This window comes from Mesoplodon bidens (assembly GCF_964165515.1).
Source record: "Mesoplodon bidens genome assembly, contig: HAP1_SCAFFOLD_491, whole genome shotgun sequence".
Classification (NCBI taxonomy): Eukaryota; Metazoa; Chordata; class Mammalia; order Artiodactyla; family Ziphiidae; genus Mesoplodon; species Mesoplodon bidens.
Window position 1 is genome coordinate 204,215 of NW_027672501.1, and position 72,089 is coordinate 276,303.

At 43.0% G+C, this 72,089-nt stretch overlaps 1 protein-coding gene and 3 pseudogenes across 5 annotated transcripts in view; 3 read left to right on the plus strand and 1 right to left on the minus strand.

The window, feature by feature from the left end:
• LOC308610088 (U3 small nucleolar RNA-associated protein 25 homolog) overlaps nt 1-4,953 on the plus strand; it is a 7,715-nt gene extending 2,762 nt beyond the window's left edge. Inside the window, exons 4-5 of one of the 2 annotated variants that reach the window (XR_014014423.1) lie at nt 1,391-1,462; nt 4,188-4,953. Coding sequence is in view for 1 of the 2 variants with exons in the window: in XM_081259348.1 (XP_081115474.1) it covers nt 1,391-1,400 (10 nt within the window). In the remaining variant the exon portion in view is untranslated. Of the gene's footprint in view, nt 1-1,390; nt 2,040-4,187 lie in introns of those variants that run through there. The other variant, XM_081259348.1, reaches the window with a different exon arrangement.
• Nucleotides 4,954-19,687: 14,734 nt separating this feature from the next.
• On the plus strand, nt 19,688-29,791 carry LOC308610084 (dipeptidase 2-like; annotated as a pseudogene). Its single transcript has 9 exons — nt 19,688-19,948; nt 20,252-20,381; nt 20,606-20,747; nt 21,048-21,117; nt 21,241-21,417; nt 21,797-21,960; nt 26,121-26,182; nt 26,761-26,856; nt 29,565-29,791. The product of its transcript is annotated as a dipeptidase 2-like (transcript).
• A 1,299-nt stretch (nt 29,792-31,090) lies between these two features.
• Nucleotides 31,091-39,031, plus strand: LOC308610085 (dipeptidase 2-like; annotated as a pseudogene). The gene is made up of 9 exons: nt 31,091-31,230; nt 31,329-31,512; nt 31,839-31,966; nt 32,270-32,399; nt 32,624-32,765; nt 33,066-33,135; nt 33,256-33,432; nt 33,812-33,947; nt 39,027-39,031. The product of its transcript is annotated as a dipeptidase 2-like (transcript).
• Nucleotides 39,032-44,594: 5,563 nt separating this feature from the next.
• Nucleotides 44,595-50,138, minus strand: LOC308610086 (3-hydroxyisobutyrate dehydrogenase, mitochondrial-like; annotated as a pseudogene). The gene is made up of 2 exons: nt 50,127-50,138; nt 44,595-47,089 (listed from the first exon to the last, which is right to left on the minus strand). The product of its transcript is annotated as a 3-hydroxyisobutyrate dehydrogenase, mitochondrial-like (transcript).
• Between the last annotated feature and the right edge of the window lie 21,951 nt (nt 50,139-72,089).

Consider the following 72,089-nt stretch of genomic DNA (forward strand, 5'->3'; position numbering starts at 1 on the left):
AATGCTGCGTCTTCCTCGCTGCATCTCTTCAAGCGGTGCATGATTTCCACCTGTCCCATCATTATGACACTAACTGACCACTTGTTTAAGGTGGTGCTTGCCAGACTTTTCCACTATAGAATCACTTATTCCCCCTTTATTAATTTATATTAATATTACAAGTATGGATTCTTCAGTTTGTATTCAGTGGGTTGTAATTGGTTATTATCGTTATTCCTTTAGATGCTTAAATGGTCTCTGATGTGGCCAGCAGGAACACCTTCAAGCTGGCTCCTGTGTCGTCTTGACACATCCCCCTTTAACTTGGGCATTTCTTTATTTTCTGACACTATAAGACATTCCAAGTTTGTCTTGTACTTTCCCTATTCCAGCCCTGCTTGCTTTAGTGGAAAATTATCTTAAAGCGAAGATTTGAGTGCTAAGTGTACCCAGTACTGTTGTGGAGCCACTGGTCCCAGGCCATCTCAGTGGTCAGAGTTTGGGAATATCTGCATGTGTGTATATGTATACACATACCTATGTGCCCATGACATCTAAATTTATTTCTGTATCCATATATTGAAAACCATGAATTTATACCTTACCTCCAATTTCAGACTAACAACACAGGGTTCCTTTTGTTTTCTCCCTTTCCAAACTTGTAACTCCCTTGTCAGATAGACATGTGGCTCCCATTAGGCTCAGTGGAACAACCCATATTGGTACAGATTTTCTTCCTCTTGGACATGCTTAAAATTGCTCATCAAAAAAAAAAGTGAAATCACTTTTGGGGTACTTTTCCTGCTAGATATTTAAATAGGCATTTTTATTTGTCTCTCAACATGGAGAGTAGAACTATTCATTCCATATATAGATGGGTTCCTAAAGTTTTGCAAATTTATAGGCTTAAGCCAGCCAAACTCATGGTACAAAGAACATTTTCTTAAATATATATTTTTAAAATGGAGTACAGTTGATTTACAATGTTGCATTAGTTTCAGGTGTACAGCAAAGCAAATCAGTTATACATGTATCCACTCTACAAAGAATTGTCTTATCCATAGAGTGCCCTGTGGTTATTGGCATATTTGTGCTGTGTTTACCATAGAGCCTGTGTATTATGAGAAAAGAAACGAGTTATTTGCCTAGTTCAGAGATATGAGGAAGAAGGGACTCTGATTACCCCCATCTTCTATTTCCATATTCTTTTCCCTGTGAATTGTAGCTAATTCATGGCTTTCATTATCACTATTCACAAGACTCTCAAATCTCCATCTTCTCTGGACCTCCACTCACATGTGAGCCTGGATTTCAAGTCTATGTATAGCCCCAGAAATACATGTCTTTTTTTTAAGCATCCCTACTGATTTTAATGCTAGCTTGTAGCCAGCTAACTGCTTCTCGCCTACAGAGAACACTGAGGGTTTCAAGTGCGAACCAAGCAGTATTGCTTCTGTTCCTGGCTCAGCACCTGGGAAAGAAGGTAAGCCTCAGCAGTGGCGCTGGCTCCTGAGTTGATTGCAAAGAGTTGACTTTTTGGAGTGGTTTCATCAAAAGCATGCCTTAACGTCAGGTCTCTCACACAAAATAAGGGAGAGAAGAGGGTCTACTGGACCACGGATAACAACACCTGAGCTGGAATTATACACAATCTTGATATTTCTTAGCAAGGCTCATCTTCAGCAAGCAAGTACCTATATAGTGCTGGTAGAAAACAGACAAAGGAATGGTCCCAATCCTGGGAAGAGGTAGAATTTTAAGGTAGGAAGAGGAACTTAACCAGAAAGTAAGAGTTTTAAACTTTTTTTTTTCTTCCCATAGTAATAACAACTTAGCACTTTTCTCTTTGAGGGGAAAAAAGCTTTGAGTCATGAATGCTTTCTGCAGCTGGCTGCACCATATGCAGTATTCAAAAGACAAGAACTAGCTAATCATAGAGAACCAGCGGCAGCTTAACAGCCCTCTGCTGGCTTCCAAAGGGCTTATAATTGAGTGCAGATGGTCCCGGCAGGATGGGTATGAATCCCTGCTGACTCCTCACATCCCAGAGGGCCAAGGGGGGCTCATGAAGCCTCCCTGCCCTGATTGTGCCCTCGTGGGAGCCACTGAGGAAGGAGGGGAGGCAGGTGGTGTGAGAGCCTGCTGGCTGCCTCCTGCCCAGCCTTCCCTTGGCTGTGTGGACAGATCTTCAGGCTGCAGAGTGTAGCTTTGATGAGTCTAGGGTCTCAAGATTATAGAAGTCCTGGGGTAAGGGAGCAGGGTTGGGGGTTCTTTATACTCATTGGAAGAGCCTCATCGTGTAACCTGCAGGTGGCTGCAGGGCGCCAGAGCCTCACGGAGGAGGGGTGTGGTGGGCACTGCACAGACTGCTGCTTTCAGGGAGCATCCTCCTGGGGGTGGGGCCCTCACAGCCGGCCCGGCCTCTCCTTCCCATCTCTTTCCCAGCTTCTCTCTTTAAAGGAGTCATGGTAGTCATCCTTGCACCATTCACAAAAAGCTTTTCTGGCTTTTCTAGCTAAACAATTCTAAACAAATTTCAGTCTCATTCAAAAAAAGAACTTTTCTAGCTAAGTAGAATTCTAAACAAATTTCAGTCTGCTTTTAATACCAGAGTCAGTGAATTGGGAGTAGATACACAGATAATCCAAGATTCATGTAGTCTTTGGAGGGAGAAAGAGAGAATGAACCTACCACGTCTAGCTGACAGCACAAGGTGCATTTCTTTCTAAAGACTTGTATTTCTTCCTCTTATACCATATGCTCTAGCCAGAGCTGCAGTAAAATTCTATGTATTTTATGTCCTGTTTCTGAGCTGAACACGCGTTCCTATCCCCTCATCGATTGCCTTGTTTCTGTGAGGACCCTCCTTTCTTCAGATGTGGGAAGGAGTTCTCTCTGCATTGCTTGCATTTCGGTATAATTCCTGGATTTGCCTTTCACCTCTGGCCACGTTGCCATCATTCCTGTGGGAGGTGAGAGCATGAGAAAGAACAGAGGTCTGGACGTCAATCAAATGGGCTGGCTGTCTCAATAGTTAAGAGTCCTATGCGCCAAAGGAGTCAGGGCTGAGACTGGATTGCTACAAGGCTTGCTCGCCCTGCACAGAGAAATCTGAACCTGGTGGGCAGCTCCACCTAGGTGTCACCCTCACTGCTGGGCGGAACACCTGCACTTGCTTGTCCTCCTGGCTCCCACAGTGGGCGGGGCATGGCACAGGCCGGGCCAAGTTGTCATGGTCTTCAGGCTTGGGCCTCTGCAGCTGGCTGGGACTGGTGGGAGCTGTAGCCTCAGCTGACAAGGGCAAAGAAGGCAGTCTTTGCTGCTTGGCTGATTTGGAAGCTGTGCCGAATTCCTGCCCATCTGTTCTCCCAACTGAGCCAAGGCCAAAGCTGTCTAGCTCTTGCCAACCCAGGGAATGACATGGAGCCCTGTGTCCTGCAGCCCTCATTCTCACTGCACCCTGCAGCCCCTCTCATCTGTCAGTTTGACTCCCCACAGAGATGGCCCTGGGCTCACAGCTGCTGTTTGCCCACAGAGGTTCATGGATTTCTGCCTTTTGTGTTCATCATTTTTCAAAACCGGCCCTGAGCTGGGTGCTGACACCAACATTACCACCAACCCACTGTGGCTCTGTGCAGGTCCTCCTGGCCACCTCTCAGCTTTCTCATCTTTAGAAAGCGGGGTACAATCTCCACTATCCTGACAGAGGGACATGAGAGAAAGTAGAAGAGACTGCTGTTGTTTGCCCTGTACTCGCCTCCTACTTCCCTAGTAAGAGGACCCTGGATTTTATTGGGTGACAAAGTGCCCAGTCCCCCTTGCGGTAGGGTGTGGCCAGGGAAAAGAGCACTAACCTTGGGGCAGACTCTTAGGAGAGCTCTTTGAAACTGGTAGGAACACCACTTTTTCCTCTTGTTCTTCCCTTTTTCCTGCCTGCAACACAGAAGTGATGGTGGAGCCAAAGGGCAGAAGGAGCCTGGCTCTCAGGTCATATCCTGAAGCTGCATCCCAGCTCTGCATGGTCTCTCTTCACACTTTTCTGTGAAAACCTAAATCCCTCATTTGTTTCAGCCACTGAGGCCAGGCAGTATTGTTGGCCTCAGGCTGTATTGCCAAGTCCTAACGGCTACAGAGGACAAAAATGGGATCACAAGTCCTGAAGTCCAAAGGCTCTGCCTATTCTTTCTTCTTTCTTCTTGTCTCTGCAGGAACCAGCATAGAGACTGTGCTTCAAGGTTGACGCCTGGCCATTTGGTGACAGTGCGGAGTGAGCGCTAAGACGTGTCTGGCTTTGTGCCATCACTTCCGTCATCTCCAACCCAACTGGATCTGTAAGAATGAGGGAGGACATATGTCTCCTCATAGGGTTTATGGAAACTGATGGTGGCAGAAAAATAACTGGCAAGAAAACAGACTTCAATTCTCTGAAAGTTGGCGACCACCTGTTTTTCATTTCTTCAGGTGTATTTCAAAGCAAAACTAGGAAATGGGTCCAGATCCCCAGTTTGGCAGCAACTTAGAGGTCTTGTGGTCCAATCTGCTGCTTGACCCCTGAGTCGCCTATAGGTTGTCTCTGAGAGGGAGATCAGCTCAGTGCGTCGTGACCACCTAGAGGGGTGGGAGGGAGAAGCAAGAGGGAGGGGATATGGGGATATATGTATATGAATAGCTAATTCACTTTGTCATACAGCAGAAACTAACACAACATTGTAAAGCAATTGTACTCCAATAAAGATGTTAAAAATAAAAACAGGACTATCATACAGAGTGAAGTAAGTCAGAAAGAGAAAAACAAATATATATTAACATATGTGGAATCTAGAAAAATGGTATAGATGATCTTATGTGCAAAGCAGAAATAGAGACACGGATGTAGAGAACAAATGTATGGTTCCAAGGGAGAAGGGGTGGTGGTGGGATGAATTGGGAGATTGGCATTGACATATATACACTATTTTTTTAATACTTTTTTAAACATCTTTATTGGAGTATAATTGCTTTACAATGGTGTGTTAGTTTCTGCTGTATAACAAAGTGAATCAGCTGTATGTATACATATATCCCCATAGCTCCTCCCTCTTGCGTCTCCCTCCCACCCTCCCTATCCCACCCCTCTAGGTGGTCTCGAAGCACCGAGCTGATGTCCCTGTGCTATGCGGCTGCTTCCCACTAGCTATCTGTTTTACACTTGGTAGTGTATATATGTCCATGCCACTCTCTCACTTCATCCCAGCTTACCCTTCCCCCTCCCCATGTCCTCAAGTCCATTCTCTATGCCTGTGTCTTTATTCCTGTCCTGCCCCTAGGTTCTTCAGAACCATTTAAAAAATTTTTTTTTCTAGATTCCATATATATGTGTTAGCATACGGTATTTGTTTTACTCTTTCTGACTTACTTCACTCTGTATGAGTCTCTAGGTCCATCCACCTCACTACAAATAACTCAGTTTCGTTTCTTTTTATGGCTGAGTAATATTCCATTGGACATATATACACTATTAATACTATGTATAAAATAGATAACTAATGAGAACATACTGTATAGCACAAGGAACTCTACTCATTGCTGTGTGGTGACCTAAATGGGAAGAAAATCCAAAAAAGGAGATATATGTACATGTATAGCCGATTCACTTTACTGTACAGCAGATACTAACACAACATTGTAAAGCAACTATATGCCAATAAAAATTCATTAAAAAAAATAACAGGATCTGAACCCAGGTAGTATGATTCCCCCAAACCCACATTGTTTTTCACTAGTTGATGCTTCTCTAAAACAAAAACAAAAAAGCACTCAATAGATTGTAGCTATTATTATTACTACCCCTTTAAAAGGAGAGATCTGAAATTGTTGAACTCTTAAAAAGACAGAGGATTATAATGCTTTCTTGGTGGTGGTAGCCTTGTTATAAACAAACACTAAGTTGTTTTGTATGCCATCCTTCTGGATTGTATGACATTCTAAAGGGCGGTCTAGGCTTCTGAGAAGCTTAATGCCTCATATAGCAGATGATTATTGAAGGCATATTTTTAACTTGTTTGCTCTCTGTTTATCCTTGGTCCATCGAGCTTTACCCAGGGAAATTAAATTCTTAATATCAGGCCAAATAAAAATTAAGAAGATACCTTTTCTTGAAACATGCACCTACACGGAAAAGCAGCATAACAGTGTTTAAAATCATGGACACTGAAGCAAGGCTTCAGGCCTGGGTTCAAATCTTTGCTTTGCTACTTTCTAGTGATTTTTATGAAATTCCTTTAACTCTCTGTGTCTCAGCAGCCACATCTGTAAAATGGGCTTATGGTAATAGTAATACCTGTCTCTAGAGTTGTTATAATAATTAAGTTACTTAATCCATGCAGGGTACTTAGAACTGCTTGGCACATAGTCACTGCTCAGTCAGTCTGAACTAGTATTACATACAGACCTTCCGTCCCACAGCACAAAGCTAAAAGAAAACAAAGGAAAGTCGTGGGGCATCAACTTCTGTTTTGGGTTATTCTTGTCTATAAGCCTTATTCTTTTTAAGTGAGTGAAAAAGAAATTTTGAGAGAGAGGGCTTCAGAAAATAGCTGTGGGGATTTTACTCAGCAAATTCCAGGGCTTAAGGACAAGGAAGTGTGACATTTTAATGAGTTATAAACACCAGGTGGTGCTGTAAACAAGCTCAGTAACAGGCTCTTCACCTCCCCTCTGGCTGCCTCTGGGCTGCCACTGCCCTGTGCCCTCTTGAGCTGAAGAGACCCAGAAACCCAAGCCTCTTTTTCTCTTCTTCTTCTTTTTGAAACAATTCCAACACATAGGAAATGTGAAAATTCAAAGACAGTTACAAAAACTTGTGGTATAATTTAATTGTTTATAAGTTAACCCCTTTTAAAAATGAGTCCACAAATAACATGTTTATTTCAGGAAACAGTTTGTATAGAGCAGTGTACATTATGTTTTAAGAAATGGAAAATCACTACTAGGTGCAATCCATAATTAAACTCACAGATAACTGTTAAAAATTAACATTTTAAACACCCCAAATTATAATAACTTGATGAATAACTTCCTTTGGGAATCCAACCAAATTTGTACGTATGAGGCCCAAGTCAAATGGTCCCCTGCTTCCCCTTCACCAAGCTCTGGCTACACCTTTTGTGCAGAGAAAAGACTGGGCACATGACTTGGAATTCTGGTTGCTTGTCTGAACCTTCATTATAGGGGGGGGGGGTCAGAGTTTTCCTCATAGAGAAAACTGCTGGGTACTTTCCTAGCCTCTTATCCACCCACCTCTTCCAGGCCTGGCTTGTCACTCACTACCTTCTTGAGACTATCCATTTCCATACCTGCCCCAGAGCAGATGCCCTCCTAACACTTCCTCCCTCTTTGGTCCTCCTCTTGGGAATAGTATTTCCCAGACCAAAAGATAGCAGGAGGCCATGGGGAAAGAGAAGTAAGTTAATATTTATTGAACACCTACTATGGGCCAGGAACTGTCCTGGGTGCTTCATCTGCATCATCTCATAACAACCGTAAACCTAGTATCTGTCACCATTTTTTTCATGTGGGGGAAACATGCTTGGAGAAATTAGATATCTAAGGCTTCCAAAGATAAACAGCTAGTTAGCGGCCAATGCTGCATGTTTTTTCTGTCATCCCCATGAGATTGAGAAGGAGGTCAGGACTAGCGGCTCAGATGGAGATGAATCTGCAGGGGATTCTTTCAGTCTGTGGCCACGTCTGGTCCATTTTATTAAGCCCAGCAACTCTTAAGCATGAACTCTTCTCTCTGACTCCCTTCCCACGGCTTTACTTAGTTCAGGCCTTTGTTAGCCTCTTCCTGTGGTACAGTCCAGACTTTGGAACCTGCTAGCTTAGGCTTCAATGCCAGCTTTACCTTTTACTGGGTGTGTGACCTTTGTCAAGTTGCTTGCCTTTGTCTTACCTCAGTTTCCTTATTTGTAAGACGGAGATAATGACATCTTTCTTAGGAAGGAGAATTGTGAGGTTGAAATGAAACCACATAAGTACTTATAGATCTCATCAAATCCCGTTCTCTCCCTTTTGCTTGGACTGCCTACTGATTCATCCATGCTACAAATATGTACTGTGCACCCACCATGTGCCAGGAATTCTTTTGGGCACATAGGATAGACCTGCTTCCTGCACTCGGAGAATTAGAGTGCATGGGGGAGACAGAAAATAAACAACGAGAAGCTAGACAAAAATATAATTTCAGATGGTGCTAAATGCTGGAAGAAAATAGAGCAAGGTCAATGGATAGAGATCTTTGTCTGTCTTGTTTCCTCTGCACAGAATGCCCTGTCGCCACTGTGGAACTCTTACCTTTCAAGACCCCCTTCAAATGATCCCCCGCCCCCGTCTACGGCCATACCACCCTGAACGCGCCCGATCTCGTCTGATCTCGGAAGCTAAGCAGGGTCGGGCCCGGTTAGTACTTGGATGGGAGACCGCCTGGGAACACCGGGTGCCATAGGCATTTTGCCTCCCGCTGCGGCTCCGCCTTCTCCTTTAGTCGCCCGTGGCGGTGGCCGCCAGCTCCGCCCCCCCGACGGGCACCGCTGCAGGCCCCACCTCCTCCGGCCCCTCCCACCACAGCGCGCCAGAGGGGGCGCTCTATGCGGCCAGAAGGCGGCCCTGAAAGGCGGCCGCACCCCAGACGCTCCCGGGGTGGCTGACCCGGACCCAGACTCCGCCGCGGGCCCGGGTGCCGTCCGTGCGGCCCGCGAGCCCCTCGACCTGCACCTGGCCGCCCCCTCCGGCTCCCTGCCCCGGCGCCGCCACCTGTCCGCCGGTGTGGCTCTCCACAGCTCCCTCCGGATGAAGGCCCCCCTCCGCCGTTTCGCCATGGCCGGGGGCGGGAGTGGGAGCGGGGGCCGGGGCCGCTTCCCCGGGCCTGCTGGCCACCAGGGCGGGTGGTAGGTGTAGACGGCTGCAGGTGTAGACGGTTCGACAGAACCACTTTCTAGGCTCTTGTAGCCAAGTCATGGCCACCAGTCAGACTGCATCCTGGCTATCCTGCAGGGCACAGAGCTCAGTAAAGGTATCCACCCCTTCTACAGCAATGTCAGTCGGCTCACCGGCTTTGGCGAGGTAAGGACCCGGCTTCCATACCCTGCCCCACATGGATGTACAGCCCCGCCTGTTCCCTACAGATAAATACACACAAGATAAATGCAGCAGCCCTCATGCCCTCTCCCCATCCTGTCCCGGCAGAAGGTGGTGGCAGAAATGAACCGCCTGGGCATGATGGTGGACTTGGCCCATGTCTCGGATGCTGTGACACGGCGAGCCCTACAAGTGTCACAGGCACCTGTCATCTTCTCCCACTCAGCTGCCCGGGGTATGTGCAAGAACACTCGCAATGTTCCTGATGATATCCTGAAGCTTCTGGTGAGAGACTGCCCTGGCCCTCAAACCTAAAGCAAGAGATTCAAACCAGGAGCCCTTGAACCTGAGCCTCTTCTCCCTCCATTTCCTCAAACGCCAGGTTAAATATCCTCTGCCCCCAAAACCCACGGTCCACAGCCCCTGAACTCTTCAGCCCTAGGTGGGGGTCTAGGTGGTAAGAGACTCCTCCAAACCCGGAAACCCAGGGCCAACACACCACCCAGACCAGGGCTGCGGCTCCTCCATTCACACAAACCCAGAGAGGACATGACTCTGACCTCAAAGCCAGGGCTGAACACCTTCCTCACAGGGGCCGAGAGAGTGAACAGGCAGCTGGTTGTGCTGGGGGCCAAGCTGACTGTCCACGGGTCCACCCCTGCAGAAGAAGAACGGTGGCATCCTGATGGTGCCCTTGTCCGAGTGGGTGCTGCAGTGCAACCCATTAGCCAATGTGTCTACTGTGGCAGGCGAGCCTCAGCCTGGGCTCTCTGAAGACTCGGATTTGGAGCTGAAGCTGGGTCCAAATTTAGGGAGGACTTCAGAAGAGCCCCAGTGGTTTGACCCACCTATTGGCAATAGGTACAGCACCCAAAAACCCAAGAATGGACAGTACACAGCACCTTGGTGCCATGTGGAACTGGAGCCACAGAATCAAAACTGTGATACTGATGGGTATCAGGGAGGCTGTCAGACACTGCTTTATGTCAAACACATAAAGAAAATATCCACTATCAGAACCGTTGGTTGACTGACTTTTTTCACATCTTTCTGACAAAATTCGAGAAGTTGTGAGTACCACAAGCATCATTACACTTCTGTTCAAGATGGAATCTCAGGCTCACAATCATTGTTTAGCTTCTGTATATTGCAGTGTACATAAAGGTCTGTATTAGTCTGGTTGGGCTGTTATAGTGAAATACTATAGACTGAATGACTTAAACAGCAGAAATTTATTTTCTCACAGTTCTGGAGGGTGGAAGTCCAAGATTAAGGTATTGAATACCATAAGAATTGGTTTCTGGTGAGAACAATCTTCCTGGCGTGCTGACGGCTGTCTTCTTGCAGTGTCCTCACACGGCCTTTCCTCTACGAGCAGAGGGAGAGAGATCTCTGGAATCTATTCCCCTTCTTATAAGGACACCATCAGTCCCTGTCAGATTATTACCTCACCCTTATGACTTCAGTTAACTTCAGTTACCTCCCTAAAGGACCTATCTCCTATCTTCTACAGTCAAATTAGGAGGGGCTTCAACATATAATTTTTCGGGGGACACAATTCAGTCCATAACAACAACTTAAGATAGCTTTCTCTGATTTTCAGTCTTTCACAAATACCTCCCTCTTTGTCTACCAATTATTCAAGTTTCCTTAATTTTTTTTTAATTTTCTTACATTATCCCTTCCCTTTAAATGCTCTCTTCACTTCTTAATTGGCATTTCTTGCAAATGAAGGCAACTTTCCTCACAATACATTGATTACTCTCCCCACTGTAACACAGCATCTTCTCCCATGACTTTCCTGAAATGGTTCCACTTTTGTTCATAAAAGTTTAGCCATCCAATCAGATGCTTTATTTTCAGTTCCCATAGCATTTTGCCTTTGGGAAACAACTGACTCCGTTAAATGGTGCTTCTTTGAAAACTACCTTCCTTTATGTTTTATAGCAATCTTATGATTTCTGTTGGCATACCACCTAGCTCCTTTCTCATCATTCTTTTTATTTTTATTTTTCAGTTGTTTCTCTCCTCACTCCTTAGCGTTAGATACTACAGACAGTTGGCCTTCTTCTCATCTCTTATATACTCTCTCTCTTACTCCAGCAGCTTTGTTTACCATTTAATATATTATCTGCCAGGCGCCTTCCATCTGTTACCAACATCTCTCCCTCTGTCTTTGTCATTTCAGCCTTCGCTATGCTCTCTGAGCTCTCACAGGCAGATCTATTGAACACAGGAATCTCAGTGGAAAATACGAGTACGTTATTTCTCTACTGAGTAAAGCCCTTACAGATCACATGGTCCTGATCCATCTTGCAGCCACGTCATCTGGACTATCTGACCTCCCATGTCACAATAGCAGAGGACCAGACAAGAGGGACACTGGCTCCTAATGACCTCAGCTCAGAAGTGATACACTTGATTCTGCTTCTTTGCCACTGGCCACAACGAATCAAAGGAAAACAGTTGAACTACAAAGGAGGATGAAAAATGTAGATAAGCACATAGGATATTTGATGAGCGCTATCTCGAGGTGACATCACCTCCCATCAAACTTTTATTTCACAGAAAAAACACAGACTATAAAGCAAAAACACCCCAAACTAACTTCTTCTCTTTACGTCCAAGAATAGCTTTTCGACATAGTTTATAAATACCTATTCTCACTTCCTCAGTATCTTCCATTCATTTTCCCACCTCATTGGGATTGTTAAGGTTTTCCTCTTTAGCGATTTTATTTTGGCCCCCTCCCATTAAAAAGCTGCCCCCCTCCCATTAAAAATTACTCTTGCTTGATGCCAAGTAATTCTCTAGTTACCTTTTCTCTCTTCCTAATTTCACAGTGCAGTTTATCAAAAATTGTATTTATTCTCACTGTCTGTATTTTCTTATCTTTATGTACCTCGTGACTCACACAATTTTGCTCTTTTCTTCTTACTTATCTGCACTGGAATTGCATTCACCAACATTTAATTTGTGATTAAATTGAGTGAATATTGTTTGGTCCTTCTGTCACCTTTCAGCAATATTTGATTTTGTTGATCAAACTTGTCATCTCAGAAAAATCTTTCACCTTAACAACAGTAGCATCTTAACCTGCTACTTCTTCCTCCTGCCTCTGGACATCCTTATCTCTTTCATTGGGCACTCTCACTTTGCCCTCTGCCAAGAGATGTGTATTTCTCAGAAGCTCTCTTCTGCCCTTGATAGATGGTCTCATCTACTCTTGTGATTCCAGCCACCATATATATCACAGATCTTGACCTAAAACGTACATCTCTCTCTCCTGAGTCTCTTACAAACTTAACTAATTGCCAACTGAACAACTCTGCCCAAATATAACACGGACACTTAAAATTAATTATGTGATGTTACTGAACGATTAATTTTACCTTCAATACTTACTTCCGCTATTCATCTCTCTACATCATTTAGACCACCACTATTTGTACACTTGTCCAAGTTGGATACTGGGGGAACACTGAAGACTCTGGACTCTGACAACCCTCAGAATGGGAGAAAATAGTTGCAAACGAAGCAACTGACAAGGGATTCATCTCCAAAAAATATAAACATAAATAAATTTGTAAACTAGATAAGCAACTCATGCAGATCAATATCAAAAAAAACAACCCAATGAAACAATGGACAGAAGACCTAAATAGACATTTCTCCAAAGATGGCCAACAAACACATGAAAAGATGCTCAACAGCACAAATTATGAGAGAAATGCAAATCAACACTACAAGGAGGTATCACCTCACACCGGTCAGAATGGCCATCATCAAAAAATCTACAAACAATAAATGCTGGAGAGGATGTGGAGAAAACGGAACGCTCCTATACTGTTAGTGGGAGTGTAAATTGGTACAGCCACTAGGGAGAGCAGTATGGAGGTTCCTTAAAAAAAAACTACAAATAGAACTACCATATGACCCAGCAATCCCACTACTGGGCCTATACGCTGAGAAAACCGTAATTCAAAAGGAGTCATGTACCAAAATGTTCATTGCAGCTCTATTTACAATAGCCAGGAGATGGAAACAACCTCAGTGTCCATCGTCGGATGAATGGATAAAGAAGATGTGGCACAGATACACAGTGGAATATTACTCAGCCATAAAAAGAAACGAAATTGAGCTATTTGTAATGAGGTGGATGGACCTAGAGTCCGTCATACAGAGTGAAGCAAGTCAGAAAGAGAAAGACAAATACCGTATGCTAACACACATATATATATATGGAATTTAAGAAAAAAATGTCATGAAGAACCTAGGGGTAAGACAGGAATAAAGACACAGACCTACTAGAGAATGGACTTGAGGATATGGGGAGGGCGAAGGGTAAGCCATGACAAAGTGAGAGAGTGGCATGGACATATACACACTACCAAACGTAAAATAGATAGCTAGTGGGAAGCAGCCGCATAGCACAGAGAGATCAGCTCGGTGCTTTGTGACCACCTAGAGGGGTGGGATAGGGAGGGTGGGAGGGAGGGAGACGCAAGAGGGAAGAGTTATGGGAACTTATGTATAACTGATTCACTTTGGTATAAAGCAGAAACTAACACACCATTGTAAAGCCATTATACTCCAATAAAGATGTTAAAAAAAGAACACATGTTTTTTGTTTTGTTTTTTGTTTCTTTGTTTTTTTACCGTTTAGTTTAAATTTTAGTTTCTGCCCCCAAACATCCATTAAGCCCCCAGAAGAAGGAAAAGGGGATGTGACTAGCAATAGAGAGAAACTTTCTTCCCAACAATGGCCATGGCAAGCTTAGGCACTTTTGGTGAAATCTCTCTGGGAAGTACTGGCAGAGGAATAAAAGGCAAACTGACACAGAAGTATTGCCTGGTGTGCATTTCCAGGCTCTGCCTTCTTTCTCATGTCTTAGCGGCAGGTGGAGGAAGAGGAGAAAAGGTTAAACTTTTGTATCAACCGGCAGAATAAGCTTATAACATCCTCTCACTATCTCTGCATAGGTTCTAGTCTCTGCAGCACTACATAAGCTTTGCCCAAAGTAATGAACAGTTGAAAGTCAAATGTAATACTTCACCAAACAACTTAAAAATGCTTGCACACTGGAAAGGATTCAGTTGCAGAGAACACAAATGGACCCAGAGCAACTTTTGCCAAAAGAGAATATTGTGCTAAATGTACAGCCATAGCTCTTTTCCATATGAAGAAACAGTCAGAAAGATAAAAGAACTGGGTCAAAATCACACAAGCAAGTAGGACAGAATCTGGTCTGCCTGTCGTAAGGGTTGTGTTTTTTAACCACCAGGCTAGCTTTTCCCAAACCTGATTCATGCATAGAATAACTATACACCTCTGTTTGCCTTGAATATTCCGTTTATACGTATGCCTGCTGCAGTTTTTAATATTGCCCACTTTGACTCCCCAAAGCAACCGAGAACACACAATAATTTGGTCACTCTTTCCATGGAGCACTGTGGTGGGACTGCCCAGGAAGCTTAAAAGTGCAGCCTCCAGAGCCCTACTCCAGATCTAGATAAGTTTTCTTAGGGTTGGCTCAAGAATCCAGGTACAAGTCTTTTTCAGTGCTTTTGTGAGTCTCTCGCTCTCGTAAATTAATAAAACCATTTATTCCGCCTTCCCCAGATGCCCAGCCAGGTCCTGTTAAGGTAGGAGTCCCCCCGCCACATCACAGGGATGCTCCCAGTCAAGTGATCTCTGGAGCCGTGGAGAATCTGAATGGTCTCATGCTGGCCCACCTGCCATGACAAACCTCCTCCAGAGCATGCCCCTTCACAGCTTACATTCTACCACTCCCAAAGGCAGTCCGCTCCAATGAGGCCTGACTTCGTCTGTCCTAACGTGTACCCGCTGATTCAAGCAGTTTAGGAAGAGAAGGTGCTGTGCTTCTCAACCACGGTGGCCCAACCTCTAAAATGGTAGTCGAAGCAGTCTCTACCTCCTGGGAACAATGCCTCTGCAACAGTCCCATTAAACGAATGTCCCATCTTTGCTTTTTCAGGGTCGGCAACAGGGAGTCCCCTCCTAAAGAAGGTTCTCTCTCATTGCCACACTATCAGAGGCTGCCCCAAATGTGCTTGCTTCCTGTGGGCCTGATCAGGCTAAGGGCAGAGTTGTCTCTTTCCTTCTCTGAGGTGGACCAAATCGTCTTAGTAACACCTCTTCACACTGTTGACCATGTTTCTCATGGGGGCTGCTGCTGAGTCTTTATCTCATTCTTTCATGGTGGAGAGAGAGAGGATTCTAATGACTTTTACTTCTAGGGGGGAGGGGCCTGTAGTAATTATGTTGTCATTTTGTATTATGTCCTTTTGTCATGAATTTGTTTTCAATTTCATGTTCAAATGGGCCCACCATTCCCACTCTGTGAGGTCATTCAGCACCCGCATTTTGCACCTTTAACATCTCTCTCAGTATCACTTGGAAATGTTTGAAATGGCAGGAGCTTGTCCTCACATTCCTATCAGCTGTAAACCTGGAGCCCCGACATGAACCTAACCATTGAGCAGAACACCTCTCCACTACCTGTGTACCACTGCGAAGGCCCCTTAACCTCTTGGTTTTTTTAAGTCCTCAGTTGTAAAAATTTCAGGGTGCTAGGAATTTATATTGGGGGCAGGACAAGGTCGAGAAGAGTGTGTCTTTGCTTTTATTCTTCCAAACTGGAATGTCTTCCCTCTCTTCCCCATGGGTCCAAATCTCACTTGTCCTTCAGGCCCACTGCAAAGGAGCCTTCCCTGATTCCCCAGTCCACACAAATCTCTGCCTCTTAGGGTAAGCGCCATACAACCTAGCTGTCTCTTACGTTAATCTTGCCTCTCAAGCCAATCACAGAATGTGGGTCTCTCTTGCCCTCCTGTGGCCCCTGGGGCTGTGCCAGACCACCAGCACGCCCCACCTGGGGTGTCTACTAGACTAGGGCATTGGTGGGGAGGCCCAGCTGTGAGGGGCCAGGCAGAGTACCTCTGCCTCTACCCTGTTCTCCTCCAAAAAACTGCCCCTCCTCCTGAAGCCTGCCCCTCAAGTCACAGGTTCCATATATGACCTCACTGGGTAGTGATGCCCTCGCAGGCCTTCTCACAGATTCCATGGTAACAGATTCCATGGTAACTGACAACCGAGCAGCTTCGTACCTGGTGGAGAACTGGTGGGAAGTTTCTCTGACGGTCAGAGCCCAGGTCTGACGTCATAGGCTACAGATACTCAACCCTGTGCTCTGTTCCCTGGGTGGGCAGTGCAGCAGGTACACCCAGACCGGCCACCTCCACAGGAGGTATGGGATACAATCCACCTCACCTGGCTGGCACATGTTTCTGTGGGGCCTGCCAACCATGTACAACTGAGCACACTCCCACATGTAAGTAATACCAGTGACCTGGGACACCTTCAGGGACCCACAGGGCTCACTGCTGAGGACAAGTGAAAGGTCATCCCTGGACAAGTGTGCAGGACGGTTCTAAGCTTTATAATGTAGCCTTCCCCTTTGGGTTACAGGATGCTTCCGTTCAGACCCTCTCCTGAGTGGCCTCTCAGCAAAAGACAAGTGCATTTTTGTTGGCAGACGGTAAATGGAGCAGTTTGAGGAAGAGGGGCCACAATTAGAAGCACACCTTCAAGCCCAGGCACCTCTGTGTTGTCATGCAGACATCGCTAGCGGTCCCCTCAGACACATCCCGTACTGAGTTGCTGAGTACTCGGGGACAGGGTTTTGCCATATTGATGGGAAGACCGGAAGAATGAAGGGGGGGGGTGATGAAGTGCTAATGAGACTGGAGGGCTGAGGAGATGATGTCCCAGGAGGCTGCGTTGATGTGAGCCTAGACTGGGTACCCAGACCCCGGTTCTGAGTCTCCTGATCACTCGGCCTCAGTATTTAGCCTTGTTCTCATCTAGATAAAAGTACCAGAGGGCTAGAGTTCAGTGTGGTTGAAACAGGCAGTATAACTGGGGCCCAAGAGGGGTTGCCAAAGTGAGAGGGGTTCTTAACAGATTTATATTAGATTATTTCTTTCCAAAACTTGAAAGACATTTCCATTAAAGCCTCAGAAGTGACAGACGGCAAGAAATGTTTTCTCTGTTGTGGAAGGCAGAGATGGAGAGCATCATGAGTGCAATTTCTTTCGGGTTCTACTGTTTTCCCTGGAAACGGTGAAGAGACTTCCTCATCTGCTGCAGCCGTAGGCTCTAGGGGTTGCTTTTGCAGCCAGTGTCCCTTCTCTAGGGACTCATAGAGGTGATGGGCCAAGGCTGTGTTTTGGATGTCAAGTAGATTAAAGGTCTTCAGCCAGAAACTGGGAGAGACATGAGAGGGGGAAATTGTGGCAGGAGACTGTGCACAGCACAAGTGACTGATCAGTTCTGATTTTCTTTGCAGCAGCAGTGGCTCCCGTTTCTCCTCCCACACCCGGGCACTACCATGTCCTCTACCGAGGGTGTGGAGAAACACAGTTGGGCTGGCATGGGGAGACATACTGCCTGGTTGGTGGCTACCGGGCCTACGGGGATGTCCCTTTGGCCCCACCAGCAAAGGTGGAAGCAGTGAAGCCAGTCCCCAGACGTGCTCCCAAACGAAAGCACTCTTCAGAAAGTTCGGACGAAGAGCTGGACTGCTCCAGACCCAAAAACCGGCGATTGGAGCATGGTGGACCTGTTCCCTGAAGCAAGAACAGGATGGAGAGTCAAGCAGCATGCACCCTGCCCCGAGGTTCACATGCTCCTTTACTGCCAGCCCTTTCTGTCCCCACTGGGGTCCCTTACTGCTCAATAAAATGTTTGTGTGTTACAGATTTCTAGGGTCGCCAGTGCTCAGACTTAGGTCACTACCCCTGTGCTAGGCACTCCTGCCACCTGGGAAAGGTTCCAAAGGTGGAACAGCTCCAGGGGGTGCCAGGGATCAGAGCAAAAACTTGAGAGGCTGGGGATGAAGGAGTTTGGGCACAGTCCCTAAAGCATCTCTGTGGTTGAGCTTCTGTGAGAAGGCACATCCCCAGAGACAGAGAGAGAGAGAGAGAGAGAGAGAGAGAGTGTTGAGGAGAAGGGGTCTCTAGAGGAGGCAGCTAGGGGGAGGGCCTGAGGCTGGAAATGGGGAATGGCGTGTGGCCTCTGAGTAAGCACAGGCACTTAAGCCCTTGAGCTTTCTGGGAAAGCTAGAGCCACAAGGGCCACGAGATAAGGCAAGTGTAGCAGCAGAACCCAGGTGCCAGGTCTTTCCTCAAAACCTATACTTCTCCACGAGGCCGGGCCTTCCACGCTGAGGTAGGAGGGATCCTGGCCAGAAGGTCAGCCAGCAGCTCTGGGAGGAAGGTTGCTGCGGTGGGGGCTCTGCTGCCATGGAAATCACTTCATTTCCTTCCAGTCAAATAGCCTGCTGACTGGGTTCCTGCTCTGTTGAGTAAAAGGGTCGCTGACTCTCCCCAGAAGGTCGTTCAGTTCACATCCCCAAAGTCCCTCTATTCAGGCCCTGGGGAGGTGTAGCGGCTCCTGAGGGCGCTCTTTCCTGAGGCTGGCTGACAGAAGTGGGGGAGGTTCCTGATAGTTCCCAGGTGCTGGTTGAAGTCCCCAGAGAATGGTCATGCAGGTTGGGGAGTCAAGTAGGTGGAGAGAGAAGGTCGGGGGCAGAGGGCCCCTTCCTGAATCCACAGCTCACATGGTTACCCCCTCATTTCCAGAAACTCTCTCTTTCCCCACACAAGCCCTCATGGCCCAGTCCCGGGAAACCGGGAGCCCAGAGCACCTGTGGCCACAGAGACACTGGCACGCAGCCCTCAGGGTGGGCGGGGCCGGCTGCAGGCAGATGGGGACAAGGTGTGCTCCCGGGAGGCCTCGGGCTGAAGGTGGCCCTCTGAGAGAAGCACCCCAGCTTGGACAGGAAGGTTACAGGCCGGGGAGAGCAACCTAGGGCGCCCCCTCGGAGCAGTGAGAGTGGGAAGAGGGGCAGGGGTGGAGGGAACCCGCGATGGGAGGTGAGTGGGCTCTCCGCAGAGGCCACTTAGCCTCTTAGTGGCCACTTAGCTTAGCCCGCAGGAGCTGCCTGTGAGCAGGGGGCGGGAGGGCACTGCCGCCCTGTGGCTGCTGGGCTTCCCGGATCGCGGCTCTCTGCGCACGGGTTGCAGGGTCCTGTGACTCTGTATCCCCTCCCTCAAACCGCCCCCCTCGCGAGGCCGCACCGCTGGGTGCCCTGTGTCGACAGGCAGAACCCCACTGCCTGCCCCCTCAGACCCGCCTCTGCCCGCCTCGATGGTCCCCGCGCACTCAGCCAGCGGCCTCTGCTGTGTCTGCTGCTCCTGCTGGGTCTGCTGCTGCGGCCGGTTACCGGTGAAGACCACGCCGGGCACCTCCAGCACCCCAAGTCCGCGGGAGCGCACGCGGGCCCTGATGCGGGACTTCCCGCTTGTGGACGGGTGGCTGCAGTGTGTGCAGGCTGCTGGGGGCCGCTGGGTGCCTAGCCTGGCCCCGGGGAGGGCAGGAGGTCCGGAGCATGCAGAGCTAGTGGAGAGGCTCCCTCACACCACCCCTGGATGTCCTCTCCATCATCTATGGATGCCCTTCCCCTTCTCTGTCATCCCCTCCCTGGTGGGAACCCCTCAGCCCAGGCCTCAGCTGCTCCTAGTATGGTCTGTGTGACAGTGGGAGGTGGGGGACCCACAGGCTGGCCCAGGCCAGGCAATGTGTCCTGCCTGATCCCAAGACCTAAGGAGCCCACCTATTTGCCTTGACCTCCCTCCAGCCACAACGACATGCCCCTGGTCCTGAGGCAGTTTTACCACCACGGGCTACAGGATGTTAATCTGTGCAATTTCAGCCATGGCCAGACCAGCTTGGACAGGCTGAAAAAATGATCTCGTGGGTGCCCATGTACCAAAGGGACACACAAGGTGCCACCATGGCTGCTGGGGAATGTGGGGCAGTTTGGGGGCCTCAGAGACCACAGGTTAGTCACATTGGAACTAAGTTACCATAGTGACCTAGAAAGTGCCATGCCATGGATGCTGGGGGAACAGGGGTCACAGTGAGCCAACCTGACGGGCATCCAAGTACCACAGAAAAAGCAACGCATTACATGTGACTTCTGGGCACAGTGAGTGTTGTGCCAGCTGAGGAGGCTATGAGAAGCCCAAGGAGCTCCAAAGCCCAAACTAAGCCCTTGCCTTCCCTCACTTCTGGTGAGCCTACGTCCCATGCCGGACCCACGAACGCGATGCTGTGCGCCTCACCCTGGAGCAAGTTCACCTCATCTGCCTCATGTGTGCCTCCTATTCTGAGCTGGAGCTTGTGACCTCAGTTAAAGGTAGACGGGGGACTTCCCTGGTAGTCCAGAGGTGAAGACTCCACGCTTCCACTGCAGGGGCCTCGGGTTTGATCCCCGGTGGGGGAACTAAGAGCCCTCATGCTGCGCGGCACGGCCAAAAAAACCAAAAAAAAATGGTAAAGAGACTGGTGGTGGTAGGTGTTAGGGACTTCAGTTAGCTACCCCTGCCTCTGAAAATGATCATCTGACCTACCTGCCCCCAGCTCTCAACAACACCCGGAAGTTGGCTAGCCTCATTGGTGTGGAGGGCGACCACTCACTGGACAGGAGCCTCTCCATCTTGCGTACCTTCTATGCGCTGGGTGTGCACTACGTGACACTCACCCACACCTGCAACACGCCCTGGTGAGCACAGTGCAGGTGGTAAGGGCCCAGTGAGGCAGGGATCTGCCCAAGATCACGCTGGGCCCAAAGCAAGTTTACCCCTGGGATCCAGCCCTGAACCTGGGGTCGGGAGGGGAATGGAGGTTTGCAGAACAAGACTGAATCCCCAGAAGGGCCCTCCTACTGCCAGGCACAGTCCAGTCTGGGTCCCTCCTCTTGCACCAGGGAGCTGCAGGTGTAGACGGTTCGACAGAACCTCCTTCTACGCTCTTGTAGCCAAGTCATGGCCACCAGTTAGACTGCCTCCTGGCCATCCTGCAGGGCACAGAGCTCAGCAAAGGGTATCCACCCCTTCTACAGCAATGTCAGTCGGCTCACCGGCTTTGGCGAGGTAAGGACCCGGCTTCCATACCCTGCCCCACATGGATGTACAGCCCCGCCTGTTCCCTACAGATAAATACACACAAGATAAATGCAGCAGCCCTCATGCCCTCTCCCCATCCTGTCCCGGCAGAAGGTGGTGGCAGAAATGAACCGCCTGGGCATGATGGTGGACTTGGCCCATGTCTCGGATGTTGTGACACGGCGAGCCCTACAAGTGTCACAGGCACCTGTCATCTTCTCCCACTCAGCTGCCCGGGGTATGTGCAAGAACACTCGCAATGTTCCTGATGATATCCTGAAGCTTCTGGTGAGAGACTGCCCTGGCCCTCAAACCTAAAGCAAGAGATTCAAACCAGGAGCCCTTGAACCTGAGCCTCTTCTCCCTCCATTTCCTCAAACGCCAGGTTAAATATCCTCTGCCCCCAAAACCCACGGTCCACAGCCCCTGAACTCTTCAGCCCTAGGTGGGGGTCTAGGTGGTAAGATACTCCTCCAAACCCGGAAACCCAGGGCCAACACACCACCCAGACCAGGGCTGTGGCTCCTCCATTCACACAAACCCAGAGAGGACATGACTCTGACCTCAAAGCCAGGGCTGAACACCTTCCTCACAGGGGCCGAGAGAGTGAACAGGCAGCTGGCTGTGCTGGGGGCCAAGCTGACTGTCCACGGGTCCACCCCTGCAGAAGAAGAACGGTGGCATCCTGATGGTGCCCTTGTCCGAGTGGGTGCTGCAGTGCAACCCATTAGCCAATGTGTCTACTGTGGCAGGCGAGCCTCAGCCTGGGCTCTCTGAAGACTCGGATTTGGAGCTGAAGCTGGGAATTTGGACTTCAGAAGAGCCCCAGTGGTTTGACCCACCTATTGGCAATAGGTACAGCACCCAAAAACCCAAGAATGGACAGTACACAGCACCTTGGTGCCATGTGGAACTGGAGCCACAGAATCAAAACTGCGATACTGATGGGTATCAGGGAGGCTGTCAGACACTGCTTTATGTCAAACACATAAAGAAAATATCCACTATCAGAACCGTTGGTTGACTGACTTTTTTCACATCTTTCTGACAAAATTCGAGAAGTTGTGAGTACCACAAGCGTCATTACACTTCTGTTCAAGATGGAATCTCAGGCTCACAATCATTGTTTAGCTTCTGTATATTGCAGTGTACATAAAGGTCTGTATTAGTCTGGTTGGGCTGTTATAGTGAAATACTATAGACTGAATGACTTAAACAGCAGAAATTTATTTTCTCACAGTTCTGGAGGGTGGAAGTCCAAGATTAAGGTATTGAATACCATAAGAATTGGTTTCTGGTGAGAACAATCTTCCTGGTGTGCTGACGGCTGTCTTCTTGCAGTGTCCTCACACGGCCTTTCCTCTACGAGCAGAGGGAGAGAGATCTCTGGAATCTATTCCCCTTCTTATAAGGACACCATCAGTCCCTGTCAGATTATTACCTCACCCTTATGACTTCAGTTAACTTCAGTTACCTCCCTAAAGGACCTATCTCCTATCTTCTACAGTCAAATTAGGAGGGGCTTCAACATATAATTTTTCGGGGGACACAATTCAGTCCATAACAACAACTTAAGATAGCTTTCTCTGATTTTCAGTCTTTCACTAATACCTCCCTCTTTGTCTACGAATTATTCAAGTTTCCTTAAATTTTTTTTTGATTTTCTTACATTATCCCTTCCCTTTAAAGGCTCTCTTCACTTCTTAATTGGCATTTCTTGCAAATGAAGGCACCTTTCCTCACAATGTATTGATTACTCTCCCCACTGTAACACAGCATCTTCTCCCATGACTTTCCTGAAATGGTTCCACTTTTGTTCATAAAAGTTTAGCCATCCAATCAGATGCTTTATTTTCAGTTCCCATAGCATTTTGCCTTTGGGAAACAACTGACTCCGTTAAATGGTGCTTCTTTGAAAACGACCTTCCTTTATGTTTTATAGCAATCTTATGATTTCTGTTGGCATACCACCTAGCTTCTTTCTCATCATTCTTTTTATTTTTATTTTTCAGTTGTTTCTCTCCTCACTCCTTAGCGTTAGATACTACAGACAGTTGGCCTTCTTCTCATCTCTTATATACTCTCTCTCTTACTCCAGCAGCTTTGTTTACCATTTAATATATTATCTGCCAGGCGCCTTCCATCTGTTACCAACATCTCTCCCTCTGTCTTTGTCATTTCAGCCTTCGCTATGCTCTCTGAGCTCTCACAGGCAGATCTATTGAACACAGGAATCTCAGTGGAAAATACGAGTACGTTATTTCTCTACTGAGTAAAGCCCTTACAGATCACATGGTCCTGATCCATCTTGCAGCCACGTCATCTGGACTATCTGACCTCCCATGTCACAATAGCAGAGGACCAGACAAGAGGGACACTGGCTCCTAATGACCTCAGCTCAGAAGTGATACACTTGATTCTGCTTCTTTGCCACTGGCCACAACGAATCAAAGGAAAACAGTTGAACTACAAAGGAGGATGAAAAATGTAGATAAGCACATAGGATATTTGATGAGCACTATCTCGAGGTGACATCACCTCCCATCAAACTTTTATTTCACAGAGAAAACACAGACTATAAAGCAAAAACACCCCAAACTACCTTCTTCTCTTTACGTCCAAGAATAGCTTTTCGACATAGTTTATAAATACCTATTCTCACTTCCTCAGTATCTTCCATTCATTTTCCCACCTCATTGGGATTGTTAAGGTTTTCCTCTTTAGCGATTTTATTTTGGCCCCCTCCCATTAAAAAGCTGCCCCCCTCCCATTAAAAATTACTCTTGCTTGATGCCAAGTAATTCTCTAGTTACCTTTTCTCTCTTCCTAATTTCACAGTGCAGTTTATCAAAAATTGTATTTATTCTCACTGTCTGTATTTTCTTATCTTTATGTACCTCGTGACTCACACAATTTTGCTCTTTTCTTCTTACTTATCTGCACTGGAATTGCATTCACCAACATTTAATTTGTGATTAAATTGAGTGAATGTTGTTTGGTCCTTCTGTCACCTTTCAGCAATATTTGATTTTGTTGATCAAACTTGTCATCTCAGAAAAATCTTTCACCTTAACAACAGTAGCATCTTAACCTGCTACTTCTTCCTCCTGCCTCTGGACATCCTTATCTCTTTCATTGGGCACTCTCACTTTGCCCTCTGCCAAGAGATGTGTATTTCTCAGAAGCTCTCTTCTGCCCTTGATAGATGGTCTCATCTACTCTTGTGATTCCAGCCACCATATATATCACAGATCTTGACCTAAAACGTACAACTCTCTCTCCTGAGTCTCTTACAAACTTAACTAATTGCCAACTGAACAACTCTGCCCAAATATAACACGGACACTTAAAATTAATTATGTGATGTTACTGAACGATTAATTTTACCTTCAATACTTACTTCCGCTATTCATCTCTCTACATCATTTAGACCACCACTATTTGTACACTTGTCCAAGTTGGATACTGGGGGAACACTGAAGACTCTGGACTCTGACAACCCTCAGAATGGGAGAAAATAGTTGCAAATGAAGCAACTGACAAGGGATTCATCTCCAAAAAATATAAACATAAATAAATTTGTAAACTAGATAAGCAACTCATGCAGATCAATATCAAAAAAAACAACCCAATGAAACAATGGACAGAAGACCTAAATAGACATTTCTCCAAAGATGGCCAACAAACACATGAAAAGATGCTCAACAGCACGAATTATGAGAGAAATGCAAATCAAAACTACAAGGAGGTATCACCTCACACTGGTCAGAATGGCCATCATCAAAAAATCTACAAACAATAAATGCTGGAGAGGATGTGGAGAAAACAGAACGCTCCTATACTGTTAGTGGGAGTGTAAATTGGTACAGCCACTAGGGAGAGCAGTATGGAGGTTCCTTAAAAAAAAAACTACAAATAGAACTACCATATGACCCAGCAATCCCACTACTGGGCCTATACCCTGAGAAAACCGTAATTCAAAAGGAGTCATGTACCAAAATGTTCATTGCAGCTCTATTTACAATAGCCAGGAGATGGAAACAACCTCAGTGTCCATCGTCAGATGAATGGATAAAGAAGATGTGGCACAGATACACAGTGGAATATTACTCAGCCATAAAAAGAAACGAAATTGAGCTATTTGTAATGAGGTGGACGGACCTAGAGTCCGTCATACAGAGTGAAGGAAGTCAGAAAGAGAAAGACAAATACCGTATGCTAACACACACATATATATATATATATATGGAATTTAAGAAAAAAATGTCATGAAGAACCTAGGGGTAAGACAGGAATAAAGACACAGACCTACTAGAGAATGGACTTGAGGATATGGGGAGGGCGAAGGGTAAGCCATGACAAAGTGAGAGAGTGGCATGGACATATACACACTACCAAACGTAAAATAGATAGCTAGTGGGAAGCAGCCGCATAGCACAGAGAGATCAGCTCGGTGCTTTGTGACCACCTAGAGGGGTGGGATAGGGAGGGTGGGAGGGAGGGAGACGCAAGAGGGAAGAGTTATGGGAACTTATGTATAACTGATTCACTTTGGTATAAAGCAGAAACTAACACACCATTGTAAAGCCATTATACTCCAATAAAGATGTTAAAAAAAAGAACACATGTTTTTTGTTTTGTTTTGTTTTTTGTTTCTTTGTTTTTTTACCGTTTAGTTTAAATTTTAGTTCCTGCCCCCAAACATCCATTAAGCCCCCAGAAGAAGGAAAAGGGGATGTGACTAGCAATAGAGAGAAACTTTCTTCCCAACAATGGCCATGGCAAGCTTAGGCACTTTTGGTGAAATCTCTCTGGGAAGTACTGGCAGAGGAATAAAAGGCCAACTGACACAGAAGTATTGCCTGGTGTGCATTTCCAGGCTCTGCCTTCTTTCTCATGTCTTAGCGGCAGGTGGAGGAAGAGGAGAAAAGGTTAAACTTTTGTATCAACCGGCAGAATAAGCTTATAACATCCTCTCACTATCTGCATAGGTTCTATTCTCTGCAGCACTACATAAGCTTTGCCCAAAGTAATGAACAGTTGAAAGTCAAATGTAATACTTCACCAAACAACTTAAAAATGCTTGCACACTGGAAAGGATTCAGTTGCAGAGAACACAAATGGACCCAGAGCAACTTTTGCCAAAAGAGAATATTGTGCTAAATGTACAGCCATAGCTCTTTTCCATATGAAGAAACAGTCAGAAAGATAAAAGAACTGGGTCAAAATCACACAAGCAAGTAGGACAGAATCTGGTCTGCCTGTCGTAAGGGTTGTGTTTTTTAACCACCAGGCTAGCTTTTCCCAAACCTGATTCATGCATAGAATAACTATACACCTCTGTTTGCCTTGAATATTCCGTTTATACGTATGCCTGCTGCAGTTTTTAATATTGCCCACTTTGACTCCCCAAAGCAACCGAGAACACACAATAATTTGGTCACTCTTTCCATGGAGCACTGTGGTGGGACTGCCCAGGAAGCTTAAAAGTGCAGCCTCCAGAGCCCTACTCCAGATCTAGATAAGTTTTCTTAGGGTTGGCTCAAGAATCCAGGTACAAGTCTTTTTCAGTGCTTTTGTGAGTCTCTCGCTCTCGTAAATTAATAAAACCATTTATTCCGCCTTCCCCAGATGCCCAGCCAGGTCCTGTTAAGGTAGGAGTCCCCCCGCCACATCACAGGGATGCTCCCAGTCAAGTGATCTCTGGAGCCGTGGAGAATCTGAATGGTCTCATGCTGGCCCACCTGCCATGACAAACCTCCTCCAGAGCATGCCCCTTCACAGCTTACATTCTACCACTCCCAAAGGCAGTCCGCTCCAATGAGGCCTGACTTCGTCTGTCCTAACGTGTACCCGCTGATTCAAGCAGTTTAGGAAGAGAAGGTGCTGTGCTTCTCAACCACGGTGGCCCAACCTCTGAAATGGTAGTCGAAGCAGTCTCTACCTCCTGGGAACAACGCCTCTGCAACAGTCCCATTAAACGAATGTCCCATCTTTGCTTTTTCAGGGTCGGCAACAGGGAGTCCCCTCCTAAAGAAGGTTCTCTCTCATTGCCACACTATCAGAGGCTGCCCCAAATGTGCTTGCTTCCTGTGGGCCTGATCAGGCTAAGGGCAGAGTTGTCTCTTTCCTTCTCTGAGGTGGACCAAATCGTCTTAGTAACACCTCTTCACACTGTTGACCATGTTTCTCACGGGGGCTGCTGCTGAGTCTTTATCTCATTCTTTCATGGTGGAGAGAGAGAGGATTCTAATGACTTTTACTTCTAGGGGGGAGGGGCCTGTAGTAATTATGTTGTCATTTTGTATTATGTCCTTTTGTCATGAATTTGTTTTCAATTTCATGTTCAAATGGGCCCACCATTCCCACTCTGTGAGGTCATTCAGCACCCGCATTTTGCACCTTTAACATCTCTCTCAGTATCACTTGGAAATGTTTGAAATGGCAGGAGCTTGTCCTCACATTCCTATCAGCTGTAAACCTGGAGCCCCGACATGAACCTAACCATTGAGCAGAACACCTCTCCACTACCTGTGTACCACTGCGAAGGCCCCTTAACCTCTTGGTTTTTTTAAGTCCTCAGTTGTAAAAATTTCAGGGTGCTAGGAATTTATATTGGGGGCAGGACAAGGTCGAGAAGAGTGTGTCTTTGCTTTTATTCTTCCAAACTGGAATGTCTTCCCTCTCTTCCCCATGGGTCCAAATCTCACTTGTCCTTCAGGCCCACTGCAAAGGAGCCTTCCCTGATTCCCCAGTCCACACAAATCTCTGCCTCTTAGGGTAAGCGCCATACAACCTAGCTGTCTCTTACGTTAATCTTGCCTCTCAAGCCAATCACAGAATGTGGGTCTCTCTTGCCCTCCTGTGGCCCCTGGGGCTGTGCCAGACCACCAGCACGCCCCACCTGGGGTGTCTACTAGACTAGGGCATTGGTGGGGAGGCCCAGCTGTGAGGGGCCAGGCAGAGTACCTCTGCTTCTACCCTGTTCTCCTCCAAAAAACTGCCCCTCCTCCTGAAGCCTGCCCCTCAAGTCACAGGTTCCATATATGACCTCACTGGGTAGTGATGCCCTCGCAGGCCTTCTCACAGATTCCATGGTAACAGATTCCATGGTAACTGACAACCGAGCAGCTTCGTACCTGGTGGAGAACTGGTGGGAAGTTTCTCTGACGGTCAGAGCCCATGTCTGACGTCATAGGCTACATATACTCAACCCTGTGCTCTGTTCCCTGGGTGGGCAGTGCAGCAGGTACACCCGGACCGGCCACCTCCACAGGAGGTGTGGGATACAATCCACCGCACCTGGCTGGCACATGTTTCTGTGGGGCCTGCCAACCATGTACAACTGAGCACACTCCCACATGTAAGTAATACCAGTGACCTGGGACACCTTCAGGGACCCACAGGGCTCACTGCTGAGGACAAGTGAAAGGTCATCCCTGGACAAGTGTGCAGGACGGTTCTAAGCTTTATAATGTAGCCTTCCCCTTTGGGCTACAGGATGCTTCCGTTCAGACCCTCTCCTGAGTGGCCTCTTAGCAAAAGACAAGTGCATTTTTGTTGGCAGACGGTAAATGGAGCAGTTTGAGGAAGAGGGGCCACAATCAGAAGCACACCTTCAAACCCAGGCACCTCTCTGCTGTCATGCAGACATCGCTAGCGGTCCCCTCAGACACATCCCGTACTGAGTTGCTGAGTACTCGGGGACAGGGTGGTGCCATATTGATGGGAAGACCGGAAGAATGAAGGGGGGGTGGTGAAGTGCTAATGAGACTGGAGGGCTGAGGGGATGGTGTCCCAGGAGGCTGCGTTGATGTGAGCCTAGACTTGGTACCCAGACCCCGGTTCTGAGTCTCCTGATCACTCGGCCTCAGTATTTAGCCTTGTTCTCATCTAGATAAAAGTACCAGAGGGCTAGAGTTCAGTGTGGTTGAAACAGGCAGTATAACTGGGGCCCAAGAGGGGTTGCCAAGGTGAGAGGGATTCTTAACAGATTTGTATTAGATTATTTCTTTCCAAAACTTGAAAGACATTTCCATTAAAGCCTCAGAAGTGACAGACGGCAAGAAATGTTTTCTCTGTTGTGGAAGGCAGAGATGGAGAGCATCATGAGTGCAATTTCTTTCGGGTTCTACTGTTTTCCCTGGAAACGGTGAAGAGACTTCCTCATCTGCTGCAGCCGTAGGCTCTAGGGATTGCTTTTGCAGCCAGTGTCCCTTCTCTAGGGACTCATAGAGGTGATGGGCCAAGGCTGTGTTTTGGATGTCAAGTACATTAAAGGTCTTCAGCCAGAAACTGGGAGAGACATGAGAGGGGGAAACTGTGGCAGGAGACTGTGCACAGCACAAGTGACTGATCAGTTCTGATTTTCTTTGCAGCAGCAGTGGCTCCCGTTTCTCCTCCCACACCCGGGCACTACCATGTCCTCTACCGAGGGTGTGGAGAAACACAGTTGGGCTGGCATGGGGAGACATACTGCCTGGTTGGTGGCTACCGGGCCTACGGGGATGTCCCTTTGGCCCCACCAGCAAAGGTGGAAGCAGTGAAGCCAGTCCCCAGACGTGCTCCCAAACGAAAGCACTCTTCAGAAAGTTCGGACGAAGAGCTGGGCTGCTCCAGACCCAAAAACCGGCGATTGGAGCATGGTGGACCTGCTCCCTGAAGCAAGAACAGGATGGAGAGTCAAGCAGCATGCACCCTGCCCCGAGGTTCACATGCTCCTTTACTGCCAGCCCTTTCTGTCCCCACTGGGGTCCCTTACTGCTCAATAAAATGTTTGTGTGTTACAGATTTCTAGGGTCGCCAGTGCTCAGACTTAGGTCACTACCCCTGTGCTAGGCACTCCTGCCACCTGGGAAAGGTTCCAAAGGTGGAACAGCTCCAGGGGGTGCCAGGGATCAGAGCAAAAACTTGAGAGGCTGGGGATGAAGGAGTTTGGGCACAGTCCCTAAAGCATCTCTGTGGTTGAGCTTCTGTGAGAAGGCACATCCCCAGAGACAGAGAGAGAGAGAGAGAGAGAGAGAGTGTGTGTGTTGAGGAGAAGGGGTCTCTAGAGGAGGCAGCTAGGGGGAGGGCCTGAGGCTGGAAATGGGGAATGGCGTGTGGCCTCTGAGTAAGCACAGGCACTTAAGCCCTTGAGCTTTCTGGGAAAGCTAGAGCCACAAGGGCCACGAGATAAGGCAAGTGTAGCAGCAGAACCCAGGTGCCAGGTCTTTCCTCAGAACCTATACTTCTCCACGAGGCCGGGCCTTCCACGCTGAGGTAGGAGGGATCCTGGCCAGAAGGTCAGCCAGCAGCTCTGGGAGGAAGGTTGCTGCGGTGGGGGCTCTGCTGCCATGGAAATCACTTCATTTCCTTCCAGTCAAATAGCCTGCTGACTGGGTTCCTGCTCTGTTGAGTAAAAGGGTCGCTGACTCTCCCCAGAAGGTCGTTCAGTTCACATCCCCAAAGTCCCTCTATTCAGGCCCTGGGGAGGTGTAGCGGCTCCTGAGGGCGCTCTTTCCTGAGGCTGGCTGACAGAAGTGGGGGAGGTTCCTGATAGTTCCCAGGTGCTGGTTGAAGTCCCCAGAGAATGGTCATGCAGGTTGGGGAGTCAAGTAGGTGGAGAGAGAAGGTCGGGGGCAGAGGGCCCCTTCCTGAATCCACAGCTCACATGGTTACCCCCCCATTTCCAGAAACTCTCTCTTTCCCCACACAAGCCCTCATGGCCCAGTCCCGGGAAACCGGGAGCCCAGAGCACCTGTGGCCACAGAGACACTGGCACGCAGCCCTCAGGGTGGGCGGGGCCGGCTGCAGGCAGATGGGGACAAGGTGTGCTCCCGGGAGGCCTCGGGCTGAAGGTGGCCCTCTGAGAGAAGCACCCCAGCTTGGACAGGAAGGTTACAGGCCGGGGAGAGCAACCTAGGGCGCCCCCTCAGAGCAGTGAGAGTGGGAAGAGAGGCAGGGGTGGAGGGAACCCGCGATGGGAGGTGAGTGGGCTCTCCGCAGAGGCCAGCTTAGTCCGCAGGAGCTGCCTGTGAGCAGGGGGCGGGAGGGCACTGCCGCCCTGTGGCTGCTGGGCTTCCCGGATCGCGGCTCTCTGCGCACGGGTTGCAGGGTCCTGTGACTCTGTATCCCCTCCCTCAAACCGCCCCCCTCGCGAGGCCGCGCCGCTGGGTGCCCTGTGTCGACAGGCAGAACCCCACTGCCCGCCCCCTCAGACCCGCCTCTGCCCGCCTCGATGGTCCCCGCGCACTCAGCCAGCGGCCTCTGCTGTGTCTGCTGCTCCTGCTGGGTCTGCTGCTGTGGCCGGTTACCGGTGAAGACCACGCCGGGCACCTCCAGCACCCCAAGTCCGCGGGAGCGCACGCGGGCCCTGATGCGGGACTTCCCGCTTGTGGACGGGTGGCTGCAGTGTGTGCAGGCTGCTGGGGGCCGCTGGGTGCCTAGCCTGGCCCCGGGGAGGGCAGGAGGTCCGGAGCATGCAGAGCTAGTGGGGAGGCTCCCTCACACCACCCCTGGATGTCCTCTCCATCATCTATGGATGCCCTTCCCCTTCTCTGTCATCCCCTCCCTGGTGGGAACCCCTCAGCCCAGGCCTCAGCTGCTCCTAGTATGGTCTGTGTGACAGTGGGAGGTGGGGGACCCACAGGCTGGCCCAGGCCAGGCAATGTGTCCTGCCTGATCCCAAGACCTAAGGAGCCCACCTATTTGCCTTGACCTCCCTCCAGCCACAACGACATGCCCCTGGTCCTGAGGCAGTTTTACCACCACGGGCTACAGGATGTTAATCTGTGCAATTTCAGCCATGGCCAGACCAGCTTGGACAGGCTGAAAAAATGATCTCGTGGGTGCCCATGTACCAAAGGGACACACAAGGTGCCACCATGGCTGCTGGGGAATGTGGGGCAGTTTGGGGGCCTCAGAGACCACAGGTTAGTCACATTGGAACTAAGTTACCATAGTGACCTAGAAAGTGCCATGCCATGGATGCTGGGGGAACAGGGGTCACAGTGAGCCAACCTGACGGGCATCCAAGTACCACAGAAAAAGCAACGCATTACATGTGACTTCTGGGCACAGTGAGTGTTGTGCCAGCTGAGGAGGCTATGAGAAGCCCAAGGAGCTCCAAAGCCCAAACTAAGCCCTTGCCTTCCCTCACTTCTGGTGAGCCTACGTCCTATGCCGGACCCACGAACGCGATGCTGTGCGCCTCACCCTGGAGCAAGTTCACCTCATCTGCCTCATGTGTGCCTCCTATTCTGAGCTGGAGCTTGTGACCTCAGTTAAAGGTAGACGGGGGACTTCCCTGGTAGTCCAGAGGTGAAGACTCCACGCTTCCACTGCAGGGGCCTCGGGTTTGATCCCCGGTGGGGGAACTAAGAGCCCTCATGCTGCGCGGCACGGCCAAAAAAACAAAAAAAAAATGGTAAAGAGACTGGTGGTGGTAGGTGTTAGGGACTTCAGTTAGCTACCCCTGCCTCTGAAAATGATCATCTGACCTACCTGCCCCCAGCTCTCAACAACACCCGGAAGTTGGCTAGCCTCATTGGTGTGGAGGGCGGCCACTCACTGGACAGGAGCCTCTCCATCTTGCGTACCTTCTATGCGCTGGGTGTGCACTACGTGACACTCACCCACACCTGCAACACGCCCTGGTGAGCACAGTGCAGGTGGTAAGGGCCCAGTGAGGCAGGGATCTGCCCAAGATCACGCTGGGCCCAAAGCAAGTTTACCCCTGGGATCCAGCCCTGAACCTGCGGTCGGGAGGGGAATGGAGGTTTGCAGAACAAGACTGAATCCCCAGAAGGGCCCTCCTACTGCCAAGCACAGTCCAGTCTGGGTCCCTCCTCTTGCACCAGGGAGCTGCAGGTGTAGACGGTTCGACAGAACCTCTTTCTACGCTCTTGTAGCCAAGTCATGGCCACCAGTTAGACTGCCTCCTGGCCATCCTGCAGGGCACAGAGCTCAGCAAAGGGTATCCACCCCTTCTACAGCAATGTCAGTCGGCTCACTGGCTTTGGCGAGGTAAGGACCCGGCTTCCATACCCTGCCCCACGTGGATGTACAGCCCCGCCTGTTCCCTACAGATAAATACACACAAGATAAATGCAGCCCTCATGCCCTCTCCCCATCCTGTCCCGGCAGAAGGTGGTGGCAGAAATGAACCGCCTGGGCATGATGGTGGACTTGGCCCATGTCTCGGATGCTGTGACATGGCGAGCCCTACAAGTGTCACAGGCACCGGTCATCTTCTCCCACTCAGCTGCCCGGGGTATGTGCAAGAACACTCGCAATGTTCCTGATGATATCCTGAAGCTTCTGGTGAGAGACTGCCCTGGCCCTCAAACCTAAAGCAAGACATTCAAACCAGGAGCCCTTGAACCTGAGCCTCTTCTCCCTCCATTTCCTCAAACGCCAGGTTAAATATCTTCTGCCCCCAAAACCCACGGTCCACAGCCCCTGAACTCTTCAGCCCTAGGTGGGGGTCTAGGTGGTAAGATACTCCTCCAAACCCGGAAACCCAGGGCCAACACACCACCCAGACCAGGGCTGCGGCTCCTCCATTCACACAAACCCAGAGAGGAGACGACTCTGACCTCAAAGCCAGGGCTGAACACCTTCCTCACAGGGGCCGAGAGAGTGAACAGGCAGCTGGCTGTGCTGGGGGCCAAGCTGACTGTCCACGGGTCCACCCCTGCAGAAGAAGAACGGTGGCAACGTGATGGTGCCCTTGTCTGAGCGGGTGCTGCAGTGCAACCCGTTAGCCAACGTGTCTACTGTGGCAGGCGAGCCTCACCCTGGGCTCTCTGAAGACTCGGATTTGGAGCTGAAGCTGGGTCCAAATTTAGGGAGGACTTCAGAAGAGCCCCAGTGGTTTGACCCACCTATTGGCAATAGGTACAGCACCCAAAAACCCAAGAATGGACAGTACACAGCACCTTGGTGCCATGTGGAACTGGAGCCACAGAATCAAAACTGCGATACTGATGGGTATCAGGGAGGCTGTCAGACACTGCTTTATGTCAAACACATAAAGAAAATATCCACTATCAGAACCGTTGGTTGACTGACATTTTTTCACATCTTTCTGACAAAATTCGTGAAGTTGTGAGTACCTCAAGCGTCATTACACTTCTGTTCAAGATGGAATCTCTGGCTCACAATCATTGTTTAGCTTCTGTATATTGCAGTGTACATGAAGGTCTGTATTAGTCTGGTTGGGCTGTTATAGTGAAATACTATAGACTGAATGACTTAAACAGCAGAAATTTATTTTCTCACAGTTCTGGAGGGTGGAAGTCCAAGATTAAGGTATTGAATACCATGAGAATTGGTTCCTGGTGAGAACAATCTTCCTGGCTTGCTGATGGCTGTCTTCTTGCAGTGTCCTCACACGGCCTTTCCTCTACGAGCAGAGGGAGAGAGATCTCTGGAATCTATTCCCCTTCTTATAAAGGCATCATCAGTCCCTGTCAGATTATTTCCTCACCCTTATGACTTCAGTTAACTTCAGTTACCTCCCTAAAGGACCTATCTCCTATCTTCTACAGTCAAATTAGGAGGGGCTTCAACATATAATTTTTCAGGGGACACAATTCAGTCCATAACAACAACTTAAGATAGCTTTCTCTGATTTTCAGTCTTTCACTAATACCTCCCTCTTTGTCTACGAATTATTCAAGTTTCCTTAAATTTTTTTTTGATTTTCTTACATTATCCCTTCCCTTTAAAGGCTCTCTTCACTTCTTAATTGGCATTTCTTGCAAATGAAGGCAACTTTCCTCACAATGTATTGATTACTCTCCCCACTGTAACACAGCATCTTCTCCCATGACTTTCCTGAAATGGTTCCATTTCTGTTCATAAAAGTTTAGTCATCCAATCAGATGCTTTATTTTCAGTTCCCATAGCATTTTGCCTTTGGGAAACAACTGACTCCATTAAATGGTGCTTCTTTGAAAACTACCTTCCTTTATGTTTTATAGCAATCTTATGATTTCTGTTGGCATACCACCTAGCTTCTTTCTCATCATTCTTTTTATTTTTATTTTTCAGTTGTTTCTCTCCTCACTCCTTAGCGTTAGATACTACAGACAGTTGGCCTTCTTCTCATCTCTTATATACTCTCTCTCTTACTCCAGCAGCTTTGTTTACCATTTAATATATTATCTGCCAGGCGCCTTCCATCTGTTACCAACATCTCTCCCTCTGTCTTTGTCATTTCAGCCTTCGCTATGCTCTCTGAGCTCTCACAGGCAGATCTATTGAACACAGGAATCTCAGTGGAAAATACGAGTACGTTATTTCTCTACTGAGTAAAGCCCTTACAGATCACATGGTCCTGATCCATCTTGCAGCCACGTCATCTGGACTATTTGACCTCCCATGTCACAATAGCAGAGGACCAGACAAGAGGGACACTGGCTCCTAATGACCTCAGCTCAGAAGTGATACACTTGATTCTGCTTCTTTGCCACTGGCCACAACGAATCAAAGAAAACAGTTGAACTACAAAGGAGGATGAAAAATGTAGATAAGCACATAGGATATTTGATGAGCACTATCTCGAGGTGACATCACCTCCCATCAAACTTTTATTTCACAGAGAAAACACAGACTATAAAGCAAAAACACCCCAAACTAACTTTTTCTCTTTACGTCCATGAATAGCTTTTCGACATAGTTTATCAATACCTATTCTCACTTCCTCAGTATCTTCCATTCATTTTCCCACCTCACTGGGATTGTTAAGGTTTTCCTCTTTAGCGATTTTATTTTGGCCCCCTCCCATTAAAAAGCTGCTCTCCTCCCATTAAAAATTACTCTTGCTTGATGCCAAGTAATTCTCTAGTTACCTTTTCTCTCTTCCTAATTTCACAGTGCAGTTTATCAAAAATTGTATTTATTCTCACTGTCTGTATTTTCTTATCTTTATGTACCTCGTGACTCACACAATTTTGCTCTTTTCTTCTTACTTATCTGCACTGGAATTGCATTCACCAACATTTAATTTGTGGTTAAATTGACTGAATATTGTTTGGTCCTTCTGTCACCTTTCAGCAATATTTGATTTTGTTGATCAAACTTGTCATCTCAGAAAAATCTTTCACCTTAACAACAGTAGCATCTTAACCTGCTACTTCTTCCTCCTGCCTCTGGACATCCTTATCTCTTTCACTGGGCACTCTCACTTTGCCCTCTGCCAAGAGATGTGTATTTCTCAGAAGCTCTCTTCTGCCCTTGATAGATGGTCTCATCTACTCTTGTGATTCCAGCCACCATATATATCACAGATCTTGACCTAAAACGTACATCTCTCTCTCCTGAGTCTCTTACAAACTTAACTAATTGCCAACTGAACAACTCTGCCCAAATATAACATGGACACTTAAAATTAATTATGTGATGTTACTGAACGATTAATTTTACCTTCAATACTTACTTCCACTATTCATCTCTCTACATCATTTAGACCACCACTATTTGTACACTTGTCCAAGTTGGATACTGGGGGAACACTGAAGACTCTGGACTCTGACAACCCTCAGAATGGGAGAAAATAGTTGCAAACGAAGCAACTGACAAGGGATTCATCTCCAAAAAATATAAACATAAATAAATTTGTAAACTATATAAGCAACTCATGCAGATCAATATCAAAAAAAAACAAATACCGTATAATATCACTTATATGTGGATCCTAGAAATATGGTACAGATGAACTTATTCGCAAAGCAGAAATAGAGACCCAGATGTAGAGAAGAAACACATGGATACCAAGGCGGGGGGAAGGGGGGGATCAATTTGGAGATTTGGTTTGACATATATACACCAGTATGTATAAAATAGATAACTAATGATAAACTATGGTACAGCACAGGGAATGCTACTCAATGCTCTCTGGTGACCTAAATGGTTAGAAATATTAAAAAGAGGAAATATATGTATAGGTATAACTGATTCACTTTGCTGTATAGCAGAAACTACCACAACATTGTAAAGCAACTATACTCTAATAAAAATTAATTTAAAGGAATAATAAAACTCTGGACGCTGTATAATCATCCCTCACCTTCACAATTAATTCAGTAACCAAGTACTCTCTAACCTAAATTCCTACTCTCTCTCAATATTGTCTACTTTTATTCAAGCCTCTTGCCACTACTTGGTTCTGAGCTACATTTTCTCTTATTTATGGAACATAAACAGTCTCTTAACTTTTAACAGAATAAATCTTTTAACAGAATAAATATTCATTGAGTACCTACAACACTGGTAAATAAGGACATTGTTCACATGCAGTTTACAATGTAGTAGGGGCAATGAACTATAAAATAGAACTTTACCTCTCATAGGTAACTGGACAGCCAAGTTTTATAAGAACACGTAGAAAGGGAATTTAATCTCTAATGGAAGTCATGAAAAGCCAGAGATTCAATGTTTATTTTGAAACTTGTATGATGAGAGTGCATTAACCAAGGATTGAATGAGTAAAGTATGATACAAATTGATGACATTACCTGGAGAAAGTTCAGCAGTAAGAGAAGTCTAACCCTGAAGTCTACTGAGTATTGCTGAAAATTTATGGAAGAAGGAGATGCTAAGTAAGGATAGAGAAAGCAGATGAGGGTGGACTAGTAGGCAAGAGCACAGTGCTTGAAGCCTTTTCCCCAAAATTAAAGAGAAGCTATCAAAGAGCTCTAAGCCGTTGAGTGAAATTTAGGTTGCAATGCAGAGAATAAACAAGACAGAAATAATACTGGAGTCAGGGAAAAAGTGAACTGGGATGTTACATCCGAGTAAGAAATGTAAAAGATATGACAATGGACATAGAGAAGAATGGACATATGTGTGTGTGTGTGTGTGTGTGTGTGTGTGTGTACATATATACACACATATATGTGTGTATATATATGTGTGTGTGTATATATATATATATATATATATATATATATACACATACATATATATATATATATATATATAGTATAATTATGACGACTCTTAGGGATTGTTCCAGAGTTTAAGGGTGGGGAGAAGAGTAAAGAATGACTCTCAGTTTCTTGCTTGGTTAATTGGGTTAAAACAGTTTGCAATAAAAAAGATTTAGCTTAAGTCATTTAATCATTTTAAGTGCATTCTGAATCCTATACAAATAAGTTTGAGAAATTTAAGAAAATTGTGTTTCCTTAAGTTTTGCATATCTTTTGTTATTCCATGTAAATTCCCTTCTTTTTCATATGATTAAAGAAAAGTTATGAAAAAAATAAGAGAGAAATGAGAGAAAATAAGATCTTATGAAAAATTATGAATGATCTTTATCTGTTTTTGTGCTTACTGTAATTTCTTACTGTTTATCTCTCTATATACATATTCTGAGATATCTTCTCAGACCTGCTGAATCAATCTGTGAGGAGTAAGTTTAACTAATCACTCAGATGAACCTAAAATTGGTTCATCTACAGGAATAACCAACATAAGAGAGTAGTCATGGTAGTCTCAAAATTAGAGAAGACTTCCCAATTATTCCCATTATGTCCAAGACAGAATATGAGCAGGTACTTCAAGTATCCGAACTTCGTACGATTAGATTCTGCAAAAGCATTTTAAATAGGAAAAATACATAGAAGAAAGGTTAAGACAAAACTTCCCCAGGATAAAATGGATCCCATATTTTCACCAGATGCCTTTACTTAGGAAAAAGAAATGTTGAAGAATTGTAACAGTATCCAACCTGGAAAACAAAATACAGAAATTTTCACCACTAAGCCTGAGCTCTGTACAACTCTGATTTAGTGTTTTTTCAAGCCTTACACAGCAGTCTCTATTTTTAAAATATTTATAAGTAACCCATTTTGTAGGAAAACACCTAACTTTCATCATAAGAATTATGACACTTTATACTTTTATTCCAGCCTAACTTTTATACTCTATTTTCTACCATTTGGCAACTTATACCCTACGCTCTAGTCAAAAAAATCTCAGTTACAATCACTTAAACATATTGTGTTGGTTCTCAAGTCCAGGATGTTCCTTCTGCCTGGTATGCCCCTGACCTTCTCTCCACGTGGAACATTCCTACTGACATTCAAAACCTAATTCCAAACCCCCTCATTGTTGGCATTCTCTTTAATATCCCCTATTAGCAGGGTTAGTGACTCTAAGTTCTGTTTTACAAAGTTACATTTTTATGATCTATTTATTTAATAGCCTCTCCCTATTTGATTGTAATGAGTTGTTTATGCATCTCTCACACTCTCTTTTGAGTTCCTCTGGCCTTTATTTTTTCTTTTATCTCTTACCCATAAGCACAGTGCTTGCCCCATAGTACGTGCTCAACGTGTTGGCTGAGTGAAAAAAGACACCTTTTAGCTCTCTAATCATTTGTGAAATGTCATTTAAAATGACATCAGATTACCCTTTGTTTCCTAACTTAATTTCTAGTACTATAGAATGTACACTCAGAACACCGTCAGTGGCCTACAGAAACAGTGTTCTCACTGGACTTCATGCATATAGTCAACCCCCTTATAACTTTCTCTGGCATACAACTGCCAGACATGTTATTAAAAGAAAATGATGTACCAACCCCTCACCTATTGGAAAACTTCCAGAAGCTCTCCATTCCTTATTGTATCTTTTCTACTTGATTTTTCAAATACCTCTGTCTTACTTCATCTATTCAGAACTGGCTTTTCTACCTTTGCTTTCATTTTCAATTTCATTCATATCATTATCTGCACTTACCCATAGAACCTAAGCATATTTTAGTTTCTTATGCAAGTTTCCTCACTAGAGGTCAAAGGGGCAAGGACTATTGTGATAAAATATTAAATAAATAGACGATAGGACTTTGTTCTATTGGTCTGGGAAAATTACTACCTGAAACAAAAGAATTCTGGAAACTGAAGGGGTCAGACCAGTCAGCTTTGTTTACTTCAGACTCAAATCAATGTCTTGTCTTTACCTGAGCTCTGGTTACATTTAGAAAAAAGTACTGTAAATACAGTGAATGAGCAAGGCCACTATCTGAGACGTGTCTGGGTCCTTAGTATAGTAACTGAGGGAATGGTAAGCATTGGTCAATGTTTGCTGATTGATGACTCAATAGATCTGGTTAAGCCTCACCGTCAGAATTCCAGATTTTTTAACAAGCTTCTCAGTCTTTTCAACCCAAAGAAAAAACTAAAGAAAACCAGATGACAAGAATTTCAAATTATAAAATATCCCGATTGTCAAATTTAAATAGGGATATCCTGTGCAATGGAGAGGCTGGCTGGTGCCAATTTCACATTTTGTTCTCTAGTGTCTGGACGAAGCCTGCTCTGCCAGTGAGCTGACAGGTCGAGAGCACTCCAGCTTCCACAGACACCCGAGAACTTTCTATTTCTCATGGTGTTCCTACCTTACCTAAGGGAAGGACTATATTCACAATGAAAAGAGTTATGATTCATCACCAGTAGAGAGATTCTTCCACTTTCTGGGTGCCCACGTTAAAAGTCTGGTATAGTCAACACTCCCTCTAACATAGATCATGTATTGAAATGAGAAAACCATCACCTAATATGGCCAGAGAGGTGAAGGGACTTGGCCCAGCTGAGCCCAGGAGACACCACTAATTCAAAACCTCAACCATTAACACAGTGATTGTGATCAAGGAGACTTACAGCACATAAGAGATTCAAAGAGCATATTAATCCACCTCTGGCAACACTGCCAGTTTAAAAGAATGATGAACCTTCTCTCCCACTTGATTCAACCTGGCTATGTATTATACCACTCTAAACGCTAGCAGACTCTATGCTATGGCTTCCATTAGGTAGCACTTAGTATACATGAAAACTTTCTTCAAGAAGTAATTACTTTTGAAACCATAAACATTTCAGTTGGGAAAAGTGAAAAAGAAAGGAGGTGCAAGTAAAGGGAACTAGAAAAAAATAAGAAAATACCCTCAAATATAAACATGTTGATTCAAAAAATAATTTAATGGGGATTTAAATGATACTAGGTGAGCATTTATTCTGTTTCTGCTTTAAATAAAGCATTCTGTTCTATTTGTTAGGTGTTGTACTTGTTTAGGATCTAATGTCTGTTAAAAACCTCTCGAAAGAGATGTATTCATTCTGGTATCCTAAGCACCTATCTGGATGAAAAGCACAAGCAATGGGAAGTCATGGGGCATAAAGGACCTTGCAAAGGCTCTGAAATCCATCTCTTACTTATGGCCTTTGAGACTCAGCCTCCTCCTCTATGTAGTGTTCATAAAACTTAGTGGAGATAGAACACTAGGGACACAGAAGGTCAAAAGAGGTATTTACTACGACTTTCCAAATATCTTCCTTTAGGAAAACAAATATATTTTATTTGCAATGAGGCTTTCTTGTGAATTTTATTCTTCTAAAGAAGAATATTTTTTAGTGAACAATTGATTCGTTTGCCTCCCTGTGCTACTTTATTGACAATACTCAGGTAGGGGTGGTTTTCCCTCAAGCAGTTACCTCCATGTGATTTGTATATCAGACCTTCCTAAAAGCATGTTTTCCTGCTCTTTCGTTCCACCCCATCCCAGCTCTACTTCAAATATTGTGATCCTCTATTAAAATGCACAGAACCCTGGGAAAATAAGGAGAAGCAAAATGTTTGTCACTCCCAGCTCTGGTATGCATATATCAGAGGCTAAATTATAACTGATGAAGACAGAAATGGGACCCATATCTGTCTGACTTCAGAAACCAGAAGTGTAGCTACTACAAGCTGATGAATGGGAACTCAGATCAAGGCCTAGAGTGGAGAGGAGTCTTCTGATCAGAGGGGGAAAGTAAACAAAGGGCAGCGTTTAATTATTTAATAATAAGTAAGAGAATGACTAGGGTGTTTTTACAGAACAGGATATAATATTGAAATAAAATCCCCCAAAGTGACACAGAAACATAATGCAATCCTCTTAAGCTACAACCCTTCCTAAACCAAACCATACCATTCTCTTCACACATCCTGGAAAGTCAAAAGAAAGGGGATACTGATCTGCATCACACTGGCATTAGAAGCAGATCTAGTTTTAATGAAGTATTACTTCAGGGACTGAAGTTTCCCCCCAAAAAGGGTAAGCTTTTTTCTCAAGAAACATCACTGTGTAATAATCAAGGAGCCAGGGATGGTGGTATTAATTGTTCTAAGTACAGGGATTTGTTTTGCAGAAAGAAGTACCAATCAGAAAGAGAACTGACCAATAATTACTTAACAAAACTGCTTCAGAAGTAGATTTCTAAATCTACTTTTAGACTGATAGTTAGAAAAATCTTACTAAGTTTATTCATTTAGAGGAAATCTGTGCAAGCCTCTGAAACCAAGAGGTACTGTATCAAAAGAGATAAGGTCACTAGACACTTATGTAAGAGCTACTTCTTCCTCAAATGGCCACCATTAAGAGGAGGAACTATTTGCTGTATTTTCTGACTATTACGTTACCAAGAAGTAACAATGCACCTTTAGGAAACTAGTATGAAAGAAAAACATAATAAAATTTTTTGCAGGTGACTCTTTGATCTCATAGGTGTGTGTTAATTTTCCAAAGTTGGCACTGGATCCTGCCTTTACAAAATGCTCCTTGAAATATCACATTGAAAATCTTCTCTTTTACTCCTTATTGTAAACACTGTGTATGTTTTTAAGAAGACCAATAAAAAATATGGACTATGGGGCTTCCCTGGTGGCGCAGTGGTTGAGAGTCCGCCTGCTGATGCAGGGGACACGGGTTCGTGCCCCGGTCTGGGAAGATCCCACATGCCACGGAGCAGCTGGGCCTGTGAGCCAGGGCCGCTGAGACTGCGTGTGCAGAGCCTGTGCTCCACAACGGGAGAGGCCACAGTAGTGAGAGGCCCACGTACCGCAAAAAAAAAAAAAAATATATATATATATATATATATATATATATATATATATATATATATATATATATATATAGAGAGAGAGAGAGAGAGAGAGAGAGAGAGAGAGACTATGAAATTATTTTTCCAATAGTGAAATTGTGGAGAATACATCTTGCATTTCTACTGTATTCCCGCAAAAACAGGAAGTTCTTTTCCACAAAGACTCTCATCAATGTTAACTCTGGGAGAGAAGTATTTGTAGTTGTCTCATGCTTTGTGGTGAGAGACTCGCACTTTTCCCCCTGTCTCTATTGTGGGAAACAGGGCACACTTTGGGCTGAGAATTCATGCTGTGGTCGGAAAAGAAAGAAACGAAAAATACCCTCATTAACACTGCTCTTTAACAAGTTCAGCAAATGGGCTTCAGGCATTCTAAACAGCAGCAATTAAAAAATAACTTTAGATTTCATACATTTCTTCCAGTAGGATGAAAAGCTGAGGTATGTTAACTTTAATTTTATGGTTTGCGTGAATACCGAGTTCGATTACTCCCTGTCAAAGCAGAAATCAGCCTCTTACAGGGAGTAAGTGCTAATTAAGCAAAACAGAGTAAGCATGTTATCTGAAGTATATTTGATTCTTTCCTGTGCACTTTGGCTGCACAAGCTCTAACCACAGTTTCCGGAGGGACCATCAGTGCTCCCTAAGAATGCCAATGCAGTGTTCCGTCCAGTTAGTGGGGTGCAGAGACCAGTCAGAATGCTGATGCTTTCCACAAAGGAGATGGGGCTAGGGAGGCAAATGCAATCAGGGAGTATTAGCTCTGTCTTGTGCGCCTGCTACAAAACCGTGTCCTCTCAAGACTGCCCTATCCCTTCTTTGCCTTATACGTGTATGTGTAAGTTTGTATATGTAAGCTTTACAAGTCTCTCCTAAGAGAAAACTGAAAATGCCCAGGAAAAAGACAAACTGCTTCAACAGAGAAAGGTCTCTCTGTTCCAGTTGAAGAGGATATAGAGTTAATAACAGGAAATATCCATCCCCTGAAACTGTATGAAACATGGATGCTTCCACAATTTACTCAAGGTCTCACTGACCAGGCTATAAGTAATTTTAATTATTATTTCTTATGATTATGGTTGATAAAAAGTCTCAGTGGTATGCTAAAAATCTTTAACACTTGTTGACCTTTTTTCTTGATAGCTTTCCTCCTCCCAGGCTCCAGCCAACAGGAGCAGTAACAGATATCCAGATCTTAAGAGGATAGAAGTATAATGGTGCACTGAATATGGAAAGGAAGAACCAGTAATGGTTCCTATACATTCATAACGCGAATCAGCATCAAACTAAGCTTCCCCAAGAAGAAGCTGACAGCAAATAGTTTCTCCTCTTAATGAATTGAGGAAACAACTTTGAAGTTATCCGTAGCCACCGCTTCTGAAGCAACCAGTAGCTTTGCAACTATTAGTTTACTTGTATTAGATTAATTTATATTAGAGTTTATTTAATGCAATTGCTCACAAATTTTAAACCATTTTGTAGAGTAGTGTTCTCTATCTGTTTAAATGAAATGCCTTCCTAAGCTCAAAATCAGTGTTTTTATGTTGTGTAAATTATGAAATTACTGTGAAATATCTGGTAAACTTGATAGGAAACCCCAGATGTCAGCACTTTGCTGGGCAAGATTTAAAGTGGCCCACACCATTAGCCCTCATCAGGAGCAGTAGCAGTGGGCTAAGTCATAAGGGCACGCCCGTCCATTACACTCACCCAGGATACTGTGAGTGAGAAACAAAGGGCAGTCAGACAGGGACCTCTATGCTCAGATTCCACTGCCAAGAAATGGCCTAAGTCAGCTCTTGTTGTTGAAGAAAATAACCCTTTAGCAATCAGACTGAATCCTATTTTAAGTTTTAGAGGAAGAAGGATACTATTTAAACATTGATGAAATGTGCCTCTCTTTTTTTATCAGCATAGAAATCTATTTGAATTCAAAAGAATATGGTTATATTTAGCATAGTGTAATAATTATCTAAAGCACATATCATCGTTGGCTCTGAAACAGTTCTAAAGATGTCATTCTTTTGAAGTCAAAAAATATGCAGTAAAAATGGACAAGGAAGCAAAAATATGAAAAAAACAAGTTTGCTGAGTATGGGAAGTTGTTACAAGAGGGGCACAACAAGATAATGTAACAGAGTCCAAATTACATAACATGCAGCAAGGAGTTCTCTTGCTTTAACAACTCCTAGAAAATAAACCAGTAATCTCAATGCAAGAATATCACCACTGGGTTATTTAACAGGACAAATTTTCTGAGGGACACAGGTAGTAACTCACTATACTTCCCCTTTCTCTAATATCTTTTCTCACACCAATTTCTTTTCTTTCCTCGAGGATAGATTTTATCCTGTTGAAAACAATTTTAGTTTTATTTGTAAAGTGGAGTAAATAATATCCTGAGTGAAGTAGGCAGCGTTTTAGCTGAAGATGCTTAGGAATCAAACTTTTGAAAAAGGCCAATCAGCTAGCTAGCTAGCAGTTACCATCAGTGGCTTGCAGAGAAAAAAATTACAGATGGTATGTTTGCTAAATAGATAAAAAGAATAAGCAGTTTAGAATGGGTGAAAAATCCCAGGATCTACTGTGACCTAGACCAGAGGTGCCTAAACTTTTTGGAACCAGGGACCGGTTTCCTGGAAGCAAATTTTTCCAGGGAGGGGGGGCGGGGTGTGTGAGGTTCAGGCGGTAATGTGAGCCATAGGGAGCAGCAGATGAAGCTTAGTTGGCTTGCTTGCGACTCACCTCCTGCTGTGCAGCCCGGTTCCTAAGAGGCTGTGGACTGGTACCCGTCCAAGGCCAAGGGGTTGGGAACCCCTGACCTACACACTCAAAAGCAGACAGTTGACCTTTGATTAAGCCCATTTTCCTGTGGAGTGAGCCATAAGGGGCTCCAAGACACAGTTTGGTTTCAATGTTTCAGTGTTCACAGCCAGAGGGCAAACTCAGAATGTCTCCTCCTCTTGCAAAAACTGGACCACGGATGAGAAGTCTTTTTTTTTTGAGTAGCCCTTCACACACAACATCCCTGCAGATCTGATGGGCTTGACTGCCCAGAAGGACTGGGCTCTTTGTGCTGGTAGCAGAGTCTCATGCTAATCCCAGATCCTTAGCCATTAGTGTTGCTCCGAATCCGCCCTGATAGTAATTAGCCGAGGGAACTCCATCCATCACCCCAGGTACAGGATTATAAGTGTCACTTGACCAACATTGTCCTGAGCTCGTATTTAGGATTTTAGCCAAGAGTTTTGGGTCAAGCCCTAACCTGAGTCCCAGATTCATAGCTTCAGCAGTTCCAATCCTACTAATAGCTAACAGCAAGTTTTTGCAGATCTTCGAAGCCTGGCCAGTCCCAACAGCTCCACGATGCACCACATGGGAGCCCATGCACCACAGCAGCTCAACCCCTCCCATCCTAAGTGTGAGGTGGCCAGATCGAGCCATTCCCACACTACCAGAAACAGGGGCATCCGTGAAAACCGCTCCCATTTTCTCAACTTCTTTGGCCAATTCTCCGAAAACCATAGGATCAACAGTACTGGAATCTATTAATAGTGAGTCTTTCTTCACTTTTTTTTGAATTCCATTTGCTCCACAATAAGCTTCTAGTGCATTGATGCATTGTAATAATTCTGTCACCTTTTTCGGCTACATCCCCTGCAGAAGACACTACAGGGTTCATCTGCATCTAGAAGCTCTTTGCATGAATCAGGGAACACATCAACAATGGTGAGTGGCTAGCCATGTTTCATGAGCTCTTTTGCCACTGGACTCCCCACGTTGCCTACTCCAATGAATCCAACTGGAGTCTTGGAAGCTACTGACCTAGAACACAGCGCTGCAAGGCTGGCCACCACTGGCTGCTGCAGACGACTCCCTGTACCGGAGGCCGGAGGTGGCTCCACGGAGACGGAAGGAGGCTGCCACGCTGCCCGCGCCCCTCCTTCCCACGGTGACCTCCTCGACTCCCGGCTCACCCACTGGCTGCTATAGGGTGCGTGATGCGGAGGGCCGGCTCGGCTGTGGCGATTCTTAATACCTCTTTGGTACTAGGTTACACATACAGTTTCACCTAGTGAGCGATTTAACAGAAGGAATTTTTTTCTACGGCATTTTTGTGGCACAGCAGATAGAAGCGAGGTCACCATTTCTTTGAAAAACTGAATTAAAAATTTATAGAAAGTCATGATTCATTCTACAAATATGCTGAGTCAAAGAAACGTGAAAATTGATGCGATGGAGGAAGAGCGCTAGACTTCCCTGATGCTCAACTGGCACCTTTCTTCTGGTGTCAGAACATGGTTGTGTAACTCCTTTAATCCCAGTGGATTTTCCAAAAATTCCAGAATCTTCAGATTTTGGTAGCCTCTGTTTACTGCCTTTGCCCCCCTATGCCAAACCCCACCCCACCCCGCACACATTCATTTTTTACCAGTTGTCCTCCGGGGTGTTTTTCTTTATAGAGTTATTGCAGCAGTTTGTTAGACTACTGACCCCCAGTGCAAATGCCCCTCCCCCCGTTTTCTCACCCTGTGTAGTTTTGTTCCACCTTGACCTGGGCTTGGTCACGTGACTTGCTTTGGCCCAATGGCATATCAAGAGCTGAAGCTTGGAGAGTACTCGTGCTTTAGGGCTTGTCCTCATGGAAACCTGACATGTTAGGAAGCCTGGCTAACCTAGTGGAGACTAGGCACAGGCCACAGCCAGCACCAATGGCCAGACATGTGAAAGCAACCAGCCCCAGTCCAGCAACCAGATGATGGCAGCCTCAGTAGTCACCTCAGGTGAAAGCAAGATAGATCCACCCAGGAGATCCCAGCCCATTCTGCTGATTCACAAATTGTGAGGAGATAAAGTGCCTGCTGTTTTAAACCACCAAGCTTAGGAGTAGTTCATCACACAGGAAGAGATATAACTATCTTTACTGTTAGATTATCTTCCCATTTTATACCATGTTTCCCCTCAAACGACTGTTCCTTAATCCAAGATTCTAGAAAAGAAATAACAACTGATGAGGCTGATAGAGCCTTAACATTTTTTATAAGTTTTGTAAACTTTTAAAATAACTGTTAATAAAATCAATATTTATTTGATCACAAAATTATTTTCTTCAGTTGCCTTAAGAAGTAATGCAGAATTGTACTAAGTTTATACATTTGGAGGCTCTAAAAATGTGTTATTCCTTGGATTCAAGTCCTAGTGTACTTTATGTGGGCATTCACGTTTGCAAAATGATTCCAGGAAAGTTGCGATTTCATTTTACAACTTTGGCCTAAGGAGTCTTATGATATTTTACCTGAGAAAAAGAACACATTAATTCCACTTCCAGCTATTAAACCCATGGCTTCCTGTATTTTCTAAATTCCCTATCAGTGAAGAAGACTATGTATAGCGTACAAGACTGTCATGATTAGGAGGAAGGTAGTACAGAAAGAGCCCATCAAATTAGGCATTGCCCAGTCATGTCAGTATACTAACGTGGTGAGCCACAGGCAGCTTGAAGCCTGGAAAAAAGACAGATACAGTGTAATGATTATCCTAAGGATCCGGATAATGATTCCCATGATTTTGTTTTAAATATTAATGGCAGAGGATTCTGGGGAAATGGTGGTGGCTACAGAGAAGATTTTTATCCCTGAATATGCCACCCCTCCCCTAAATACACAACCCCCCACCCCCACAAAGAAGAAAGAAAAGCATCTAGGATAGCAAGATCAAAAACCCACAGACAACATCTACAACAAGGTGTCCACATTAACTGCAACATACAGCCAGGTAGGAACAAACCAACAACAGGAAAAAGACCTACATATGTGTATCCCAAGGTGTGTGGGAGGAAGACGAGGGAAGGACTCTCTCTCTCTTTAAGGAGAGCCAAAGGTTACTATGGTTCACGAACTCACTGAGATTGAAAAACTCACTGAGAACAGCGGCAGAAACCGGGAGTGAATGTTGCAGGCTCCACTTTGCAGCTGAGTGCAAGAACTTTGAAATGTTCTGAGGATGCCAAGTGTTCTGGGGTCTGTGAAACCTTGACACCTATCAAACCAAAGCACCATTCCAGAACAAATCCCCATACTCAACAAGGACAGGAAAGAGGAGGCCTGGGTAAATGGGCATAGGAGGGCCGAGGAGGAAGATTTTAGAAATTTTAAGGTCATTTTTTAAAATTATGTTGTGGGGCCTCCCTGGTGGCGCAGTGGTTGAGAGTCCGCCTGCCGGGACACAGGTTCATGCCCCGGTCTGGGAAGATCCCACATGCCGCGGAGCGGCTGGGTCCGTGCACCATGGCCGCTGAGCCTGCGCATCCGGAGCCTGTGCTCCACAACGGGAGAGGCCACAGCAGTGAGAAGCCTGCGTACCGCAAAAAATAAATAAATAAAAAAAATTATGTTGTGAAAATAATAGAAGATAGTGAGCCCTGGAGTTCTGAAGCTAGAAATTATATTCTGATCTATGTTTCCCTCCTAAAGTGGAAACTTATTTCATTTAAAAATGAGCGACAGAAGAGTATTCCATTCACATCCTGTAGAAAATCAGTGAGAAAAAAAAAGAAAAAAGAGGGGTGAAAAGAAAGTTCCAGCAAATCCTGAAAACGTCACAGAAAGACACGTCCACAGAACAAATGAAATTTATTGCCTGATATTGCGGAAAAAGTAAAAGAAATTTTCAAAGGAATAGAAACTGGTTTTAAGAAAAACATAAAAGAAATTAGAAAAATTCAGAAATGAAGTGATTGGAGAATAGCAAGATTTGAAAAGGTGAAAAATTCAGTAAGTAATTTGTTTAAAAAAAATCATGTCTCGAGAGAAGGTTAAACTAGAAGGAACACAAGTTTGAATAAACACAGTGGATAATGTCTCCTTGGAGAAACAGCTGATTTCAAATCCAGCATAAGAAACGAACAAGATGTTCCTGGTACCTCTTGTCATATAAGAGAGCTGGGAAGACTTCAAAGACTACTGTGGTTGTGTGGAAAGGACTCAGGAGCCAACTTGAACAGGATCCGTGAACCTAAGAGGGGACAATCTCTGCATCGATATTTATAACAACCTCACTGAAAACAACAACAAAGCAAGAAAATACCTCATTAGTCATCTTTGGAAGAGTCAACCTTTCTCTCTCTTGTTTTTTCTTTTTTTGTAAAACTGGTAAATAAAATAAAAGAAACATTTATTCTTCCTTTCCTAATTAAACTGTAACTCAGGGCAACCAAGTAGTTGATGAAATAATGTTCTAGCTAGTAAATGAATAATCATCTAGTTAGTAGAATATCACCATTTGGTACCCTTAATAAATTAATGGATCTAGACATTGATCATTAATGGCTGCAACGTCACAGTAAGACAGACACTTTATAGTTCCTTTTGGAATTCATCAGTATTATCTATGAAGTAAACTTGACCAAAAAAATCACACCTGAATTATGTCAGTGCTCTAGATCTATCTACCAACTGACAGTAAATACATGGACCAAAGGAGCATGATAAACATATAAGCAGAAAGGGGATGCAATCAGCATAATCCAGACAGTTGGGAACCCTACTGGATGAATGCTTTGAATTCAAGGACAAATACTTGCAAGAAAAATGAGCAAACTGAGTTCTTTTAAACCTATACTTTAAAAGAAATTGTGTTTGGATCAGCAATCAAATAAATAATGGTTATTAAAATAAAAATACATTTATAGGACAATCAAGGAAACATGAACTGACTGGCTATTTGTTGATATTAAGGAATCATTATTATTTGCGGATGTGTGATAATGACATAGTTGAGCTTAAAAAGGGCAGTTCTTGCATTTTAGAAATATGGATACTGACGTTTTCACTGAGAAAAAGAAATCTGGGATTTGCTTTAAAATTGCTGGGGATGATGGTGGTAGTAGTAAGAGAGGGTGCAGAGACAATCTATTGGCCTGAAATGGACATTTGACGAGAACAATGGATGAAAGTTTCTACTTCTTTCTCTTTATTTCTGTAGATGTTTGAAATTTTCCATACTAAAACATGTTTTATAAATGTAGATGGCTTGCAATGTGCTCTTCTGAGCTCTCAGAAGGCAAAAAGCCATTCTTAAATTAGGAGCTTTCTTCTCTAGCCAAGAATTCTAATGATAATTTTGTCCCAACTGGCCAGTGCACTCAGATTGCTCTGAGATCTGTTGGTGGGAAAAAAATCAGCACAAACAATAAAGAGGCTCTTCAGTCTTAGAAGAAAACAACAAAGAGTATAAAGGCTGCTGCTAGGTCTGGGGCAATAGTGTAGTTACCAGTATAAGACAAAATATTAGTTTCTTCCAAAATCCACTTGTTACTACTGTGTATACTTTTGCAGCAAAGTATCTTTTCTACGTTGTCAGCATTAAAGTAAATTTACTATTTAGGTAGCATTTAAATTATCATATACTCAAAGCCTAGAAAGAATCCCCTAGGCTGAAATGACGTTAAATCTTAGTTGGGCCATTGCAGTGTATTCTCCAGTCTTACTTGCTTTGTCTATAACTGTCGTAAAAAGGTGTGAGGAGATCTGCCAATATTAATGCCAGGATTCAAAATGAGTTCTTTGTAGCTTGCTTCCTTCAGGATCTTCTGCCCTCAGACCCATGTATTTACTTAATGCCTCAGATTATTGTATATGTCACATCTTTCCAACTAGAAGACAAGCTCCTTTAAGGGCAGTGACTAGTCTCATCAACATCGAATTTACTCCAACACCAGTGCTTTCAAAATGTGTGTTGTTTAGTATATGTCTGATCGTAAGAAGTTATAGAAACAATTCTACTCTAACTAAATAATAATGATACTACTACTACTATTTCTACTACTACCGCTAATAAAATGTATGAAATAGAGTATAAATGGGAAAATAAAGATCACACTGGAAATCCCAGACTATAAAATGAATGATCCCAAAGCCACTGGCCAATCCATCGACTGTAAACAGTTACTTGTGAATTGGTCAACATTTAAATGCATAATTGAGAGAAGGGTTAAAACAAATTTTATTACCAAAAAACACAATTTTTATACCTACAATTTTTGAGCTCAACTAACCTGTAGTTTTAACAGAAATAGATGAGATTCAAAGTATTCATTCAGTTTCCTAAGTGATCCATTCCCTATCTTTCCTTATGAAACAATCAGTTACAACTCTAATAATTTGTCAAGGATTCACCAATCTCTACTTCCTTTATTTTCCAAGGTTTGGTATCATTACAGAATCAAGTCCTTTGGCGGAATTTAATAGTTTCAAAATCCCTCAGCAATATTATTCACTGGGATAAAATAATATGAAAATTTAACAAACACTGACTATGTGCTGAGAAATGATCCTTCAGTGATTCACTCAAGGTGGAGACTAGCATTCAGGCTACACCTGAGGTAGAATTTGAATTCCAAAGTGGACCTTTAAACCACAGCTCATCTTCTCTTTTTAAAACCATCAGAAAGAAGCCTGTTGCCTGACCTTTGAGATTCTGCAAAGAGACCATATTTAGATCTTTTGTCTCTTTTAACTTCCCTAGTCCCCTTCTCTACTTTCAGAATAGTGATTCCCAGATAAGTACAATGAGTTCAAACAGTGTGGTTAAAGGGGTAATTAGTCTGTTCTGCAGCCAAGTTACTCACAGAATAAATAAGTTGGCTTTCACAGTTGTTAGCTTCTTCCTGGGCTTTGTTTAGAGGGGTCTCAGCTCAAGCAAGCAACCTGTTAGCAGCCTGAAATAACTCTGTGGAAATCTAATGGCATATATGTAAAATATGTCTATGAAACCTTTTATTCAATCTTAGGTGCATAATTTTACTACTTCTTTAGGCCTGGAAAAGGATATTCAGCTACAAAAGGACAGAAAAGAAAATGTGTAGAATACCGCATGCCCTCCTCACACCCTAGAACCTTATTTTACCCGTTTCATCAGAAAATGATGTATACTGTAAGAAACATTTTTTAAATTAGTTGATCAAATATTTAAGTGCACTAAGTCTCTGTATTTATTAAAGCAAATATAGTTACCTTTCTGTCCCTTTCTAAAAGAAAGCAAAAGATACAGTTCTTTTTTCTTAAGACTCAGGGTTTATGGATATTAATTATTACACTATATTGACACCCAGACATGTTTATAGGAGGCTTTTGAGACATACAGAGCTATTTATTCCCATACCAAATGGCACTTCTTTTTCCTCTGCCTTCTGCTTGTATTTTTTCTGTTGCGATTATATCCTACTGAGGCTGCTACATGTCTTTGTTTGAGTTGAGGTTCTGAAGGTAAGACTGTATAGTCTCCTTTTTACAGAATAATAATGGGTTTTATGACTGTTTGCCTTCAGAAGCCTCTTTTTCCACTCATTCTCATTTCATATCTATGGTGAGGTGTCGAAAACAGATGAGTTAGTTCTGAACTGGTGATATATAAATCAATTATTATTTGATTCATATTCAAGGCAGCTCCTCCTAAAATAGCGGCCTTCCTGCCTGTGGGATGTAGTCTAACCTACTGCCTGGATCTACACCCACCAACATCCATATTTTGTCTATTGTTACCTTGGACACTTGTAGGAACTGAGTGAGTTTCTGTTTCTATAGTGTCCATTGACAGACAAATGAATAAAGAAAATATGGCACATATGTAGAATGGAATGTTATTCAGCCTTAAAAAATAAGGGAATCTTGCCATTTGCAACAACTTGGATGAACCTTGAGGGCATTATGCTAAGTGAAATACGTCAGAGAGAGAAAGACAAACACTGCATAATCTCACTTTTACGTGTAATCTAAGCTGCTCTCACAGAAACCGAGTAGAATGGTGGCCGTCAAGGGCTGGGGAGTAGAGGAAATGGGGAGTTGTTGGTCAAAGGGTATAACCTTCCAGTTATAAGATGAATAAATCCTGGGAGTCTGATGTACAGCATGGTGACTATAGTTAACAACACTCTATTGCATACTCAAAAGTTTCCGAGATAGTAGATCTTACATGTTCTCATCACACACACACACACACACACACACACAAAAGGTAATTGATTGTGTAAGGTCATGGATGTGTTAACTAACCTTATTGTGGTAATCACTTTGCAATATATACATGTATCAAATTATGATGCTGTACACCTTAAACTTATACAGTGTTACATGTCAATTACATCTCAATAAAACTGGAAAGAAGAAAAAGATTCACATGGAGAAGGGTGAGGCTGGTAGAAAAAAGCCACTGCCTTGAGCAGTGGGCGGAGGTGGGCGGAAAGCCATGGGCCTCTATTAGCACTGCTGGGTAGGTTCTGTTCCCACGTGTGGGGAGGGGGTAGGACAGCACAGCTGTGATCCTTATTGCAGACCCTAGGCAGCCTCAGGCAACTTTTCAAAGTTAGATGCTGAAAACCAATAAATGAAACTATAAGGAAGAATTACATAAATGCCTTTATTCTACTTCTGGTCCTCTTGGCAACTTTTTCCATCTAAAAGCTGCACCCTGCAGTTCTCAAAGCAGGAACATTAACATGGATCAGAAGTTTCCAAACTTTTCATCATCAACCCCTACACCAAAAGAAAAGTTGAAATTTTATGACCCCTAGTAGATGAAGTACCTTGTGTGTTTTTCACATTTATCAAGAGAACATTTAACAGTTACCTACTATGTGCCAAGAGAAAATAAAAATAAGACACAGACTTTCAATGCAGACTTTGTTCCGGTATTATTCTTCGTTTTGACTTCAGTATAAGAACTATTGAGCTATTTGCTGTCCCAATAAGGGGATAAGCAGACGATTACAGAATCCTGTGATCTCTTCCCAAGTTTGCAACTATAGGGTTGGTCCTACAATTGCTCAGTAACTTTGTATTTTGATTTAAGGGGAAACTAAACGAACTTCCTGTCCCAAAGTAACTCTGCTTTGTGGAGACTGGAGGTGCCCTGCAATTGACTCAAGATACTCTTTATTTGTTTAAACAGTTCAATGAGTAGTTTCTATTTAACAAGTGAGCACAAATTTTCACAACAGTACCTACCCCATGACATAGCTCAGACGAAAACTCTGAGGGAAAGGAAAACTATATGGGCAAAAAGTCCAGGTTCCATCCACTGTACATGGGATATTGATAGGCTTGTAAAACTTACAGAGGTACCTGGAGGTACCCAGGAGCCCTGGGTATTTAGTATACAGATCAGCAAAGGATGGTGGAAAATAAGACGACACCAGGTCAGGGGACAAATTAAGCAGGTGAAGCTGGTCCTTTATACTCTTTTCCCTTCTGATACACCACTGCTCTGTCATGTCCAGAATATGTTCTGTATCCTCAGTAGACCTACACACACACACACACACACGTGTAGCACACAAACATGCACGCATGCATGCATGTACACATACATGGACTTCCCAGTCTTCTCAGTTAAAATTCAGCTTGTAGTAACTAAAGAAAATTTATAATGCTCTATATTTTATAGAGTTTAAAAATACTTGCACTTTAAGAGAAAACTTTTCATGTCTGAAAATCCCTTCTCACGAAGGAAGTTATTTCTGATATTGGAGGTTGACAGTTTCACAGAGAAAACTTCAGGAGCACAGAGATATGCCTGACCCTCTCCACACGCACCATCTGGGGAGAATTCACCAACACAGAGGCTCAACCCCTCTGCTAAGTCAAAATCAAGTATCCCAACATCATTATTTCACAGAGAATACCCTACCTCATGTTAGGCATTCATATGTATTTTATTTGTTGAAGAGAGGAAGAAGATATAAAGGAGGGAATCATCCGAAATTACAGAGGACAGCATTTAAGTCAATACAGATATTTAAATTTAGGGTAAAATTAAATGATAATTTGAAATTATATGTGGAGTTTTATTTACTAAAGAATATTTTGGAAAGTTCAACTCCTATTTTCACTTATATTTTCAGAGAAGGTATTTGGTCCAAATGAAGAATACCCTCAATTATTGTTCTTTTATTGCAAGCAAAAAAGGATTTATACTTCTTTTCATGAAATATGGTTGTTTGACAACAGAAGGATAAATATTTTATATTTTTAGAAACAACAGTCAGGCTACTGATATTCGTAATTAGTTTTAATAAATCTGAATGCTTCTTATCATCTACTCTTTAGCTTGTACCTGAGGAGTTGAATACCTCCGGGAAGATACGTGCCCCAGACCCGTAAATATGCAGTTCACAGAGCCCACCACCAGAGGGCAATAAAGAAGTCAAATCTTGAAACCATGGAGTGAAAATAGTGGGAGTTTAAATAAAAGCAACATTTCACAGTATGCTTTTCTGACCAACGTTATATCTAATAACTTAATGGATTGTATGTACATGGATTCTGAAAAGTCAGCAGCACACTTCACTGGTCAATTTCTATGATAAGGGGAACGTAATTGGAGTGTAGAAAAACAGTATACTTACATCTTAAAATTCCACCCCTACAGAATCTACTACTCACTATTGAAAAATGGTAAGAAGAATAGCTTTCTGTGTCTCAGTCACCAGTTAACATTTTCAAGAGTAGAATTTATCTTCCTATGATGCTCAAATACACAGGAAAAATGCATATCTAGGACAATGGATAAACTCTATACGACATGTGAAAATAATTATTCAAATGGAAAAAGTAAAAGATCTACAAGGAACAGTTTTATATGCATTAGTGTGGATATATACATAAAGAGGCTCTAAGAAACATAAAAATCACTTCCAGGAAGTAATTTTAGGTAGAAGAGAATTAACATGGATGAGGAAGAAAAGAGAGTTGGTTTTAAGATAGTTTCATTTACTTGTTTTTTTGTGTTTATTTGTTTGTTTTATTTATTTGGTCTTTGGAATATAAGGAAACAGTGGCTTTCACATCCGTATCCCAGTGGAACAAAGGGACCGAGGTCTATACTGGAGCCCAGCCATTGTTTGACTATCTTGTAATAATACTGGTGAAATACAGCCAAATCATTTGAACTACAAGCATCCTCTCTGACAATAATCTTAAGACATCAACATTATAAATTAAAGAAAGGAAAGAGAGAATACTGTTTTCTTTAGAGAGAAAATACAGATTCTGGATCAAATCAATAATGTCAGCAAACCTCACGGGTATAAAATATTCTGCGGGGCCTCCCTGGTGGCGCAGTGGTTGAGAGTCCGCCTGCCGATGCAGGGGATACGGGTTCGTGCCCCGGTCTGGGAGGATCCCATATGCCGCGGAGCGGCTGGGCCCGTGAGCCATGGCCGCTGGGCCTGCGCATCCGGAGCCTGTGCTCCGCAACGGGAGAGGCCACAACAGTGAGAGGCCCGCATACCGCAAAAAAAAAAAAAAAAATATTCTGCTGCCTATCATTCAGGTCATGCCTCTAGAAGAGGGAAACTGGGTGATAATTTCCCCAGATTTTATATTTAATTCAAATATTTTAGGTAGGAGGCATCTCTAGTAAAGCACTGTATCATTGATTTTTTCCAATAGGATAGCTCACAGGAGTTCCTCTTTCCTTCTCAAATACATATGGGGAAATGGAACTGGGTGTGGGTTAGAGGAACTATCTAAATAGAGCATAGTAATCAACAGTTTGTTTTTTAAAAATAGAAATTTCTATTTAAATTGTTTCCAGAGACAGAAACACACAGAGACAATTCCATGTGACAACAGTGGAAGAGACCAGAGTGATGCAGCTGCAAATCAAAAAATGCCAACACCAGTGATTGATGGCCACCACCAGAATCTGGTTAAGACAAAGAAGGATCCTCCCCTCGAGGCGTCAGAAAGAACATGGCCCTCTCAACACTCTTGAGTTTGATCTTCTGGCCTCTAGAGCTGTGATAAAATAAATTTCTGTTCTTTTAAGCTAACAAGTTTGTGGTATCTTGTTATGGTAGCCCTAGAGATAACAGTATTTGATTCCTGAGATGGCAACTGTATTCTGGCTATGTAATGACTATTCCAAGATGATCAACAGACACAAAGATAAAGAAAGGCAAAACTGAGACTAAGCCCAGTTCTTTTTATTCCCAGAATAATAAATGATTTTTTAATTAATTTAGATCTCTTTGTCTAACCCCTCTGCTTTTCAAAAGACTATGTGCGACCAATCGAATATTAATATGTTATACTTTCCTTTTACTTCATCTCAAATTATTTCTAATTCCCCTTATGAGTTCTTACTTGACCCATGAATTATTTAGGAATATATTGTTGAATTTCCATTTGTGATTTTCAACAAATTTCTTTCTGTTAACGATTTCTTATTGCATTCTGTTGTCATCTGAGAGCACTCTTTGTATTGTTTATATCCTTTAAAAGTACTGAAATTTGTTTTATGGCCTAGCATATAGTATATCCATGTGCATTGGAAAAGAATGTATATTCTGACGCTGTTGGGTGGAAGGTTTTATAGATGGCTGTTAGGTCTAGTTGATTGATAATGTTGTGCAAGTTTTTTTTTTTTTCTTGTTGATTTTCTGTCTGTTCTGCTATTGAAAGAAAGGTATTAAAGTATCCAACTATTATTGTAGAACTGTCTGTTTCTCTTTTCCGTTGTGTTGATTTTGCTTCAATGTATTTTGAAGTTCTGTTGTTAGGTGCATAAAAGTTTATAATTATTATACATTCTAGATGGTATAATCATTTTATCAGTTTAAAATATCTTTGTCTCTAGTAAAAATGTTCATCTTAAAATATATTTTTTTCTGATATTTTCTTAGCCACTCCAGTTTTGCTGTTGTTGTCTTGTTTTGTTGTGTTGTTACTGTTATGGTATATCTATTCCAACACTTTTACACTTCACCTATATATTTTCTTGACTCTAAAGTGGGTCACTTTCTTGTTGATGTTATATACATATATAACTGTATATTACATTCAAAAATTACATATATAATAACAAATTATGGCAGACTTTGAACTGGACCTTTTATTTTTTTCCGTATGCAGGCCTCTCAGTGTTGTGGGCTCTCCCGTTGCAGAGCACAGGCTCCGGACATGCAGGCTCAGCGGCCATGGCTCACGGGCCTAGCCGCTCCGCGGCATGTGGGATCTTCCCAAACCGGGGCACGAACCCGTGTCCTCTGCATCGGCAGGCGGACTCTCAACCACTGTGCCACCAGGGAAGCCCTGAACTTCACCTTTAAATGAGTATGATTTAGACAGTAGAGCTTCCCTACCAAATGCAAATAACTCACTTGAACTCTCTTTTTTGTAAAGGACAGACCGATTCTTCCAAGGGGAATTCTTGAACTCATTAGATATGTGATATTCATTATAATTAGTTGCATTTAACACCACAGAAAGGACTTGATCAAAGGCTATTTTACTCTTTTCTTCCTCACTGGATGATTAGCTAGGTTCATTTTTAAATGGAAGATATACTCTAGATATTTCAACGTAGGGCATCTCTTCCTTTCAAATCTCAGAAAGAAAGGTGTGCTTCAGTTTCCCTGCAGAAAGCTCTAGTATCTTGCCCCCCTTTTGAAAGAGGAACGAATCCTTCTTTCTCTATTCTTCTTTGTCTTCTTCCCTTCATCAGCAATGAGCCTCTTTATCATTTTTGTCAGCCCAAAGAATAATTTTTCTCTTTCCAGGCCATTCAAAAATTGTACACTACAAAGTAAACAGAAAGAGCTTTATTTATAAAAATAAAACAGCTATGGCATTAGTTCTTAAAGAGTATAAAATTTTGATCCCTCATTCCAACAAAAAGTCTTGTTAGCATTTAGGGTTCAATGAGAGGCAATAAACAAAAATGTTTTGGTGACTCATTTGACGTCTTTACTAATAGGTTTGAATTCATACTGGTGAATATCAGACATATTTGTGTTAGGCAATTAAAATTAAATTATATCTAGAGGTCTTTTAAGTTACCATATTAACATTAACAAGTAATCTTAGAACTCATCTTGAAAGTAAAAGGTACTTTTATACTTTATAATGAAAAAATCAATAAAATGTGCCTTTATGCAGAGAAAATGTAATTATAATACCAATTAATGTTAACTGGTCACTTTTTTATTGAAGTAGAGTTGACATACAATATTATGTTAGCTTCAAGTGTTCAACATAGTGATCCAACATCTAAATACATTTGAATTGGTCACCATGATAAGTCTAGTAACCATATATCACCATACAAAATTATTACAGTATTATTGACTATATTCCTCATGCGGTAGATTGCATCCCCAAGACATTTATTTTATAACTGGAGATTTCTACCACTTAATCCCCTTCACCTATTTCTCTCAGTCCCCATCCCCCTTCCCCTCTAGTAATCACCAGTTTGTTCTCTGTATCTACAAGTTTGTTTCTGTTTTCTTTTCTTTGCTTTATTTTTTTAGATTTCACATATAAGTGAAATCATACAGCATTTGTTCTTCTCTGTCTGACTTATTTCACTTAGCACACCTAGTACTCTAGGTCAATCCATGTTGTTGCAAGTGAAGATATTTCATTCTTTTTTAGGACTAAGTAATATTTCATTATATATATGTGTATATATACACCACATCTTCTTTATCCATTCATCTATTTATGGACACTAGTTTCTTCCATATCTTGGCTATTATAAGTAATGCTCCAATGAACAGAGGGGTGCATACATCCTTTCTTATTAGTGTTTTTGTTTTCTTTGGATAGATACTCAGAAGTTGAATTGTTGCATCATATGGTAATTCTATTTTTAACATTTGGGGGAACCTCTGTACTGTTTTCCATAGTGGCTGCACCAATTTACATTCCCACTAACAGTGCACAAGGGTTCCCTTTTTGATGATGGCCATTCGGACAGGTGTAAGGTGATATCCCACTGTGGTTTGGATTTGCATTTCCCAGATGATTAGTGATATTGAGCATCTTTTCATGTGTCTTTTGGTCATTTGTATGTATTCCCAAAGCAATGTAACCCTGATCAAAATACCAATGGTATTTTTCACAGAATTAGAACAAATAATCCTAAAATTTGTATAGAATCATCCAAACAAACAAACAAAAAACCTCCAATAACCAAAGCTATATTGAGAAAGAAAAACAAAGCTGGTGGTATGACATGCACTGATCTCAGACTATACTACAAAGCTATAGTAATCAAAACAGTATGGTATTAGCATAACAACAGACACATAGGTCAGTGGAATAGAATAGAGAGCCCAGAAATGAACCCACAGTTATGTGATCAATTAATCTACAACAAAGGAGGCAAGAACATACAATGAAATAAAGACAATAAATGGTGTTAGGAAAATTGGACAACTACTTGCAAAAGAGTGAAACTGAATTATTTCCTTACACTATACATAAACATAAATTTAAAATGGATTGAAGACTCACATTTAAGACCTGAAACCATAAAACCCCTAGGAAAAATACATTGACATCGATCTTAGCAATATTTTTTGGGGGTCTATCTCCTCAGGCATGGCCAACAGAAGTAAAATTAAACAAGTGTGATTATATCAAACTGAAAACCTTTTGCAGAGAGGAGAAAACCATCACAAAATGAAAAGGTAACTTACTGAATGAAAGATTTTTTCAAATGATATATCTGATAAGGAGTTAATATCCAAATTATCTAAAGAAATCATACAATTTAATATCAAAACCCCCCAGATATTCCAATTTAAAAATCGGCAGAGAACCTGAACTCGTTACTTTTTAAAGTGTTTGATACAGTACTTAGATGCATTCTCTTTTCATTAGCCTTGAATATCAATACTCTTAACGTCTCCGTTTATAAATGAAGAAATTAAGGAATGGAGATATAAATGACTTGTCTAAGGTACAAAGCTTATTACAAAAAAGATTATACTAAACCAGACCTCTGATTCAGATTCCTATACTTTAATCATTATGGCTTACTGCAGAAGATTAGAGACAGAATTTGACATTGAAAGCTTAGATTCCAGTTTTTAATGTGACTTCTTCACCATGCCTTTATGTCTAAGGGAAAAAATTCTGGTCTGTACTGCCATTAATGATAATACTGCTTTAGAGAAATGTTCTGGAGGGAAAGGATATTATTCAAATTTATTTTTAAAGTTTTTTTTTGGTTTGACTTTGTTTCTTAATTTTCTCATGCTAGGATGGGAGGGCAAACCAAACCTAAACTAACAATACCAACTATATGTGTGTGCGTGTGAGTGTGCCTGTACTTATAAGTATGAAAATACATCTTACAAGAAAAGGCAAGGCCAGAATCTATAAGGCTAAGGATTTCGACTTTATCTTAGATGCAAGAGAAAGCAATTAAATGAAAAGATAGTTGTGTAGACACTAGGCTGTTCAAGTAGAGCAAAGGAGAAATGGTAGTGGCTAAGATGGTGGCAACGAAGATGAAGAGAAACATTATGTATGTGATGAGAGAGAGAGAGAGAGAGAGAGAGAGAGAGATGAGATTCCAGAGGACCTAATGATGCAGTCTATGCAGAAAGTGAAGAAAAGGAAGGAATTGAGGACCATTCCCAGGTTTTTGCACTGAGTTAGTTTTTGTGTGAATCATGGCACCATTCACTGAGGAAGAAAAGATTTGCAGGATGGGACAGTTTGGAAGAAGGAATAATTGAAGTTTCATTTTAGACATCTTAGTTGTAGAGACGTCAAGCAGCGTTCCTCATATTTCTCCAATGAAAAGAATCACCTGGGGATCTTATTGCACATATGGATTATCACCTTTTCTGCTAGAACTTCTGGTTTGGTAGTCTGAGTTGAACACAAAGTACTGGATTTTCTCACACTGCAGAAGAAAAAAAACACACTGAAGGAGGTGGGAAAGAGCTAACCTAAGTAACTTTGGAAAACAGTATTTTAATATACTGTAATTAACCATGCAGAATATATACTGAAAAGCTAAAGACAAAAAGAAATGTACACAAATATTGAACTTGTTAGTAAATTTATTTTTCACACGTGTACAGGTTAATGATTTTTAAATATTTTATGTGTATTCCAGAATTGAGCAAATGACTAAATAGACTGCAAATAATGAGAATCAGGTTTCTAATTGTTAAAGAGTGACAAATAAGGAAAGGGTAAGGGAGGCTAGAATAAACCCTGTGGTGTTGGATTGGAATCAAGGTATCAATTTGAATTCATGTATCAATTTGAAGTTATATATATATGTAGGTAGACAGATGATAGATAAGGTGTGTGTGTGCACACGTGTGTGTGTATACACACACACCCAGATAGATAATATGAAAATAGAGATACTTGTATATTTTTATGTATTCGTATATATTTTTTCAGCTCTCTCTGCTGAAAACACAATGAGGTAGCTTGGATAGTGATAAATCCACCTCATACCAAGATTCTGGTTTCTGAATACCATTATTAATGCAAGGAACAAGAACTTCACGGAGAAATGACTGATTCAAGGCTGAGACAGAGGAAAGTAAAAGATGGGTCTGGAGCATTTTGTGGTGTCAGAAAGTAAGATATTACTCCAAAAATTGTATGGTCATGTAGGAAAAATATAGGAGACAGCTGGAAGGAGTACCAGTGACCAAATATGGAACACTTTGAGAAACAAAACTATTAATGATAGTAATAAATTTTAACCCGTAGAATAAAATAAATATCCACAAGTTCACACTGATGTATGTATATATATGAACAAATAACCAGATAAATACATAAATGAACGAGAAGAACAGCTCTTTCTTATACTCAAATTATAGTTAATAAATGTAGAGGGAATGATGGGAATAGAAAATGAACAATCATCAAACACCACAGTAACTGGTGGAGTCAAAAATTATTGATGGATGCTAAAATTAGTATGGGAAAATTAAACAAGAAGCAGAATATTTGAACAATTTCAAATAATTACAAAGGGAAAAATAGTGATTTTGCAGCTATCATTATAACTAAGTCATCAAAGTTAGCATCCCCAGTAGTGAGACATACAGATTTGTTTGTACCTCTAATATGTACTGAAAATGGCATAATATCTCTCCTGATGTGTTCATGTCAAGAAATTCATATCCTCAGTCTAACCATGAGAAAATATCAAACAAACCCTATTTGAGAAAAATTCTACAAAATGACTGGATAAGATTTTCCATTAGTTCAAGGTCATAACAGACAAAAAAAGACTGAGGAACTATCCTAGATTAGAGAAGAATGGGGAGATATGACAAGCAAATGCAATAAGGGGTCCTAGATTTGAATCTGGACCACAAGACAATAGGCAATATTTGAATACGCGTCTATAAATCGTTAGTAGCATTGTGACAATGTAAACTTTCTGCTTTCAATAATTATACTCTAGTAATATAAAATGTTAACATTTGGGGAAGCTGAGTAAAGGGTATATGGGAACTCATACTGCTATGTTTGAAGTTTTTTGATAAATAAGATTTGATAACACAGTTTTATAAAAACTTAGTTTGGACATTTCTGAACCTCTTTTTTGTTCCTTATGGAAGAAAGTTGCTTGTTTAGGGATAATACTAATTCAATGGGGGTAAGATTTACACAGGACCAACCCTAACATTCATAGTGTGTGGCACAGGAAACAACTTTGAATGGCCATTTCAAGGAACAATATACTTAAGTGTATACAATGAGTAAAGTGGATGAACTACACAAATTAATGAGTTGAAAAACCATAGAATCATAGAATTTTCTCACTGTAAAGGCTCTTACTTTCATAACTTTTCATAACTTTTCAGTTCCTATGGGTAAATACCAAAGAGCATGATTACTAGATCACTGTATGGTAAAAGTACGTTTATTTTGTAAGCAACTGCCAAGTATCCCGCTAGCCACAAATGAGATTTCCAATTGTTCTGCATTATCACCAACTTCGGTATTTCAGTTTTGGGATTTTAGCCATTTAAATAGGTGTGTAGTGGTATCTCATTATTGTTCTAATTCAAAATTCACTGATGACATGGAATGTGCAGCATCTTTTCATATGCTTATTTGCCATGTGTCTATTTTCTTTGTTTAACCATAGTAGTTTTGTTGTTTTTTTTAAACCAAGGCCTGCTAACTCTTGTCCTCCTGTGTCTATTTATGTTGTCTTTTTTCTTTCTTTCTTCTTTTTTTGAACATTTGATCATTTAGTCTTTTTCCTGGTTATGTCCTATTATTTTTTATACTAAAATTGGGCTTAACTTATTTTAGGAAACTATAAAGATACCTCCACATTCTGGATGTTGTTATCTTTCTCTTGAAAAGATTTACTTTGGCCCATGGCAGACAGTTACTATAGGGACTGGTAACCTTAGTCCATTCTCAGTTTGAGCTCATTCAAAGCCGTTTTTCAGTCTGTGTGAAGGTTGGTCTATTTCTGTCTTGTCCTTCCTCTATGGGTGTTGCCCTTTGGGATTACCATGTGAATGTTTGGATTCTCCCTATTCCCAACTACCCTTGTATTTGTTAGGCTTTAAATGTAATGGTTCCCGCAGCCCTGTGAGACTAAAGATACACTTAGCTTGTCATTCCATTAGTTGTTGCCTTTAGCTTGAGCTGTTGCCCATTGGCTTCTGTGGTTAAAGTCTTTTGAACTCTTTGGCTTTTCAGCTCCTAGGCTGTATGAGCTGAATCAGCAAATGCCCCAAGGACAAAAGCTGCACCAAGTGTCCAGCTTGCGTCTGTGTTTCCCTTCTCTCCACAACTTGGCCCACATGTCTTGGTGTCTCTCCAACATTCAGATGCCAGCGAACAGAAGTTTTCCTACTCGATCCAGCTTGTCTAAAATTCCTTTAGACTTCGCCTGATCTTATGTTATTATTCAACTATCATCTCAATTACCCCAGGAAGAAAATTTACAATTTTATGTTTTATTTTTTCATTTTCTATATTACCTCAGTTTCTGTAGAGACCTTTTACCTCACTGTTCAGTCTAGTTCCTGTGTTAGCAGCAAGATGGAGATAAGGTGGAGGCTAAGAATACTGGGGGGAAATCACTGATGAATGATATGTCTCGTTCTTTTTGTTTTTTCCTCTCCTTATTTATTACTCTGGCAGCCTACACCTGCCTTTCTTCATTTGACCCAGTTGCCCAAATAAGAAACCCACTCTGGTAAAGACCTGACTTTACTCTCAACAATGTCTGCATGTTAGGATTAGCTAGATGATGAACACCATGCCAGAGTTCTTTGTGTGACACTTTTGCAGACTTTTGTTAGCCCTTTAGTTTGCCTCTTGCAAACGCTGCTCAGATTGTTGAGGTTTTCTAAGATTCTGTAGGTCAAACCTCTCTACCTGCATACCAGATGAGCCCTTCTCTCTTTCCTGACTTCACTTGTGGGAGGTTAGCCCTCGGTTCTTCTTTTTCCCCATCCAATCATAATTGTTCATGAATTCCAAAAGGCCCTCAAAATATCTGTCGTCCCTTTCTCTCTTCTCTTTTTTATCAACACTGTTAAATATTAACCATATATTTGAATACCTCTTTCTTACTTACAGTGGAATATTGGAAGGCTCGCTCATTAAGTGTGAGCCCCACCAAATTAGGACTCATACAACACTCTCCTCCAGGCCAAAACTTTTGATATCCACTGGGTTTTTTTATACTATCTTATATGTATCTAAATTTGTAATGATTTAGTTAATTCCTGAGTTACGTGACAATAAGAAATCAGTCAAATTAGCACTACAGAAGTGCAGCTTAGACCTAGGGACCAGAACCAAGGACCACAAAAACCTGTGAACCAATAAGTTTCACTTGTACTTCATGTTTAACAACTGCTGAGGGTGAATGGGAAGTGAGGGAAAAAGAGTTTAACTTCATATCACAGAAACTTGCACTAAAATGAAGAGGAAAATGACCCAGTTCCTGGTTCAAGTCACTGCAATCTGCTTCAATAAATAATAACAGCACACAAGGAAAACAAACACTATATGATAGGAACAATGGATAAGTAATTACCAGATCAGGGAGGACAGATTACACTTGCTATGGGATTTCATTAAAGAAGGATTCCAAAAAGTACTGGCTTCTTCTGAGAAGACTTCTCAGGACAGGTAGCATTTAAACTGAGTCTTGAACAAGTATATAGAGGGTAGGGAACAGGCCTTCCGGGCAGGGAACAGGCACAGTGTCAGGAATGGCACAAAGGCCTTATGGAATACGGGACAAAACTGGCTGAACACAGGAGTGCTACGTGTTGGGGAATATGGGGGAAGGCTGGCTGAGGTTGGTTAAATGAAACATAATTAGACGGAAGAGAAAGTAGGTGGAAAGACACGTGGAAGACTGTGGAAAGCCCCTGAAGATGGAGGTCAGCATAATAATATGAAGAACTCAGTGGTACTTTGACACTGTATGAATGTCTAGGTTTAAAAAATCAGGAAAACACAATAAAAGAATAAACTACCGATATAATGATATGTAATCAGAGGCCAGATACCAAAGAATACACACTGTGTGTTTCCACGTATGTCATATATGGTGATAGATAGAGGTCAGCTTAGGTGTTGCCCTGGGAGAGTATGGAACAGAAAGAAGTAACAGAGAACCGTGTAGGCTGTTAGAAATATTTTATAATATCTTGATCTGGTGTTGGATACATGGGTGCATAGAGATGTAAAAATTCAGTTATTAGCAATGTAGTTAACCTACTAGAGTTTTTTTAATGTATGCGTACATTAAAAAAAACTCTAGTAGGTTAATTAGGCTGTCAGTTGTATGAAGTAAATTTTGGTCAAGGAATAGCCAAGGTAGTAATGCAGTAATAAGTTATAAATGTACTCACTGTGCTCTAGAATGTCACAATTGGAATACAAGAAATATGTGTAAGAAAAAAGACAAGTATTGAATATTGATGGTTGGATGAGCTGAATAAGTTAGATCACTCTACTTTCAATTTAAGAACTTGGCCAGTGTTTGGATACCTTTGAACAAAGAAAAAAAAGAAATACAATTTTTATTACGCATATGCTATTTATCAATTCCTGACTTATATTTTGACACATATAAACATGGGAAATATTGCACCTTGTAACTGAGACAATGAAGATGAGTGAGGTAGCTGGTTTTGACACTAAAGGCTGAGAAAACCATCAGCTCATAATCGTAAGAAGTCTGAAGTCGGAGGAAAGGAATCAAGAGGAAATAGTGGTAAGTGCCAGGAGCTTCTGGAAACTACATCAGAGATGAAGACTCCAGGATTGTTGAGCTTTCTAAGAGTCCCAATAACTCAGGTAAAAACAGAAGGCTTAAAACTGAATCCTGGGGATATATGTATGCACATAGCTGATTCACTTTGTTATACAGCAGAAACTAACACAACACTGTAAAGCAATTATACTCCAATAAAGATGTAAAAAAACAAAAAAAACTGACTCCTGCAAAGTAACAATTGTTAGGACAAACAGTAAAGAATTATAAGAAAAATAATCACATGCCTGTCCCAACAGAGAAATATCCTAAGCTCCATCTCACCATTTCTTCGATTGGCCTTTCACAAAATACAGTCCCATCAGCTGAATATAGGTTTGTCAAGTAACTGTAAGTAAGACTGAATTAAACAAAAATAAATCAATTCCTTCCTCCAAAACTTTTCAGAGTATGTAATGTAACAAAGTGAAACTTGAATTTCATGTCGGGATGTAGAGTACGGCTCTTCCCAAATGCTTCTGTCTTCTAACTACATTAACATCATCTAAAACCAGTGTTCTGCAGGACAGAGATTGTGAAACGCTGCTCTCATCATGTAAGATATCAAGTCTTTCTGAAAATCCATTCTTCCTTCTGCCCTTTCTTGTGTTGTCCCTGTCACCTGGAATGTCTGTCCTAAGCTCCACCTGCCAAAACCCTACCCATTTTTAGGATCCAAGAGATAATAAAAGGCTTACATTACTGAAAGGCAGAGAAAGAAATCCCTTCCTAGGGATCTACATTTCCTTCCTAGGGAGAAGAAAAATTGTAAAGTATACCACAGTGACCTTAAGTCTATGAATGTAACTATGTTGTGTTACTTTGAGTTCTGTAAAAGTCAATGTGCTACAATATACATGGATATGAATGTTTAATCTCTTACAAGTAGAACTTGCTGATAACTTTCATCATGAGCGAGGTTAATGATTAAGGGAGCCATTGTATTTGGCTCAGCCCTTATAACTAGGGAATATTAAAATTGGAAAGGTCCCTAGATATTAGCAAATCTATCCACCTCATATTCTAAGTAAGGAAACTGAGACCTTCATAGATTGGATATTTATATTAACAAAGGAAAAGGTTATAAGATTGGCAGAACTACCTTTTAGATTAAGAATTTTGAGATTTTTATAGACTACTAGGACATTATGTCCACTGATATTGAGACAATGTGTTTCTTAGTCATCATTTTCTATTGCACTGACCAAGCGAGGTGGCAGTCAGTAGTTGTACAAAGGGAAAAAGAAAACTTTAGGAACTCCCGATTTATATACGCAGGGAAATTCATCATTCATGTATTTAAGCTAACTGGATGCAGTTTATCAGCTACATTGAGGAATGGTGAAGTGAAGTGTCTATACAATTAACATGTTAGTTTGTGTCATGACCTCCCTGTTGTTCAAGTGAGTTAACGGTTAGCACTCAACTAGGCACTTAAGAGTCCATTATAAATCTGGACTAAACGTTTATCTGTGGCATCTTTATTCTTCTTTGGTGCCCTTAGGCAGAATTAGCCCTCTTATGTTTTGATAAATTCAAGTATTAAACAGGGCTAAGGTTTCACAAGTTCTTTGGCCTAAACATGGGGGTAAGGGAGACCAATGAGCTGGAGTACTTCTAGATTTCAGAATGGTCAGATTGAGGAAGAAGAGTCTTATGCCAGAGGGGAAAGAAGACTGATTATAATTACCTATTTTTAAAAATTCCAACCCTTTTCAATGTTCTAAAGTGATCAGGAAGTACACGGGTATGCTAGGAAGTAAGGGACTCAAGCAACAATATTCTCTAAGAGTTTGTGGATGGCAATGAAGAGGAAAGGAAGATAGAGACAATCCTAGAAAAGGTTTTAGTTGGCCATAATAATGAAGTCAGAAGGAGAAGAAGAAGAAGAAGAATGACACACGCAATGGGAAAGAGAAAGCAAGAATAGAGAAGCAAAAGGGAGAGTAGAAAAATGAGACAAATTTGGAGAAGGAAATGAGGAAGAAAACTGGGTGAAAGAAGGAAGCACTGATGGTAGACCACTTGACACTCAAACATTAACACGATGCACATTTAAGATGTGTCATCCATGGCCATGGTCATTACCCTCAAATAGTTTACAGTACGTGTTTCAGAGACATTTATAAATTGAAAATGCCATTAAAATAAGTGCCAGGGTATAAGTATTCATGGAATTGTATGGGAGAATATAAAGTCCCCCGTCAAAGAGCCTTCTGAGACATCGGAAAAAAAGGAAAAACCTAAAAAGCATAAGACTCTTCCTATTTTCATTTCCAATGATACATCCCAATCTTGATGATCAATCAGCGATTTAAATATCAACTATAAACACAGTATTTTATGAGCTGCTATGCAGTATACTATACTAGAGCAATAGAACAGAGAGGACCTCAAACCCTCTGTTCCCTCAAATTGAAAGGCACGCTTCCTGACCCCTCCAGACCACTACTGGACACAAGGAACACACACTAATGTTTCAGGACCCCAACCAGCAGTCACCTGCTTTGTGATTACTTCCATGACACACCCTAACACCACTGACTTTCCTGCTCCTACGGGACATGACATATATTTCCTATTTTAACACATACCACAGTGCATTATGATTGCAGGTAGATGTTCTAACAACTTGAAAGAGAATGATGACTTTTTTCTCTTTACATCTTGTTATTTCCTACTCCTAATATTTCTTGAAGAGAAACCATAAAAATATAAACAAACACAAAAACCAGATAATATACAAAACGTGTGCTTTGCACCTTAACACAAACTTAAGTAAAATTAATTCTGACAGTATCCGGCATGACAAACTTCCATGGTACAAATGAGAGTGGACCAAGGTTTGAGCAGGTACAGGAGACAATCCAGGCATGAACAACACCAAGGAAAGGTAGACAGGAAGTAACATGGTGTGTAGGAAATCACAAGACCAGTCTGATGGGAAGAGACTTAAACAAGACTGAAACTCACTTTCTAAACCTCCATCTCCAACAGGACAATTCGCAAGACACAGGTGCACCAAAGTGGCCCAATATTCAATCCCTTTAATGGTGAGGAACAGTTTAAAATTTTATAAATTTAGTTTGCCCAGAAGCAACTATCAGATGTTGGCAGGACACAATGAAGGCTTACCTTTGTTAACATAGTTAAGTCTCTCTCTCTCACAACTAGCCCACTTGGATCCACGTTCCTTAGCACACCCGACGCACTTACACAGCATTGATGAGCTTTACGCAACTGGAAGGTCACATCTTTATTTCTTATTGCAGGAACACAACATCTGGAAACTTTATTTCTATCAGAAGCTAAAGCAAAATTATTGTAAAATGAGTCATTTAAACCATACATTTTATCACCGTTAAAAAGCATCTGCTCTGTGCTAAGGATTAGAAATGATTCCTGTCCTTACAGCCTCATTAAGGACGAAGATCTATAAACTCAAAATTTCAATCACATGAGATAAAGAACCATAACCTTTAAGCACAGAAGTGCCTATGGAGGCCAAAAGTTATAGCTAAGTGACGGCTTCATGATAACCCTGAAGTACAGTCTAGAAAGATGAGGCTATGCAGAGTTGGAGTAGGAGGTGCATTAACTGCAGAGGAAACATCTGTGAAAAGACACTCGAGCCTGACACCTGCTGGGCACTGTAAATACTGCAGGTGGGGATGACTAAAGACCAGGAGTCCAAGTGTGAGAAGAGACAGAAATAAAAATAGACATGTTGGCCCAAGCAAGCCTGGGAGAGAGCATGGCTTGTATCCCACAGGTGATGAGGCCTGGGGCTACCACTGGCTGAGTAAGGGTGCCTCCGCTGATTAGAAAAAGGCTCCCCGCTTCTGAAGGACCAATTAGACAAAGGGAGTGATCACAAAAAGCTCCCCTTCCTCAGGGCCAAAGAGCCCCAGGAGGCTTGGCAAAGCACAGTTCAGATTACAGGCCTCTGTGCAGAGCACATGCTGGGCGGCT